The sequence below is a fragment of the Eubalaena glacialis genome, chromosome 12, assembly GCF_028564815.1.
Source record: "Eubalaena glacialis isolate mEubGla1 chromosome 12, mEubGla1.1.hap2.+ XY, whole genome shotgun sequence".
In the NCBI taxonomy this organism is placed as follows: domain Eukaryota; kingdom Metazoa; phylum Chordata; class Mammalia; order Artiodactyla; family Balaenidae; genus Eubalaena; species Eubalaena glacialis.
In genome coordinates this window covers 98,064,934-98,137,022 of record NC_083727.1, presented here as the reverse complement: position 1 = coordinate 98,137,022, position 72,089 = coordinate 98,064,934, and the positions used below count along the sequence as shown (strand labels likewise).

Genomic DNA, 72,089 nt, shown 5'->3' with positions numbered 1-72,089 from the left:
TCTTGAGATCAACACCCATGGAAGGGAAGGAAAGACGGGTTAGGGTTAGGGTTAGGGTTAGGAGGGAGGAAGAAATCGAGCTTTGATGTAGCCACAATGGAGACCTCAGCTGACAGTGACAAAGTTCTTACGATGGGATGGCCTTTCTGAGCTGTCTCGAGGTAGAGGAGAGGACCAAGCCTTTGTCTCTCCATCAATTAATCATTGGATGTGGGCCACCTTGGAAGAGGTGTGGCTTTGGGTGAGGAACTGACTTCAACTTCTATTTTTTTGTTTAGGTGTTGGGCAAGCTAGGAAGACTTAAATTCCCATGAATTATAAAGAAATACTGTATCAAATGAGCCATAGAAGAGAGAGAAACCTGTAAACAGACAGGTGTCTTTTAATGCTATTGTTACACAGACTTATGCTACACAGACTGGAAGGCAGAGCTGCTGCCCTGCACAGTTCCCAGGGGCTTATCGCTATAATATGCTTCATATGAGTATTGTTCATATGAATTGCACTCCCTAGATTTGTGCAGTGAACAACCCGTGCAGCCTTAAGCTGTGCTCTAATATAAGAAATATGGCAATAGAAATGAATGTGACTTTCTGAAATCCAAGAGAATTGTCTTTAATTTGTCAACATCTAACTAATAGTCCAGATTACAGAATTGCCTTGTTCTTTTCTTCACCTGGCATCACTCATTTTATCTAGTTGATTTTGTCTTCTTTTGAATCTGTTTGTTTTGTGGCTAATCCTAACATAGCTGATGTCTGGGGATCACATTTTAAATAATAAAGACATATTCTGCTTTCCTTAGGGGGCTGAAGTTCTCTAACTCTTTTTTGTAATTATATCTAAAATCTGTGACATTTATTGAAACAGCTGGTTACATAAATGGGATGATCTCTTCAGCAATAAATGTGGACCCAGGCTCTACACATGTACACACCTCCAGAGGGGAGAAAACTGTCCTGAGAGTCAACTTAGCAAAGCATCAGTTTCCACTTGCATTCTCACTCCTATAGTATCTGAAAGCACTGAAGAAGGGCAGTTATTCCAGGCAAGTGCCCTCGTGTAGTGAGGGAATAGCCTCCATAATCCATAATTCCATCCATGAACCTTTTAACTGAAGACCTTTGAGTTCCCTACCTGTCATGCCATCTTATGAATTTCTTAGTATAATCTTCTTTTTCTGGTAAAGGGGTCTGGTTTTTGAGGAAACTAGCTAAAAAAATGCAGTATTGCTTTTGTGTAGTTTCACCTCCCCGCCTTAAAGATCTGGAATTCTTCTTACGTACCAGAAGAACTAAGTCTTAGAGTCAGTTAGAAGAATTCAATAGACTGGCTACTGAAAATGCAAGTTGTCAAAATAAGAAAACAGAACTGGGACTTCATCCACCAGAACCAGCATTCTGAGTTTTGCTGAAAATCAGTTGGATAAAAGTCAAGAATAACCAAGAAGATGTGGCTCAAAACTTGAGTGGAAAATACTGTCTTGTGGGGCACGCTACATTATAAAACCTTTTATCAAGCTTTGGAGCCTGGCGACCTGCGCTGCATCTGCCAGAGGGCGTGCTCACTATGTACTATTTTCAATCTTGCTGAACCGACTACACTCATCCCCAGGCTCAGAGGCAGACCCGTGTTGCATCAGACTCAGGTTATTGATTCAATTGTGTCCAGTTGAGGCTTGGCCAGTGTCTAATGAGGTGGTTTGGCATGAAGCACTGTTCTGTTGGAGGAGCAGCTAGCTAACTAAGGTCATAGAATAAGAAGAGAACAATGAGGGTGAGATGAGAGCTGAGCACATGTGCAGACAGAAGGATTGGCAGTCCCCTGGGGGTGGCGGTTCCAGCTGGACCACAAGTATCTTCAGCTGAAGTGCACTGCGGGAGCCTCTGTCACAGACAACCCCGGCTTTCACACTTGACCCTACCTGTCAGCCATCATGGTGGCCTGCTTGTAAGAGCGAAGGGATCTGATCACTAAGACTGGTTTCATCACGTTCAGTGAGGAAAGACTGCAGTACCTGCCTTGTGTAAAGGCGTTGACCAGACAAAGCCAATGGGAAGTAAAGAATGACTGTGGAAAAGGAAAAGATCAGGTTGTGCGAACCTTGGCGGTTAAGTGTCTCTCTCTCCACGTGCTTCTTCCTTTCGGGAGATGTCTGCCTTCATCCAAATTGAAACAAGGCCCTAATTAGAACAAATGACAACTAGTTAATGCAAAAATGAATGACTGAAGTTGCTTGTGAACCGTGACCCAGATTTTAGGCACACCAACACTTTTAAAACCTGAACAATTACGGGAACAAGCTTATTTTAAAGTTAAACAGACAGGCTAACAGCAGAAAATCTTGAGACATTAAGCAAGGGAGCTCCTGAAATTTGTAAGTACGTCCATTTCAAGAATATGAGGGTGTGCCTGCATGCAGCTTTGGCAGCTGTGGGCTCTGTGGCTAGGTGAAAGTATTCAGACTAACCATGAATGGGAAAGAGTTGGTAATTTAGGGCAGAGGACAGTGTGTCCAATTCAGCACACAGGGAATAAGATAGTAGGATATAAAGCCAACTGTGCCCATGTGCTCTATGGATCTGGTATATCAGAGAACTGGAAAAGTTATCTCCTCTGTTTGTGTAAGCATGCCACTGATATTCCTCATCCCAAGAGACATTCCAACCGTTTACATTTCATGCTTCCTGGAAAACAAAATCTCAGACTGCCTGGAAGGTTTTGCTACTTTATGACATTACTGCCAGCATTTCATTAGAACCATATTTAGTTGAATACCTTCGGAAGAATTTTATGTACAAAAAAAAAAAAAAAGAGGACCCTGAACGAATTCTTTATATGTTGTTGTATTTTGACAAACAGTAATTAACTTGAAAGAGGATCAAAATTCTCTGAAGGTAACATTATTTGTTGACTCAGTATTTACATATATAACAAAATAAAAATAACTGTGTTGCAGAAAAAATGATTGAATGTTTGGTTTCTATGCTGCCACATAGACATAATTTTAAGGTGCAAGAGGAAAACTCTCAAAGCAGCATGAAATCTGATTCTTCATGCTGTCACAGGGCCAAACACCGGTGGTAAGAGGTTTGGCTTCAGCAATATCATTGTATATACATCACATTGATTGTTTAACAATGTCAATAATTTGTATTCTTCTGTTGGTTTTGTGGCTGTTTGTTAGTTCCTGGGAACCCCCCAAAATGAAGTGTTACAGAACCAAAAATGGGGGAAATTTTAATTAGGATCAATCAGTTGGTGGAAGGAAATTCATCAAACCATTTGGCTTGAAAATTCTATACCATCCTAGCAACGGTTGATGAGGGACGTTATCACGGCGTGTGCAGGAGTTAACCCTGAATGTGACTCAGTGCAGCAATATCAGCGTGCCCAACATGCGTTTCCTTATGAAATAGAGAAAAAACTAAATTGGAAATTTATTTTAAATATATTTAACTCTCAGAACAATCGAGGTTCCCCAATCTTGACTAATAGCTGGGAGGATTAATACAGAACTAAGCCTATTTTGTCAAGTTGGCATAGTCAGTAAAAGTCAGGGAAAAAAAATACTGATGAACTTGACCAGCTGCCGCTGATGTATACTAAGATTTAACCGAATTCAGCATCTTCAGTGTCCATAGAGTTTCACAAATTCTTCAATAAGAGTATGTAATTTATGAAAATTAAGCATGCTTCATGCAATTTTATTTACAAGATGAACTCGTCCACAAATCCCTTTTCATGGACTACTTTATGTAAATATTGCTTTGCGCCAGCTTAAACTTTTATATAGTTCAAAATTGTGAAGTCTAAATTAATGATATTTAAAACTACTGAGAATATGGACATAACAAAACAAAGACCAGGTTCATTTTTAATAATTTTAGATATTTTTACAGGAGAAATATACATCGTAAAACTCATCAAATCATTAACATGTGTATAAACAAGCACTGCAAATTGGGGACATCAATAATTAATTTACAGTTTGGGATTCTTTTTTCAAAATGGAATCTAGTTCTGTCTTTCTGAAACCTTTTATGCCACATTTTGATGTGTGAAAAACTAAACATAAATGGTCAGGGTTAGCTCTTCCTCCGATGGTAGTTTGGGGTGATATGCAACAAGCAACACCCTTCCATACTCTGCATCTGTATCTGTGCTATGCACCAGACACTCCACAACGATCGTGCAATGTGGGTGTCCTTTGTCCTTGAATCTACACCCTCCTTCTATCTGGAGGCCTTTGGATTTTCTTTCACAATTTCCCTTCTTGCTTCTCCTCTTCCTCCCATTTCTCTTCTCCTCTTCTCACCCCTCCTCTCCTATTGCCCCTCATCTTCCTCCTCTCTCCCTTCCTCTTCCTTCTCTTATAAATTTAGATATAAGTATATAGATATAAATGTAATGGTAGCAGTATTTTGCATTGTTAAAAATTAGAAAATCAGGTGAATAAACATCATATTGCCACCAACCATAGCTCATCATTTTAAACTCTAATGTACATCATTTCAGGTCTCATATCTATATAGAACATATATAATATACATATGTGGTTTTTCATATATATATATATAGTTGTTATGTATATGTAAACATTTGTATGTTTTGTGTATGTACATACATATAAAAATACATGCATATACGTGTGTGTGGTGTGTGTGGTTTGTTGCTTCGTAACCTGTTTTTTTCAGTTAACCATCTCCATTTTACTATTTCAGTGCATTTCTCTTTCATGTGACAACCCAAAGTTTATTGAAATTTCTCCAGTTGACTCCAGGATGACCTCTGTGGCTGATTTGTCCAAAAGAGTATCTGATTCACAGCCACAGTTTGCTTTGGGTAGTTATGCCCCTTAAGTCTCTTTCCAACTAGCACAGACCCTTTGTATCATGACACCATTTTGCTGAGCAAACAGGGCCACTTGCCTGCAGGATGGGTCTCCTTCTTTTAAATATATTGTCCAACAACTACGGCAGGAACAACTTTGTGGATTATTTTGGGATGGGATTCAGTTTGTTCTCAACATTGACAACACTTCAGTTTTCTGTTCACAGGTTGAGAGTGAAATAAGCACTGATAGGTAACTTTTTCTTCCTATCTAGATTTTGATGTATTTTTCTTATCCATCAGAACGTGCCTAGACGTGAATTTTTTTCATGAAAACCATTTGAATCTCAGTGTGCAGATTCAGATCTTTTTTCAGCCCCGGGAATATTTTTTTTTCATGTATCTGGTCCACTTTTTTCTCCCCAAACACCCATGATGTGTTTGCTAGATCTTCTACCACTCTTTCACCTTTTCCCACATGACTTCTACTTCTTTCATTCTTGTGCTTTAAGATATTTCTTAAAATTAAGCTGCTGATCCGAGCATTTGGTGGTCAAACCCTCCTTTATTATCTACTAATTTGTCTTAGTTTGAAAATGATTTTAATTTCTAGAAATTGTTTTTGTTTGTGTTTGTGTTACTCCATTTTGTTCTCCTTAAGCATTCATGATTAATTTTTATTCAGATAGTCACCTGTCTCTTCTAGCAGTTCTATAGTGTGTGTTCAAATTGTTAGTTTGATCCTTTTCTTTTAGGCTTTTGGGGCTCCATAGATCAGTAGTTATTTTTTGCTGCCAGCACATTGGAGCTTGAAATATTGGTGGGACTGTTGGGAATCCTGTTGCAATTCATTCATTAGCCTATGGGCTACAGGCAGGATGTTAGCACCCTGTAAAGTCTCTTTACTCTCCACCTTCCCATAGTTTCTTGGTCGAGTAAGGTAAGGAAGGCTTCTCATTTTCAGTCTCAGAAACTAGGAGAAAAGCCATATAGAGAAAAGATTCACAGTCCAAGAATCCTATACATAGCCAAGACTCATTCATATGTCGGGGTGAAAGGCATGATCTCGGGAATAGGCAAGAACTCAGGCTGAATGCCACCCACGTTCCCCATATTAGGAAAATGCACGAAATAGACTATAACTAGACAACAAATTAACCAAAGTAGGGACTTCAACCTGAACAGCAATGAAGAGAGACAACCACAGTGGTGAGACAGTGTGGTCCAGAACTGGGAAACACAAGGTCTGAGTGGCACACCTGGAATCAATTCTCGATTGTGTCACATTTTCTGTGTGACATTAGGCATGTATTGAACATCTCTTTGCCTCAGTTTCTTCATCTGTAAAATAAAGAATGGGAATAATGGTAGAGTTTATCCCATAGTGCGGTTGCAAAGAATAAGTGGTTTAATAAATGTAAAACATTTAGAAGAGAATCTGGCATGTAATATATGCTCAGTAAATGTTTTATCATTATTATTCTATACAATAGTTTAAGAAAATGCTGTCTAAGAATAGACAATATAACTGCTGGTTAAGGAGTCTTGAAATAGAGGAGACATTCCATAAGGGAAGTTTTGATACAGTGAGCACTTAAGAATCCTGGCAAACCTTTGCTCTGCGGGGGCAAGAAAGAAGAGATAAAAGTATCCCAAGGGATGGGGGGGCATATGTCAGGAGAGAAGGATGGGAGGGATGACCAGTTACTTTAAAGCTCTTTTGCTATTGGAAAGGTGGGAAAGAAGGTAGGATTAGAACATCATGGTGGGGAAAACAAGAATGTAGTTAGTACCTTGTTTTTAAAGCAATCGTAGTGACATATGTGTCTGATTAGGAGAGCAGGGAAAGAGATGGTAACCATTAAGGAAATGGAAAAATCCACCAGAACCTTTAAATTAACATGGGGGAAATAGGAACAAGCAGCAATTCAATCAAACTAACAAAACCAAGGGGAAGAAAAATAGGGAAACGACAATGTAAATGAGTAGAAAACAATGAAGTAAAGTGGAAAGAATAAAATTAACAACATTAGATCTTGTGCCAAATGTGAATGGACTGAATTCATCCATTAAAATCTAGAAACTGCTACTTTGGGCTAAAAAACAGATTCCAGATATGTGAGTTTGCAATGAAGTGCATATTGAGTCAAAAATAATTGTCTCTCTCTCTCTCTTCCTTCCTCCCTCCCTCCTTCCCTCCCTCCCTCCTTCCTTCCTTCCTTCCTTCCTTCCTTCCTTCCTTCCTTCCTTCCTTCCTTCCTTCCTTCCTTCCTTCCTTCTTTCCTTCTTCCCAGTAAAGGGGTAGGGCCACATAAGGAAATGCAAACCAGAAGAAAACTGGAATGACAATGTTAACATCACACAAGATGAAATTGAAGATTAAAAGCACTTAGAATAAACAGACATATTGTGTAATGATATAAATCTAAGTCAATAAAGATTTGTCATAAAATGACAAAGCAAAAACTATTAGAAATGCAAAGAAAACCTCATACAAGTACAATGATGGTGAAAGATTTTTGATTATATCTCTCTCAGAAATAGATCAATTTAGTAGGCAGAAAAATAAGAATTTCTTTAGCAAACTTGATGTATCTGATGTATGGATCTTACATTCTTCAAATAGAAAATATACTTTTTTCAAGTATCTAAGTACAAAGCAATTGATCATGTACTAGACCACAAAGAAGTCCTTACTAAATTCAAAAAAAGGGAGACTTTAAAGGATATGTACTGTGTTAAAATTACAAATAAATAGTAAGATGGAGACCCCATCAAAAACTTAAAATATTTACAAATTAAGAAATAGTGCTAGATAACATTTGAACCAAAAAGGAAATTAAAAGGAAAATCATTTTCTAGAAATCAATGGGGAAAAAATACTTTATTCAAGTTCATTGAAACCTAGCAGCTGTAGATCTCAGAAAAAAAAGTATAATATTAGATATCACCATTATTAAAAAGTAAGGATGAGACAAAATAACTAGCTACTTCTCTTACTGAAATTAAAAATAAACCAAAAGAAACTGGGAAGAGGGGATTAACTGATGTAAGACCTAAACTTAATGAAATAGAAAGCAAAAATTATTAAAAGGATAAATGAGTCCAAAAGCAGGTTTTTTGAAAGAAAACTATATCTTTCTATTAAACTTCACCTGAATATGTGACAAGATCAGGCTCCAACAAAAAAATAAATGGTTCACTCAAATTATTAGGATAATTCCAGGATGGTTTGAAAAAGATACTGTTCACTAAGACAAGGGTATGGGGTAGGAAAAATGAGGAAAGTAGCTCAGTATCTTCAGGTATTAACAGTAGAGTTGTTATCACTATTCCCTTTTGAAGGGACAAGGAGAGGAAGCTACAAGTAGAACGTGGAAGAGGAGAATTGTGCAGGGAAGCCATCTTCCATGGCTTTCAGTGCAGAGTCAAAGCCAGCCTGCATTGAGCCTGCGGGGAAGGAGGCAGGGAGTATATGCCCTGGCCTCACTCTGCTCTCTCCTTCCTGTCTCCGGATGGAATTCCCCATTGGTGAACCCAACTGGAAGCCAACAGAGGGCCCTGGAATTCACTGATCTTGTCCATACAGGTCAGCCCCTTAGGCTACAGAGCAGAGTGGAGAAGGGTGGAGAGTTCATTGGAGGGGCACAGCACTGTACCAGTTCCAAGTGTGAGTTCTCAATCTCAAGCAATACCTCTTACATATCATATGCTGGGAAATTGCAGATTGTTGGTTAAAAATGAGACACACATTGTAGATGATAGCCAATAAACTATTGATTTAAATCATAATATTGAGGGGTTTCCTTTGTAGGAAAAAAGAAATAATTGAACAATGATTTTGTTTCATCATCAAGTTGAGAAAGTTGTTAAAGTACAATTTTAATTGTCAAGAGTGTAACTTGCTTAAAGTTTTGATATAACATAGAGATTTCAACTAAAGAATCTCAATTTCCCTATCTGATGAAGAGGGGAAGACAACAGCTTTTATGGTGACTTCTTCTATTTCACTGGTCCACTCATAGCGTTCGGGCTTCCATGTGGTTTTACAGTCACACTGATGTGGCATTGAAGAAACCCAAGTGTGAAGAACCAATCAGTATTCTCACCAATATTAATCAGCACTGTGGCTTGGCATTTTAGGCTGCTATAGACATTTCAGAATGGCTTCTTCACCTTTGCCAAAGAAACTCAGTTTTTCTCAACTGCTGCAGGTACTGAGTCTTTGGGTAGAATTGAATGAAAGGAAAAGAAAAAATATGATATAGGTTTACTTCCCTTGCTCTTATTCACATGTGCACTGCATCCTCCTTTTTGATTCTATCATACCAAACAGGACCATGTGAATGATTAATTCTCAAAATCTGTGATTTCTAAAATTAGTTGATTGGGGCACCACAGTTCTGTTTACACTTTTATATGTCAGTAGTAACACATGAAACGTCAGCATTTTGAGGAGTCTGGGGTCCGTCCTATTCCTTTGATTTTCTGACCTCTCTCTTTTTTTTTGTAATTCTTTGAAGTCTTCAAGACTTACACTGGTAGCTTGGGTAGCAACTTAATCTATGATGGCAAGTAATAGAATAATAAAAATAAGTGATGAAAGAAATCTCAGGTATAATCGAGTACAAACTATAATTTTAAGGATGAGGAAAATGAGATCCAGAGATTTATTAATTGGGTAGAGGACACAGTCATTAGTGGCCAGAATGCTAGAATACTGGAACAAGCCAGAACTGGAAACCCAACTCTCTGTATCTAATTAATAGCTTTTTTGATTATTCCCTAATGTCTGTTAAAAAAAATGTAACTCATAGAAAATTTTTATACCTACCTGAAAAAATATATCTAAGAAAGCATTTAAATAAAAATCAAAAGAGATTAATAAACAGATTGTGCTACTAAAAGTTATATGTATTCTTACTGTAATGCCCAGAGTAAACTATAATTATATGTCAAAAAAGTGATATCAATTATAATTTTTATTATAACTTTGTTAGGGTACTTATTTAATGATAACCTTCTAGTGTTTGAAAGATGTTCGATAATATATTTCTCTCAAGATTTGCTTAGGGCCATTGAGAGTAAGGAGAAAAACTTATTTCAAATGTATTTTCTTTTGGGAGAAAAGAGTTAAATATTTTGCATTTAATAAAAGAATGGTTAGACTCATGGAATCTCAGAATTGGAAGGGCACATAGAGATTTCTAGTCTAACTTCCTACCCAAAATAGGAATCTCTTCTGCAGTGTCTCTGAGAAGCAGTCTTGTGGTCTCTGCTTGCATATTTCTAGTAATAAGAAACACACTATTTGTGAAGCAGCACTTTTTACCAAGATGTCATAAAATTCTTCCATATTGAGCATAAGGCAGGCACTTCACCTCAATGGTATTAGTTCTTCCCTCTAAAGCAAGGGAAAAAAATTTATTTATTTATTTGGGTAGTCATTGCACAAAAATTTGGAGATTGTTATTCTGTCTGTTCTAAGTGTTCTCTTCTGCTGCATCAGCATTTCAAGTTTCTTTAGTTGTTCCATATAAAGCATGGCTTTGAGGTACGCAGGCACTTCAGCAGTTCCACTGAATAGAGTGATTTATCAGTGTACCCCCAGAAACTGATGCTCACGTAATCATTGTAGGTTCCCAACACTTTCTTGTATATTCCAGGTTCTGCTCACCAGATCAAGTATGGTTGTTTTATTATGCTCTTGGATTAGGGCATTAAGTCTCCAGTACAGTCCTGGCTCATGCTGAGCTTGGGGGTCAATAAAATATCCCAGATCTTTTCAACATGAAAATCATCTCCCTGATCCAGTCTTGGTGAAATTTGGTCCATGAGACTTAAATGCAGAGCTCTATATTTTCCCCTTCTAGTTATTATTATTTTTTTAAATAATTTCTGAAGTTATTTTTATTTATTTATTTATTTATTTATTTATGGCTGTGTTGGGTCTTCGTTTCTGTGCGAGGGCTTTCTCTAGTTGCGGCAAGCGGGGGCCACTCTTCATCGCGGTGCGCGGGCCTTTCACTATCGCGGCCTCTCTTGTTGCGGAGCACAGGCTCCAGACGCGCAGGCTCAGTAATTGTGGCCCACGGGCCTAGTTGCTCCACGGCATGTGGGATCTTCCCAGACCAGGGCTCGAACCCGTGTCCCCTACATTGGCAGGCAGATTCTCAACCACTGCGCCACCAGGGAAGCCCCTAGTTATTTTTTTCATGGTTTGTTTCCAGTGTTCTAGCATTTTGAGCTGACATAGACAAGTGACAAAGCTTGGTGGGCATCTGGGGCTTATCCCATGTAAGGATAGATCCTGGTATTGTATCTAGTGAAAACTTTGGCCCCTAGGGAGCTTAGGTGGGAGAACATCTTAGTCTTTAAGGGACCACACTAACAGGGATAAAGAGGTATTAAACGGGGAGTAAGGCAGAAGGGAAAAAGTGAAAGGCTTCCGAAGACAAAATTTGCAATTTTGTATAGAGCTGGCTAGGAATAGGGCATTTTAAAAAGACATATTGATATTTTATTATATAGAACCCATCATTTATGCAAAAAAAAAAAGCTATAGGAGTAAATTGGGGGTAATTAGTGGAAGAATCTCTGTTATTCTGATTTAAATTTCTTTAGATCAGGGTTTTTCAACCTCTGCACTGTTGACATTTTGGGCCAAATAATTTTTTGTTGTGGGACGATATCCATTGAATTGTATAATGCTTAAAGCATCCCTGGCTTCTACCTACTAGACGCCAGGAGAACTCCTGTCCCAGTCGTGACAACCAAAAATATATAAGATGCTGCCAACTGTCTTCTGGGGGGAATAAAAGTGACCTTGGTTGAGAACAGCTGGTCTGATTCAGTACATAATTAATAAACTACATCAATCACAGTAAAACACATTCTGTTAAATTTGTTGTTAAATAGCCAACAGCAAACATTAATTGTAGGCAGCATGACCAAAATAACATGTTCCATGCTCACTTCTGTACATGGTCTATATAAGGAATTGTTTATTTTTTACCCCGTGCCTTTATGCTCTTAGAAAGACCTCATGGAAGTTTCTTTGCAAAATCTTTGAAATATTATTAATTAGTTAAGTAAATATTTGCTGAGCTGAGAATGTGTTCTGGGTAGAATTATGCACACTGAGTTACAGCAATAAATAAGACATAAAAATCCCTGCCTTCATAAAACATACATTAACGTGTGTGTGCCTATGTGTGTGTGCATGTGTGTGAATGCAAGTGTGTGCACGTGTGCTGGAAGTGAGGGTGAAGAAACAATGAAAATTAAAAAAAAATCTTATAGTGCTACTAAAGCATTGAGGTGCCATGAAGAAAACTAAAGTAGGTAAGGTATAGGATGAAGAGGTCCTACGTGCTACTGTAAACTGGTATAGAAGACAGCCTGCTTGAAGAGATGATATTTAGGCAGAGGGCTGAATGATATGAAAGAAGGAACCATGAAAGTCCTTGGGAAAGAACATTTTAGGCAGAGGCAAGAGCACTGTTACGGCCTCAATTGTATCCTTTCCATATTGCAATGTTGAGGTCCTAACCCCCAGCACCTCAGAATGTGACTATGTTTGGAGATACAGCCTTTAAAGAGGCAATTAAGGTAAAATGAGGTCACATGGGTCGTCTCTAATCCAATATGACTGGTATCTTTATGAGAAGAGGGGATTTGGACACAGACACAGACACAGACAGAGACGGTCATGTGAAGACACAGGAAAGGTAGCATCTGTGAGCCAAGGAGAGGGGCCTCAGGACAAACCAAACCTGCCGACACTTTGATCCTATACTTCCAGTCTCCAGAACTGGGAGGAATTAATTTCTATTGTTTAAGCCACCCAGACTCTGGTGTTTTGTTATGGCAGCCCAAGCCAACTAATACAAGTAGGTCAGCTGTCAAGGGCTTGATATGTTTGATGAATGGCAGGTAGGTCAGACTGAGAAGGGAACAATGAGTGGTAGGAGATAGGACTGAAAAGACAGACAAAGCCTGGATCCCATGGTGATAAGGAAGCTGGGTTTTGTTCCTCGTAAATGTGAACAGGTTTTTGCACAGGGGATTGACATGAGTGACTTAGCAGAGCGAAGCAGAAGCAGAAAACCAGTTCCCAGGCATGTGCTGTAGCCCACATGGCCGAGGACGTGGCTTGGACCTGGCCTGCTGCTGGTGAAGGAGGCAAGGAGCCAACAGATCTTGCTGGAAGTACCGTGTCAAGGAAAGAGAAGCCAACATGAATCCTACGTTTTGCTCCTATGTGAGAGGGCGAATGCTGCCTTTGAGGGGGGAAAACTTGAGGGAAGAATTATCCTAACTCTTGAATGTAGCTTGCTATGTTTTGTTACGTTAAGTGCACCAAGAAGTAGTTTTCCTTTACTTAAATATTTTTAAGTGTAATATTTGTGGGAAATGCAAAGAATATAAAAGTATACGAGAAAAATCTACCTTTGGAATCTCACTCCTTAGAGTTGAGCACTGTTAACAGGTCATAGTGCATCTTTCTAGATCTTTTTTTAAGTCCATTTAATCAATATCTATCTCTGTGTCTCGCTGTCTCTCTGTACACCACACACGCACTTAGAAACTGATTTATAGCATAATAAAAAAGTGACAAAATTCTCAAAAATCATAGCATTCAATGGAACATGCATTTATCTCCTGTTTTTTTCTAATAACTTTAAGGGAGCTTGTTAAAATTGTGCACAGAAGGACAGAGAGTGGGTGGTAAAAGCACCACTTTGAGGAAAAGAAGAGAGGCATTCTCAAATGGCAGTATTCGCTGTTATTCTGGGTTCCAGGTTCTGGCTCTTTGTTTTCAACTGGATTTGGTTTTTATTAAGGTAAATTTTGTTCAACGTATTTAAATGCTGTTTGTCCATAGTTTTACAAAAGGATCATTTTGGGGGCCTGGTGAAAAACTATAAATACCAATCAATGGAGCACTTTCTTAATTTCTTATTTGATGATGATGATTATTTTAAACACTAGGTATTTTTACATAGTGATCTATTTTTTTCTGACATTTTTATATGATTAAACCAAATGTGAACAAGGCAATTCAAGAAACCAAATGTACTTGCTGAATTCACCAAGTCTCCAGATGGGAAAAACAGAAATGAACAGATTCCATATAAAACATGCAAAGGAAAGGACAAAATAAAGTCAAATTCTTCATCTGAAATAGTTTGAATAAAATATAGCCAAATTCCTAGTTTTGTGGTGTCATATTAAGCAATTGAATATGATTTGAATTATACATTACTTCTGAATCTTAAGCTTTTATGATACTTATAAATAATACATATTTATTAATATATAGAGTATATAATTCTAAAAACAGTTACTGTGAATGTCCATCATCTCATGTAGATACAAAATAGGAAAATATTTTCCTTGTCATGAGAGCTCTCAGGAATTACTCTCTTAGCAGCTCTCATCTGTGACACACAGCAGCACTCATTATATTAATCATGTTGTACATCACATCACTAGGGCTTATTTATTATATAGCTGGAACCCTTCATCACCATTCAAATATATTAAATTATTATCGACTATATTCCCCATTGTGTACATTTCACCCCCGTGTCTCATTTATTTTGTAACTGGAAGTTTGTACCTCTTAATCTCCTTACCTATTTCACTCATCTCTCCACCTCACTGCCCTCTGGCAGCCACCCGTTTTTTCTTTGTTATCTATCTATGACTCTGTTTCTGTTTTGTTATGGTTGCTCTTTTGTTTTGTTTTTTTAGGTTCCACATATAAGGGAAATCATATGGTATTTGTCTTACTCTGTCTGACTTATTTCACTTAGATTAATGCCCTCAAGGTCTATCCATGTTGTCACAAAAGGCAAGATTTCATTCTTTTTTATGGTTGAATAATATTCTATTATACATTATATATATTATCTATTATATATAAGATATATATATATTGTATTGTATATATCTATCTATCTATATATAGATATCTCACATATCCTTCACCCATTCATCTATCAATGAGCACTTATGTTGCTTCCATATCTTGGCTATTGTAAACAATGCTCAGTGAACATAGGGGTGTATATACCTTTTGGAATTAGTGTTTTCATTTTCTTTAGGAAAAACACCTAGAAGTGGAATTGCTGGATCATATGGTAGTTCTATTTTTTTTTTAATTAATTAATTAATTTATTTATTGGCTGTGTTGGGTCTTCATTGCTGCACGCGGGCTTTCTCTAGTTGCATAGAGAAGGGGCTACTCTTCGTTGCGGTGCACGGGCTTCTCATTGCAGTGACATCTCTTGTTGTGGAGCACGGGCTCTAGGAGTGCGGGCTTCAGTAGTCGCAGCACGCGGACTCAGTAGTTGTGGCTCACGGGCTCTAGAGCGCAGGCTCAGTAGTTGTGGCGCACGGGCTTAGTTGCTCCGCGGCATGTGGGACCTTCCCGGACCAGGGCTCGAGCCTGTGTCCCCTGCATTGGCAGGCGGATTCTTAACCACTGCGCCACCAGGGAAGTCCTGGTAGTTCTATTTTTAATTTTTTGAGGAACCTGCACACTGTTCTCCACAGTGGCTGCACTAACTTACATTCCCCCCAACAGTGCACAAGGGTTCCCTCTCCTCCACATCCTTACTAACACTTATTTGTTGTCTTTTTGATAATAGCCATTCTGACAGCTAGGAAGTGGTATCTCATTGTGGTTTTGATTTGCATTTCCCTGATGATTAGTGATGTTGAGCATCTTTTCATGGGCCTGCTGGCCATCTGTATGCCTTCTTTCAGAAAAATGTCTATTCAGGTCCTCTGCCCATTTTTAATCTGTTTTTTCTTTACATTGAATTGTATGAATTTTTGGTATATTTTGGATATTAAGCCCTTATTTATGAATATCTTTAGTTGCCTGATTTAGATCACAAAATTCTCCCATTGTAAAGAAAGGATAACTTTTCGCCATTAAGATGGAGACCAGCAGTCTTTTCTCTGAAAGAAGTAGGGTAAGATACAAAGTTCCACCCAGAAAGGAAGAGGGAGTAGGAAGCCAACAGTTTCTCCCAGGGATTGTGGAAAGGGGTAGATGGAGATTAGATAAGTGACAAAACTTCTAACTCTAGGCTCAAATCTTAGGGAACAGATTGTGTGGTTTAGTTTAAGGGAAAAACCCAATGCAGAGGAATGTTAGGCCACTCCCCTTTTGGAACCCTAGAAAGAGTTTGTCTTAATGTGTGGTCTCAAAAACAACATGGCAGAGGGATAATAGTGGTTCCCATTAGAGTAGCAGTAGCAGAAAAAGATGTCTGGAAAAACAAGCTTGTTTGGGTCAAGCTGACCTTGGATTCTGGTGTCATGGAAGGGGCCCAGAAATTCTGACATGCTCTCTGGATGAAGTGGAATATATTTAAGAGTTTGACTGGTGATCTTGCCAGAGGGTTTATCATAGTAGATAAACCCATAGTAGACTGGATGTTTCACCAGGACTGGAGAAAGGCAGACTTGTTGAGGCAGGATGCAATAGAAGTCACAGGCAGACCTCATAGGAGACCCAAGTGCAGGTGAAAGCTACAGTAGGCCTAGTCATCAAGATATGCAGACAAGACAACACAGCTGCCTGGAGGCCGGCAGGGTACAAATGACCAGGGTGACTGGGGACAGCACCATGGAGAGCACAAATCCCCCCAGATGGAGGAGACAAGGATTGCTGTTCCTCCCCCGCAATGAGGACACGTGGACCTCCTACACCTCCTGCTTTAACCCAGATCGATCTTGAAGGGGAGTGTGGAGAGGGGAGGAAATTTGAGTGATTAAGCCTTTATTCAAAAGAGACAGAGTCACAGAAAATTGTCCCTTGTACTGGAAGATGTTGAGATGTCACTAGTCTGCAAGGTTAAGATCTCACTCTCTTCCGCCTGGGATGAGGACTTGTGAGGAAGGGTAGATGCATTTTCTTTGCTCATTTCTAAACCAGTGCAGTCCTGTAATTCTGGCTGACAACTTTCTTCAGGCATCTTTTAAAAAATCAATTATTTTTCTAGATTGTGACACCACTGAGGCAAAAAGCTCCTTGGAAGCAACACTACCTTGCCACACACTCTCTGCTTCTGATGACTTTAAGGGGTCGTGAACCCACTGAATTATTCCTGGGTGGTCATAATCTGTGGGTGATAGTGCTTCTATCAGGCTCAGCATTTAAGTTTTCCCTTCAGTCTTTAAGAAACATGGATGCTGATTCTCTAAATATACACTAAAATGTCTGTATTTGGCCAATTACATTTCCTTGTCTTTGGTTGATTGGTTGATTAACTTATTCAACAAATATTTGCAGCACATGAGCCAGGCACAGTGGACAAAGCTGAAAAGTCAGACAGGATCTCTGTCCTCATGGAACTCACGTTTGAATTATTTGGATTAATGTCACTGCACAGGCACGATGCAACTCTTGCATGCATAGTTTCTTCTTTATTCTTCACAAATATTTCCATTGTCAAACGACTCATCCTGTATGGGGTATAACATTTGTCATTTTTTCTCCACTTTCATTTTTATTCTTTCTATTTTTATTTCTCTTGTAATTTTATGCCTTTTAATAACCCTTTCAACATTCTCACTGTGTGTTTGCACTTCCAGGACCTTATAAAGTCTCTAGTGTTTGGAAAATAGTTAAAAATTAATCACATATAGAGAAGACACATTGACTAACAAAATCCACAGTGGCCAGTTCTGTAACAACCTGCTACAAACACCAACACTATGTGTTGGTGATGAGCTTTTGCTCCGAGGCATAGCTTTTTTCCTATCTACAGAAACCTCTGAGTCGAAAATTTTTTAATTAAAAAAATTCTACTTTTTAGAAAATGGCCGATTTAATTATTTAATTGAAGTAAAAAGAGATGATAAAGTAGTAACTTGAAAGAGAAACTTTAATAATTAGAAATTCCTGCTTTTTCGAAACTTATTGCCTGGATGAAGAGACAATTATCTAAAAATAATCAACGTCACTAATCGTCAGGGAAATGCAAAGCAAAACCGTAATGAGATATCACCTCACCCCTGCTGGAATGTCTCTCATCAAAAAAGACAAGAGATAACAAGTGCCGGGGAAGCTGTGGAGAAAAGGGGACCCTTGTGCACTATTGGGGGGAATGTAAGTTGGTGCAGCCACTGTGGAGAACAGTACGGAGATTCTTCAAAAAATTAAAAATAGAACTACCATACAATCCAGCAGTTCTACTTCTGGGTATATATCCAAAGGAAATGAAAGCAGAATATTAAAGAGATATCTGTACTTCCATGTTCATTGCAGCATTAATCACAATAGCCAAGATATGTCAATAACTGATGGATGAATGGATAAAGATGTGGTATTATACACACACACACACACACACACACACACACCATGGAATGTTATTCAGCCATGACAAAGAAGAAAATCCTACCCTTTGTTAACAACATGGATGGACCCTCCTATTTTAATTGGACAAATTATACTAAGTGAAATAAGCCAAACAGAGAAAGACAAGTCATGCACGGTATCACTTAGATGTGGAATCAAAAATAAAAGTCAAAACTCATAGAAACAGAGTAGAAAAGTGGTTGCCAAGGGTTAGGGAGTGAGGAAAATAGGAAAAAGTTGGTAAAAAAGTTACTATGATTTCCACCTATAAGATGAATAAGGTCCTCAGATCTCATATAAAATACGGTGAGTATATTTTATAACACTGTATTGTATAATCAAAATTTGCTAAGAGAGTAAAACTTAAATGTTCACACACACAGAAAGATGTGATGTGATGGACATGTTAATTAACTAGATAAGGGGAATTCTTTTACAATGTGTACTTATAGCAAATCACCACAAAGTACACTTTAAATATCTTACAATCTCATAGGTCAATTATACCCCAGTAAAGCTGAAAAAAAGATGATTTATAAATTCTGTACTTGTATTTTGGAATATCTTGACTCATGGGAAGAACCTTTTGGTGGAACTCCTATTTTAATTGGACAAATATTTATTATATATTGGAATTGCAGTGGAATGAGAGTGCCTACCTATAATTTTTCAGGGTCTCTGTTTGTAAAAGTATTTAACGGGTAATAAATCAACTTATTTTAAGAACTTTCCTTAAAAGGAAACATTCTTTGAATAGACAACGCTGAATGAAATTAATTAGCCTACAAAATTGATCTGTTCCAAAACAAAAAAGATGAGGAAAATAGAAATGAGGATAGACTTTCTTTAGCAGACATTTTTCTGAGTACCTCAAAACCTTTAGAAAGTATTTTTCTTAATTAATAAAAAGTATGTTTCATAGGAAAAATTCCATTGAAAGTGTTATAATTTTATATCTACTTATCAAAAATGCAATTTTGAAGATTTCAGGAAACTTTATGAAAAATGTAAAAATAATAAAACTATCATGAAAATAAAATTCCTCAAAAGATACTATAAAACAATTTTAGATATTGAAATATGTATCATAACTAATTATTAATTTATGTTATTTTTAATGTTCAGTTAGTCATGAATTTTTTCAATTTCCTTTATTTTTATTTTAAAACAATTGTAATTTTGAAAAATTTTGAATAAAATTATTTAGTAGGTTTACTAATGTAATAAAACCAACTCTCAGTTAATAAATACTTCAAAAAGTCCTACAACTTTAATGACTTTTAGTGTTTTTGTTCATGTTCAGATGTATCCCAGTTGACAGCAGATTTTATAGACATCTTATTTTAGTAGCTGCATGACCTTAAGAAAATCACTTAACTACATTAGTCTTATTTTTCTTATGTACAAATGCAGATGATGTTACTTATGTCAAAGTTGAGGGATAAAGAAAATAATAGGTGTCAAGTGCTAATCACAGTCTAGCAATATTATTAATATTATAATGGTTCTTAAAAAAGGACTGCAATCAACTAGACAATCCCAAGTATTCAGGAAATACTTTCTACTTGCCTAATACTTTTCTTGGTATTATGACCTGCAGGAATAAGTCTCTTATAACCTATTGAAGAGATACCACAAGCAGCCAGGAAAAATATGGAAAAAATGATTATATGTGGCAGATTATAGTTTTAAATGCATATCTGTATGCTTAACAGAAGTAGAAAAAGCATTAGTGATTGGAGAGAACATGGTGAGCCGGTGTTATCATTTGGTCTTTACAATATGCCTAGTATCATGTGAGGAACTGGAAATTCAAGAAGACAGAGTTCTTATTCTCAGGAAGCTCAGAATCCCCTGCATCAAGGAAGGCATCACACGTCAGGTGAGAGGCACTGTTTTGGGCAAAAGAATAGAGCATTACGGGAAGGGAGTAAGCATTTTAGGTGTGGTGAGCTTTGTTTACCTGAGGCATTGGCTTGGCTGGAGGGGAGGGGGTATTGGAGAGTGGTGGGCGGTAGGGCTGGGTAGGCAAAGAGAGAAATTCCACAGTAAAAACACTTGGGATTGCTTTCTGAGCATGGCATCCGTGTGTTGCCTGGCAGAAGAATATTTTTCCTCAGCCCTGTTAGCTTGTTAAGTTTTCCATTATTAGCTTTATAATTCTTACATTCCTCCTGTATTATGCTGAGAACAAACAACATGGGCTTCAATCTTTTTAACACTTGTTCCTGTATCAGCCAGTTCTCAACCACATGGAAGGATGGAATTAAGAGCCACACTGGTGTGGAGTCATCGCGTGGGTTGATTTTTTCCAGAAGTTGACAGAGAAAGACATTCTGTACCACTCATAGCATTTTAGATACCATCTCCTAATCTTATAGGCGAGAACCGAGGCTCACGGCAGTTGCCTCTATCGCTTGGAGAGCGTGGAGGGCTGGGATTCAGACTCCATCTCCTGATGCCAGGCAGTGGCTTATTCTGCTCGATCAGCATCCCCGGAATGGGCTGCTAGGGACACTCATTCCAGAAGGTATTAATTGGAGCTCCCAGAACAAAGGGTTCTAGGGAGGAAAAGAGTCTTGGAAATACTGCATGTTAAATCCTTCTCTTGGGGATCCAAGTTTCATAGTAGCACATTAGAAACTTAAAGGAGTTCCAAAAGTAAAAACAAAACAAAACAAAACCCTCCAAAACAAAAAACGTCTTTAACAGTGTTAATAGTTAAAATGACATATTTGCAGAGGAAGACTTTCTTTGTACATCTTGCTAATGGGGAATTATTTTCCCTTAACGCCAGTTTGGGATGACCTCACACCCCTCATCCTCATTTCTCAAATTAGAGTAGCCCACAGCCTTTGCTGGGTGCAGCTGAGGTCAGAAGGACCAGGGTTCTTAGCAACAAGAAAAGTCACGGTCTTCACAACAGGACTTTACACTCACAGGTGACTGAGGGAAAAACTGGCACCTCCGTTTTACTGAGTGTCACCAAACCATTGAAGCATCTACTGGGCTGAAATGTGAGCTAAGTATATCTTATTTCTCATTTATTGAAAGCAGTATGGCTAGCAGTGAAGAGTTTGTATTTGGTGTCAGCTAACCTTGTTCTTGTCTAGCTATGCCATTTAGCAGTTCTGTGATCTTGGGGAAGTGATTTAAGCTTTTTGAGCCTCCATTTCCTTATCTGTAGAATGGGGATAATAATTCCCCACCCTCAGAATATTTGTAAGAATGAGATGCTATAATATAGAACATATAACATGTCACATACAGTGCATAATATATGTGTTTAAGAGTCTTAGCAGAATTCTTGGCATATAGTATGTGCTCATAGATGTAGCTACATGAGTATCATGTTATCGCTCCCTCGTACTGAGTGTATGTGACAGGCACGTGCTAAGTGCCTTTACATACGTAAACATATATGTAATACAAACATGTATATAAATGAGCTTTATATTTTGTATATTCACAATAGTAGTTGTCATTTCCTATGTGCCAAGTACTCTGCTAAGTCTTTTTATGAATGATCTAATTTAGTTTTGACAATAGTCACAAGGGGTTAGGATTTCCATTTTGTGGAGGAGAGAATTGAGGGGCAGAAAGGTTAACTTATCTAAAGTTAACCCCCTTATCTAGGGGCAGAGCTAGGCTTTGAACCAGCCGAATGTTACACTCTTGTATCTCTTTAATGAAGATAAAAATTGCTTAATTTCAAATTTAAAATTTCTATTTGCATATTAAACATACAGAGTGTAATACACTTGATAGTCAGGAATTGTTTTAAAATGTATAAAACAATATCAAAATTGATCTAAAAATTTTTAAAAATCCATCATACAACCATCCAAACATAACTTTCATGTGTTATACTCCCTTCTAGCCCTTGTGCAAAAAATATTTTTCCATGACTGTAATCAATGTTGTGTTCTTATCAATGACGATTAAATCATAATGGTTTTAACGTTTCATTTTCATACTTATCATCTTCAGTAGCTGCATACTGTTTCATCAAGACAACATAACAATTAGCCCAGTCATTCTTCTACTTGTCAGACTTTGATCTTTCTCTACCCTCCCGTTATTTGGCATGATCTAGGGTTACTTTTAATGCTACAAAACAAAACAAAACAAAACAACCCCCCCCCCCCGAGTCATCCATATTAATTGTCAGTTTTGAACTCAGTATTTCTTTAATAAAATGCATCTGGGATTCCAGGTATAGAATACCGCTATCCTTTGGAAAGCTACTTAGTATTTTCTGGTGTTTTAAAGCCTGTGGGAGGTTGCACAGGTGTGATTCTTTCTTAGGGACATGGTACAGCCCTTTCATGCAAACGTCGCCATTGGACATTATCTCACACAACCTTTACATTCGGAAACAGACGAGGGAGAGACCGAGCGATGCCAAAGTCCCATAGAAGAGAAACCCATCTCCAGTTCTCAGTCGCCCCTTGAAATAAGTCACACAGTGTCAGCCACTCTGCTACAATGGACTTCCAGGTCTGGTGATTTGTTTTCCATCATCTTCCTCTTCTGGTTATCCTTTCAGTTATGTATGCTCATTACTATTAATAAAAGACTATCCCCCTCTTTTATTTCATTCAAAAGATACCTATTATGCCTCTGCAATTTCTGGATCCAAAAAAACATTTTTTTCCCCTAATTGAATCCACCTGCACTAAAATTATAAGTTTTATTCTCCTTACTCCCTTCATTATTATAGGTTTTGACAGAATATGGGATATTCATACTCACTTCATTCACTGCACTGTTTTCTGAGGTTATGGGATCCATACAGAAATGGCTTGGCTACAGTACATTTTGCCATCTAACTTTTAGCTACTGAACAATGCCATCTTATCTACTTTTGGATCATACTCATATTAGACAAAAAAAAAGTTTATTGAGGGTTTAAAAACTTCTTTTTCTAGACTGAGGCATACACTGAATTCAGTACTGCAATTTATCCCAACACTGCAGGAACTGCTTTAAAAATGGTTCATTTTTCCAGAGTATCCTGAAAGGTTAGGCTTTGTGATCTTTCTTGGAGAGCCAAGTACAGCTTGCCTCCATTTACAAACCTAGGGGAAATGATCATTGCACAAACTTCATATTTTTAAATGGAAACGAAAAAAGCAATAGCTCTCCAAAGACTCCTTTAAGACAGGCAAGTTTATGGAACTCAAATATTTTCTGAAATGTTTGGCCTCATGATATATTTACATTAGGAACCCACTATTTTCCTTGAGCCTTCAAACTTTCATTTTAAGACCTATAATCATTCTACAGCTATAAGTTAACTGCTGAAGGATGGAATTTTACAGGATGTGCTACGGACAGGGTGTGAGCAGAGGAAAGTATATGTTTTCACACTTCAGGTTGTTCGGGGAAAAATGGTATTTGAGCATAAATTGGCATTAGAAGGAAGGAAAGTCTTGGTTGGTAGGAAAAAGAAGTCTGCTCTGTTGAACCACAATGTTTGAGTTCTTCAAAATCATGTACAATTTTTTTCATGTTTTACATTTTTAAGCAAACTTGAAAGAAACATGGGGAAGGAAGGGATCTTGTGATCCTAGATTGAGGTCGGAGTTCCATGAGCATTTTCATTTTCCACAGTGCCAGTGCTGCAAGAAGAACTGAAAGAGGACCTCATGTGGGAGAAGAAAACTGGATGATGGAGACATAGCATTGAGAGCAACAGGAGAAGAAAAGGAGACAAAAGAGGAGGCTGGGCAGTGGTGGCCCAGAGGAGGGATGATGGAGGCTGGGACTAGGGATTAGCGTGGGGCAGTGGAACGCACGAAAAGTGGATGAGTTCGAAATCTATTTTGTGTGTAGAACTGACAGTAATTGGGATGGATTTTTTAAAAAAATGAAGACTGAGTGATGAGGCACTATCAAGTGATTCTCAGAATCCCTGCTTGAGAGACTGGGTGATGGAAGTGGCACCGGTTAAGGTGGAGAGCACAAGTGGAAGAAGAGATGTGCAAACCAAGTTTGATTTGTGAGCGTCAGGTGGAGGTATAAAGCAGGCAGTTGAATGCATGGAGCTTGGAAGTGAGTGTAGGATGAAAATAGAAACTTTGAAATCATTAGAATATACAGATGGTATTTAAATTATGGGACTGTGGTATATATATATGTGTATATATGTATATATATATGTATACACACACACATACACACACAATGGAATGTTTCTCAGCCATAAAAAAGAATGAAATGATGTCATTTGTAGCAAAATGGGTGGACCTAGAGCTTATCATACTAAGTGAAGTAAGCCAGATAGAGAAAGACAAATATCATATGATATCACTTATATGTGGAATCTTAAAAAAAAGATACAAATGAATTTATTCCCAAAACAGAAAGAGACTCACAGACACAGAAAACAAACTTATGGTTACCAAAGGGAAAAAGAAGGTGGGGGGGAGAGACAACATATACACACTACTATATATAAAATAGATAATCAACAAGGACCTACTGTAGAGCCCAGGGAACTACACTCAATATCTTGTAATAACCTATAAGGGAAAAGAATCTGAAAAAGAATACACATTTATGTATGTATAACTGAATCGCTGTGCTGTACACCTGAAACTAACACGATATTGTACATCAACTATACTTCAATAAAAAAAATTATGAGACTGGGAATAATAACAGCAACTATATCAAACCTTGAACAACTCCAAGGCTGTTTGTTCCAAGAGGTACATAATGCTGTCTGACCCATTAGAATGACTCTTTTGGTTGAAGTCGTACACCCACTCGTCACTAATGGCCTGAAGTTTTAGTGGCCAAATCATGCAGACATTCCTTCTCTTTTTTATCCATGTTTTCCAAATAATACAAAAAATATTTTTGTATAAAAGAGTAGCTCTTGATTGGAGTCCTATCTATCTAATATATGTATTTAGATTTGAATTTGCTCCATGAAACTCAGGTGGAAAAAAGGCACATTTTAATATATTTCGTTACTCAAATATAACCTGGCTTCCAGGCTCTGTGCTTTATTGGTGGGAAATTTAACGGTAGTTCTGCTTTTATTAGAAGATTCTATTCTTCCAGAGGCCTTGGCGGAAGTTCCAGGGGCTTAACTGGTCAGAAAACTTGGGCCAGGACCCTCTGAGCGCCTCACTTTCCCATGGTTATAGCAGCCACAGCTCCATCAGCCAGTGAGAAGCTGCCTTTGCCTTAAAGGAAGCCATGTAGGATTTAATTTTGAGCTGAAAGTTGGGCTGATCTTCCAACCAGAATCTCTAACTGAGAATCTCAAAAATGTCATGTTTTAATCCCCTTTCTATTTCGACGGAGGTCCCTGGGAGAGGAGGATCCAGGCTGTGGACTTTGCAGGCCCTTCCTGGGCCCAGGAGAGGCTGGCATTGCCACTTCGCAGCCCATCCCTTTTCTACTGTGTGCCCATCACCAGGTGTAATTTCAGGTTTTGTTCTCTTCCCTAACTGGATCAGAGATTAGTTTCTTGGGGGACCAGGACATTCTCTCTCCCCAACTGGTTTGTGGTTTTCAAGCTCCAGCAGGCCTGCTTTCGCTTTCACGTGAGGCCTATGCCCTTGATTTCAGGTGGGTGCAGCTTGCTCCAGCCCCCTCACCTTGCCCACACGTAAAGCTAACCAATGGGCAGTTGCACTTCTCAACCCCCTTGTTGCGGTTGTGAGGTGGGGTTCTTAGCCTCACTGGGGGCTCAGTCCTGCTCCTGCAAACCCTGGACCTTTGCCTGTTGCCCGACTAGTCACACTGACTAGTCTCAAGCTGGCAGACTGACAGGCCTGCCCACTGGTAGGTATGAGCTATCTTATCTTGCCAGTGTGTTTTGGAAGGGGCCTCAGGAAAGGTGCTGACCCCAGGCTTCCCAAAAGCTGCCAAAACAGCTGACTGAGCTTTCAGCTGCTCTGATAATGTCTCGTCCACTTTAGCTGGTTACAGACTAGGCCAGTTCCCCTGAAATCATCCATTTGACACCTGTTTCTCAAATATTGGATGCGGGCCATCACTGTCTTCCTCTGCTTTTTTCTATAATGGCATCGGTAGTTGAAAAAAAAGAGAGATGTGTCAGGGTTTAGTCAAATTGATCTCAGAGCAAAGCAAGTGGCTGAAAATTGTCCTGCTGTACTTGTTTTTAAGAGACAATCCACATTTCCTGAGTCTAAAGGGACCGTGGCTAGAACCCCTCCAATCCGTCCACATTGTAGTGTGTATCTACACACACACCTGTTCAACTGACCTCCTGGCGTTCATTCAAAAAACTGACATGCCCTGATCTCTAGTATTCAACACATCGGGGCATCTGGTTTCATTAGTGAGACAGTCATTCACATTCACTAAAGCCCTAATGGGTGGGAATTCCGTTTTTGGAAAATAAACTCGGTTATTGATAATTTACTTTTTGCATCAAAGGGAATACAGCTTTCCCCCACTGCCTGTTTCAGTGTGTTAGCTGCTGTCTTGGGTGGTGTGTTTAAGTGAGCGACCATGGGAGTGTTTTCATACCCCAGGGCTCTGGCATCCAGGCCATCGTGGGCACTTCTTGTTTATGAAGACGTTTCCTGTTTGGAAATTCAAGATCTGAGACAGAGACTTCAAAAATCAATTTCTATGCTCCTCTATTTTTGGTGTTTCTATAGTAATGACAGAGAAATCCACCTCTTAGGCAAACTCTTAAGATTGTTCTCGACTATTTTTCCTTTCTAAACTTTTTGAGTATTACTCTACACTTTCTTAGGAGATTTAAAGCATTCTGTACATGCTTTCAAACTCAGTTCTGTCACATCCACTGGTATTTCCCACATCCGTCGTTTTGAGAGTCCACGTTTATCTTTGCACAAAAGGGCTCCGACGGGGTCACAGCTGTAACTGGTTTCTTAAGCAGTCTGAACTCAGTGGGGAATGAATACGAAACCATCCGGTTTTCCTGTAGTCACTGACTGGGACCACGCTCAGATGAATTCCTCTTTGTTGTATCTTGGACAACATCTTGGCCAGATTAAAATTGGGGTCACTTTGGATGATTTAAAGTGAGTCGATTTTAAAACTCTGGTCTCCTTTCTGACTGAAAACGTAGCTCCTCCTCTCTGCCAGGAGATCTGGAATGGGAGTGGGCAGGGTCTGCTCTTTTATTTCCCTTTCACTTGCAGAAAGGAGGCTGAGACTAGAATACCTCAGGGATAACAGTTCTTCTCTGAGAACAGGCGGACTCCGGTGGTCATTAGGGCTGCTCACTGGGGTTTCTGTTATCCTTCCTGCCACTTGGAGGAGTCACACTTACCCACTCCCTTATGTACTTTTATACTGACAGATGGAGGAAAAAGGGAATGTGTGGGAATCCTACATTCTTAAAGTTTCCACCTGGAAGTGGCTTATCTCACTTCTGGTCAATTTTTATCAGCCAATGACCACCGTAGTCTACCTTTCTGGTCCTCAAATAGCTGGCTACCTCTTATCCAAAAGTTCCATCCAGGTATTGCATTCAGCCCCAAGTCCAAAATCTCTGAGTGTTGCTGCAGAGTGTCTTTACCAGGTCTAGACATGGCCGCTCTTAAGTCTGAAGATCTGTGAATGCGATAGACAAATTACCTATCTCCCACACACTCATTACAAAGTGGTGGGAGAGGCATAGGACAACCAAAGTCAACATTCCCATTTAGAAAGAGGGAAGAACAGGAGACACAAAGCAGCTTCAGGTCCATAGCGATTCTGAAATCCAGCTGGGCCTGCACTTACAGTGAGGAACATTCCTTGATTTAGACCCCAACTCTGCTCACTGGGAGAGCTTCCTGGTCCCCTCTTCGCCATGGCTTTTGAATCTGTCGCTCTAGAATATTCTTTCTTTTCCATTATTCTTTGATATAATCAAAACAGATACTGGGAAGTTTGTCTGTCATTGAGTACCGAGCAGTTTTATCAATCTGCTTCATACCTGTGGAGACCTGAGATCATTTTAAGGCTTGAACAGTCACCACCGTTTTTCAGTTCACATATATGGTTTCTGTGGTAGTCTAACTCTGTTGAAAATAGCAAGCACCATATCTTTTAGATTCCATTCAGTTATATTTGCCAATAACCAGTTCATTTTAGACATACTAATTCATTTTGCTGAAGTTCTCCTGTCTCCACTTGAGTTAAGTAAGAGCGTATGAAGCTTTTATCTTTTTTCCCTAAACCCTGTTTCCAGTTGGAAGAAATAAGCATTAAACCTTTAGCTGTACCTTGCTCTTCTGTCTCCTTAATCTATTCAGAGGTTTTAACAATGAGTTTGAAAGCCACACCCTTGATTTTATCCTCCATGGGTTCTAACTGGTCTTTATCATTCTAAGGCATCCTTAATTCTTTCTTTTACAAATTGAGAAAGGAGAATTAGTAGCCTCTTGCAGCTTTTTAATTTGTGGATTTTATCTAGTCCAGTTTATTTGCTTTTACTTCTGCCTGAAGCTAGCCAATTCTTTTCTGAACTCATCTATTCCTCATATTTTATCAAATGAAGCTAACAGCAATGAACACACAACAGTAACATTGTTTTCTTATCTCTTTCACTAAAGCTACGGATTCTCTCTACATATTATCTTCCCTCCAAGTTATTTCAGGCAACAGTTTTACCAAAAATATCATTGGTATGTAGCATTGATGCTCATCCTTTCAGCTTCCAATAACAGTTTCCTAGCTGCCCATCACCTGATTACTAAGCAATGCTATGTATTTGTGGTTTTATGTTATATATCATGACTGCATCTCACACTAAGTGCTAATTTCTGTATCAGTAAGAATATGCTACGTAGTGCTAGCTAGTGCTGTAGTAACAAACATCCCTAAAACTTCAGTGGCTTAACCCAACAAAGTTTATTTCCTCCTCCAGCTACATGTCCAACACAGGATAATAGAAGAACTTTTTTCCTTGTGGATGTTCAGGGACTCAGACCGATGGAGCCTCTAGTTGATGAAGGCTCCTTGTAACTAGCATTCATTGACTACAGCTAGTTACTTGGCTACACCTAACTTCAAATTGGATGGGGAAGTGTAAGACTACCAGATGCCTGGAAAGAAAACTGGAATGTTTGTGAACAGCTCTAACGAATTTTATAATCTTTGGAGCAAAATAGTAATTGGTTCTAGCTTTTGCTATTTTAACTTGCCCATCTGTGGTGCAGATGTGGAATGCACAAGAATTCTTAGCAATCCTGATACTTCCCCCAAGCCTGTTTCTTTCATATTCTTCCCAATTTACTTAATAGCAATTCCATTTGCTCTGTTTTTTTGGTTAAAAAATCTTATCTTCCATGTTTCTCTTTCTTTCACACTCAACCTCCAATCTGATAGTCAATCCGATTGGTTTTACCTTCAAAATACATCCATACTATTACCACTTCTTTCCAACTTCACCTCTACCATTTAGCTCTAAGCTACCATTGTTGTTCCCCTCCTAAATTGGTTGCCCTTTTTCTACACCTTCAACCTGTAATTATTCTCAATACATTTCTCATCATAATTTTTTAATGCAAAAAGCGTATCATATAATTCCCTTGCTCAAAACCCTCCAAAGGCTGTATCTTTAGCGCCTGAAACAGAACAATGCCTGGCACTTAGTAGACGCTCAGGAAAGTTTGTTGAAGAAATGAATAAAACAACATTGATCCATGAAAACACAAATAGATCCATGGAACCAAAATGAGTATTCACGTGGGAATTTTGTATATGGTGAAGGTGGCATTTCATGTCAGTAAATAACAAATATTGGTAAAGATGTGGAGAAAAGGGAACCCTAGTACTCTGTTGGTGGGATTGTTAATGGGTGCAACCACTGTGGAAAACAGTATGGAGGTTCCTCAAAAAGTTAAAAATAACACTACCATATGATCCAACAATCCCACTTCTGGGTGTATATCCAAAGGAAATGAAAGCAGGATATCGAAGCGATAACTGCAGTTTCATGTTCGTTGCAGCATTATTCACAACAGCCTAGGTATGGAAATAACCTCGGTTATAATGTGTTAACAGATGAGTGGATAAAAAAGATGTGGAATATTACTCAACCATTAGGAAGAAGGAAATCCTGCCTTTTGTGACAACATAGATGGCACTTGAGGGCATTATACTAAGTGAAATAAGCCAGACAGAGAAAGACAGATATTGCACAGTATTACTTATATTTGGAATCTAACTAAAAAGTCAAACTCTTAGAAATAGAGAGTTGAAAGTGGTTGCCGGGGGCTGGGGGAAGGGGCAGATAGGGAGAGGTTGGAAATGGGTAAAAACTTTCAGCTATAAGGTGAATAACTTCTGAGGATCTAATGTAAAAACATGATGACTACAGTTGATAACACTGTATTATATTTAAACTTTCAGCTATAAGGTGAATAACTTCTGAGGATCTAATGTAAAAACATGATGACTACAGTTGATAACACTGTATTATATTTAAACATCTGAATTTCTTCTCTAAAGACAAAAAATAATGATGCCTGAATTAATGTTTCTCCCAGAACATTATTTGAGTTATTCATTCATGCATTCTTTTGGCAAATACGTTTGAGAAGTAGAGCCAGTCTCTGGTTAGGTCCTAGGTACAAGCTAGTGAACAAAATAGAGAAAACCTCTGCCATGAGGGAACTGAAACATTCATTGAGCCTCCAATATGTACCAGACACTGTGTTGAGGCTGTAAAGATGAATACAATTCCCGCCTTCAAACACTTTTTAAAGAAACAGATATGAACATATAATCAACAACCCAGAAATATTATATACCATTATACCTCTAGAAAGAAAAGTGGTGTCAGAAAAAAAAAAGATTGTATATGGCATATATACTATAAAAAGTCAAAACAGATAACATGGCAGAAAAAAAGTAATTTCAAATTCATAAGACAGCTAACTGGTTAATCTCCTTGCTATAAGAACAGCTTTTACAAATTGATTTAAAAAAAAAAAGGTCAGAAAAACCACAGTAAAATGCACAAAGAATGTGACCAGAGAGAAATAGAAATAGAAATAGAAATGACTCTTAAACATATGAAAAGAAAAGTCATGATCTCAGAGTCAATACTGAAAAAAAAGAGCAAATGAGAGTTTTAATGAGATACAATTTTTAAAAGCACAATATTAGCAGAAATAAGTTTTTAAACATCTGGTGTTTGACAAATAGGGTAAAGTCATAACTGTAGAAGAAAGGATAAACACCAGATTAAAAAAAACCAAACATAAGCTTTATAAACAAATAAAACTTCATCATGAATTTATTAAGTATTTTCTGTTAATACTTTATTTTCCCAACAAATGCTGATATCCTTTAAGATATTCTGAGGTTTGCATTTCATTTGGACAACAAATGATGATGTCCATTCTAATGCCCGAAGCTGATCATAGGATTGGCAATTTAGTCCATGGAGAGTCGTCCTTGGATTCGTGATGTTATGTAGAAGGTTCGTTGAGAAGACCTTCTTCTATTCCTTACTGGGGAGCTCATTTACTGAGAGAAAAACCTTTTTAGTTTGTTCTTCCCAGATATAACAATGATCAGGGTCATACCTTTGTGGAAACCATGGATATAAAAGTAAATAAGCCGCCTCATCCAGGGCTGGGGACCCACCCAGGGAGGGCAGCTTCTCTGCAGGCAACACGGCTGTTGAACTCAGTTCTGGTTCCTCACACCCTCTGTAGCAGCACCTCCCTTCTGGCAGGATTCTAGACATTGATTTACCTTACTACCTGTGGCAGCTGAGCTCTAGAGCATTTGATCAAAAGGAAAGGCAACAAATGAATGCAATCCTTCCTCCTGGGGGTCTGGAGGGAGGAAGAAGGGCATTTAAAGCAGCTGAAAAGGATGCTTAGCTGTTTGGATTCTCTTACATCCTCCCCTTACTCCCTGTTTTCTTCTGTTGTTTCTGATCCACCCAGGGTATCCCACAGAGGTGTCCTGGGCCTCCCAGTCTGGCCCTGTTTTGCCCAGGCACTGGATTTGGAAGAACTCTCTGTTAGGCAAGACCGGGTTTCAAGGAGGACCAGTCAGAGGATCTGTAGAGCGAACGGTCTGTGGGGCAGTGAAGCTGTCGCAGAAATCTTGCCTTGAGGCCCAGAACGTAAACCCAAACTACTGGTAGGAAGCTGTAAATTCTTCATTTCAGTGAAAGGATTGGAGTACACTTTCTCCAGCTCACATGGAGGCTAACAGACAACATTTATCTTATCCAACCTTGCAAAGTTGGTCCAGAAGCAGACTGGTGCAAGGGGACAGAAATGATGGGAAAGCGCTAACCACCAAGAAGTCTTTGTCCTTCCAGGGAGTCCTCTGCGGGGGGCAGCATGCATCTACACAATAATGTTTTCATGGTCTGGCTCCACTTCTCTGGCTTGCAGGGGAGGCCAGATTCAACGGCTTCCTTCGGGGAGATCTGCTGGTGATTTCAGTCACCCTGGACCCCACTTCACTAGAGTTACATTTTTCTGTCTCTGATAATGATGATCTGTAAACAGTCTCAGCCTCTGTGTTGCAACCCAGATGTGAATTATACACGCTGATGCAAAGAGAATTAAAAAAAAAAATTGGTCCAGTATGTTCTTTGCAACATTTAGAATTCCTTCGAGAGGAATTTTCCAACTTAAAGGTCTTTTTTTCCTCTCATAAGCATTTTATAAGTCTTGCAGGATGATTACTCATTTTTCTAAATAAAACATTAGCTACTCAATGTCTAAATAAGGTATTTGAAATGCAAAGAGGTTTTCCTTTGGCTTTTCTTAAAATAAAACATTTCTGAAAATTTCTTGGATGAAAGGATATTGAGGCTTAAATGTGTCAAAAGGTTGAGCGGATGGGGATGGAACCTACTTACGTGGTCACTGGGTTGCATGACTGCCCTGTGTTTGTTTTCTGTTAAATGATTTGTAGGGTATTGAACCTGGGAGGCCTTAGCACTATTCCAATGCATCCATGAGGTTTTCATTGTTAATGTAATTATGGACTTTTACAGAATATCCAGTGTATATAAAAATGAATCATTCTGTTTCTGAAGGCTTAATGGGCTTCTCAAAAGAGAAGGGAGAGAAAAAAGATTGTGTCTATTAAGGAGGCCCCTTCCCTTCCCTCCTTCCTGCTCTTCCTCCCTCTCTCCCTCCTGTTTCCCAGTATAGCTGATTTCCTTAGTTACTATGTCTATTTCTTTATTTTCCCTCATTTCCAAGATTTGTCAGTAACAGACTTCCAAACTCCCTGTCTTCACAACGACGGAACATGCCTAATTGTTTCTCTTTGTGGAAGAACGCTGAACACTATAAGGTACTGTAGTAATGTTAAGTAACTTTTGTTATGGAAATAAAAAGGAAAAATAATAGAAATAAAAAGGAGACCAGAAGGCATAGATATTGCTAAATGTAATCACTTAGTGATAATCAGAGGAGAGGAGAAGTATAAGTTGGATCTTGTTCAGAGGCCGGGAAATTACGATTCCGGTGATCCCTGATTCAAATATGAATGTAATTTTGTTGCATGGGTAAGAACTTAGGTACTAGAATGCAGAAAAGGCACATGGACCGTTTAACTATTGTCTTTTATGTGTGATGTGGGAAATTGAAAGTATGGATGACTTAACCCAGTGGTTCTCAAGTGGGTTGTTTTCCCCCCAGGGGATGTTTGCACTGTCTTGTCATAAATGAGGGTAAGGGTGCTACTGGTATCTAGTGGGTAAAGGCCGGGGCTACTGATGAACATCCTCTCTAGTACACAGGGCAGCCCTCACAATAAGAATTATCTGGTCCAACATTTCAATAATGCTGATTTTGAGAAACCATGGCTTAATCTAATTCATCATTATTTGAAAATGAAAACTCAAAATAAGCAAACAAACATAAAAAGTAACCCTTATATCATCTTTAGCCATTCTTCCTTTTGTTTTGGAAACTCTGGTCTGTGTCTAGCACTATTGAACTCTAGAGAGTCTTACTGTGTGGAACTTTTAACTCTGTGCTATAGTACTCTCTTCTTCATTTAATTTACATTTAAAGATATTCAAGACTTTTCTTATATGTCACTCTTACTATGTGAAGCTTTCTGTGACACTGTCTCCTTATGACTCTGTCTCCTAGGAAAAACAAATTATGTCCTAAACAACCACTGTAGTGTGCCTCTGTTACTTATTCTTCACATTCTATTATTTGTTCCCATTTAAGAACCTTCCCCCCACTGTGAGCACCTGAGGGCAGAAGCTCGATTCTACTCATCTTTAAAAGCCCTGGCAGAGAGTCTATCCCTCAGCAGCCTCCAAGAGTTGTGGTTGAACAAATGCCTTCATGAGTGAAAGTCTCAGGGAAGGAGCATCCCTGGGTTAACTTCTCACTTACCCGTGCTTTGTTTATCTTTTGAATATTTTTGTGACATGTGAGCTTTGTTCAAGAGCTCGTGATATCACTTTCTAGCCCAAAACTCTTTCCTGAGCTGCATTATTGGTGTATACATGTATAATTATTTCCACTTTTTCCTGGATGTCTCTCAGGCACCTCAAACTTACCTACATCAAAACACTCCCTAACTTGCTTCTAGTATTCCTCTCGCATTACTTCCCTCCCTAACTTGCTTCTTTTCCCAAATACCCTGTATCAAGAGTGATAGAGCACTTCCAAACAACTTTCAAATTTCTTTCTCATTTCCATGACCACTGCTTTAGTTTACAACTCTAACTCAGCATCCTACTTCCAGAATTCTTTTAATGAAAATCTCTTCTTTCCCCTGGTTAAATCGTGCACTGATTCAATGGCTCCTCATTGCCTGTAGATAAAATCCACATTCTGTAGACTGGGAATACAAGACACTTCATGATACTATCTCATGCTATTATCTCCCCAGCCCGTATCAGCTCACACCTTCTTATGTGTTCCCAGCACACCAAACAATTTGTTGTTCCTTAACGTACTGTGCTTTGTTACATGCCTTCATCTGTGTTGTTCCCCTTGCCTAAAAGCACCTCCTCTCATCTCCCACCCTTTCTGTTATCCACCCACTGTCATCTACCAGGTACCTCTCTCCAGAAACTATTCATTTTTATCTTCAGGCTGGATTGGTGTCCCTTTGCTAGGGTCCCAACTCATTCCGGCTATATTTCCAGGTCAACCCTTTTCTAATAGAGTTGTCAGTGTCTCTCTTCCCTATTAAACTATGAGCCCGTCAAGGAAGGAGAATGCATGGGACCCATTTCTTATTACAGAGTCTGACAGAGAGAAGTAGTAAACACAGAGCCTCTCCTGCAGGAAGTACTCAGCATGTACTCAGTTAAACTGAATCTCGGATGAAGAACCCATTGGGAATACATCTGGAAATGGAGTGGCTGTAGCATATTCAGCTTATTTCTCGTGTATCAATGTTGTTTAAAGGGACAAAAACTCAACTCCCCTCCCCAGAGTGTGAGGCTCCAGTCTCTTAGTTAGTCTGCTCTATTGGATTTTGTTAGTCTCCATTCCTGTGGACGTTATTTAACTATTCAAACTCACAAAGATACCATCCAATTACTTTACTGAATGGAATTTAGTTTGGTCTTTAGAAAGCTATCTTAATTCTTTCCAGCCAGTAGGTTATCATTTAGTTAGACTATTGAGGTGGCGAGTGGTTGGGGAATGAATGACGAAGTGATGGTGGCCTCTGACAACATTGCAGGAAGCACAGAAATGGCAGGAGAAATCTCCAAGCGACCACGTGCGGGAAAGGATAAGTGGGTGTTAGGTGAGGGCCAACAATGAGATAATTCAAGTCCAGTTTCCAGGTTTCAGCTACTACAAAACTTTTGAAGATTTAAAAATAGATATAATCGGTTCCCCATCACATTCCCAGATGTGGAAGCCTCCTCCGTCACATTCTCAGACTCTGTGGGTCCACCAAGACATATAAAATAGAGGAGGGATGGTTAAGTCTGGACAAAATTGAGGCATGACCTAACATTCCACGTTCCAAACGGAAAAGAAAGAAACCTCAAAACAAAAATCACATCACTATATTCTTGCAGACATAGCTGAGGTTAATATTAAAAGTGTCACCTCAGTTTTATTTTATTTTCTCTTTCTGAGAAATGAAGCAGCGGGAAAAGGACGAAATGAACTTGAGGAAGGTGAATACATGACTTATAGTTCATATTTTCCAGAAAAATATAGCGTGTAAAAGCCTTTCTGGAAAAAATGCTGAAACTGGATTGGATTATTATAAATTTTGAATTCAGGTACATCAGCTATTTTATCAAAATGAAAGTCAAGTTGTGTTCACCCAAAAAGCATTCCTCAGGGGTGTTAAGTGTGATGATGGTTACAAACTTTCTCAATTAGATTTCAAGAAAAGAAAGAGTAAATGTAATTTGGCTTGTTATTCATACTCTACTGAATTATGTCAGATCCAAACTGCACAAACCCTTTAGGTTCATTTTGGAAAAAAAGAAACTAAAAATCTTTTATGTGCAATTTTGTTGATACCATTTAAGCTTCAAACATCACATATTTTATTCAGCTGCTTTTTTCTTTCTTTCTTTCTTTCTTTCTTTCTTTCTTTCTTTCTTTCTTTCTTTCTTTCTTTCTTTCTTTCTTTCTTTCTTTCTTTCTTTCTTTTTTGGCTGTGCTGGGCCTTCGTTGCTGTGCGCGGGCTTTCTCTAGTTGCAGCGAGCAGGGTCTACTCTTCGCTGCGGTGGGCGGGCTTCTCATTGCGGTGGCTTCTCTTGTTGCGGAGCACGGGCTCTAGGCATGCGGGCTTCAGTAGTTGCAGCACACGGGCTCAGTAGTTGTGGCTCGTGGGCTCTAGAGCACAGGCTCAGTAGTTGTGGCGCACGCACTTAGTTGCCCCGCGGCATGTGGGATCTTCCCGGACCAGGGATGGAACCCATGTCCCCTGCATTGGCAGGTGGATTCTTAACCACTGGACCACCAGGGAAGTCCCCAGCTGCTTTTTTCTTAATTATACTTTGTTACTAAACGGAGTGAAAGTATCACTTGATCACATGGTATCACCATGTTACCTTTCTAAAAGGTATAAAATTCTGAATTTTTAAACACACACAGCCCCAAAGCTTTCAGATAAGATTTTCCGTATTCTTAGGGATATGCTGTGGAAGATTGTTTCCCAAAAATGTCCTCAACAAAATTTCCTATTCCACATGTTCTTGAGAAATCACGTACTTTTTCAGGAAAACTATGCATATCATTAATAATTATTTTATTAAAAAGAGATGTTAAGAAAGGTTTTACTGAAGAAAAGTTGTGGAAGGAATTCCCCTTTTTTTTGGTTTCTGGAAATATGTGGAAGTCAGGAACAACGCTTCGGCTATCTTTTATTGTGAAAAGATTCATTTAGTTTACTTTAAATGGGTTTATTGAGAAAAAGAAAGCGGAGAAAATTTCTATAACAATGAAAGAAACTTCCTTGGGTAAATCTGCTAGCTGCTTTATGCTTTGGTTGCCTCATGTATAAAGTCAGTTTGGATTAACTATATAAAAATGTTCCAGGCTTTAAAATTCAATGATTCTGCTATCTTCTTAATTATCTAAAGGGCAGTTGATTTAAAAAACATACAACACTATAAAGTGAGTACTATACATCTTGCTTTTGAAAAATAAAAATTATTAAAGATCAAGTAATATTTAATTCATTCTTATTTTGCTTTTGTAGTCAAGATAATTTTTTTTTTAATGAAGGAGTAACGGTTTTACAGATTAAACTGTTCAAAGAGGTAACAAAATACACATTTTGGCCAGATGCTGGAAGTTTGGGCATTAAAATCAATGCCTAGTTTAAGTCAAGGCTGAAGATCACCATCGTAGAATAAGCCTCTGGGGCAATGGAGGAAAGCTGAAATTTTATCCAATAATTATTTATTATTAAATTGTCCTTGATAACTGTTCATAATAAACATTTAAAGGTGTTAAGTAACTCAGGAGCAATGGTCTCTCAGCACTGCGGACAACAAATGGCTCTGAGCTTCCTCCAAACCACATTTGTGTTGTCAAATAAACATTCAACTGGTGGTTGAAAAACCCCATTTTTCTCTAACACCATTGCTTTTTCTTCATATTCTTTATTACTTCTAGATAGAAGACAGTTTTCATGGCTGGATGTTGTCAACATGATTTTGGAATTTTTTTTCCCCCAAATCTTGAAATCTTGAAATGTTAAATTAATATTCTGCTTTCCATGTATCACAGCAAGATATAAAAATTACAAACTAGTACTACTTGAAGGATGTATGACCTAAAAAAATAAATAATTAAAAAAAAGAAATACAGTGTTTAAAGATATACATCCATGAGGTATCACTAAGACATTAATCTTTTCTTAAAAATTATAACTTTTGTTGTATAATCATTTATTTACAAATCCAAAACCCCAAAAAGCTCTGAAAATAAGTTTTTTTTTTTTTGTAAATATGTGGCAAATATTTGGTGGCAAAACAGGATCTGAGCTGACATAATGTCATTCCAAGGTTTATTTAGTTTACTTAGAATGACTGTTGCCCTGGAAAAATATTACTATTCTTGATTACATTTGCTTCCCTAGATCTGCTGGTGATTTTATATAGGAAGCATTCAGAGACCATGTTACCTTTCTAAAAGGTATAAAATTCTGAATTTTTAAACACACACAGCCCCAAAACTTTCAGATAAGATTTTCTGTATTCTTAGGGATATGCTGTGGCAGATTGTTTCCCAAAAATGTCCTCAACAAAATTTCCTATTCCACATATTCTTTTAGAACCTTAACATGATCTCATCAAGAGGTAGGATCTAATTCCTTTCTTTTGAATTTTGGCATGTTTGGGGCTTGCTTATAATTAATAGAATGTGACATTATTAACACTATGTGTTTTCTAAGGCTGGATTTAAAAATGCCACAAATGCCCTTGTTCTTGTGGGACACTTGCTCTTGGAGTCCAGACACCACATTGTGAGGAAGCCCAAGAAACCTATGAAAAGGCCAACATGGGGCTTCATTCCATACTCGTAGGTGAGTTATCCACCAATAGTCTATAACAGTGTGTCAGTCATGTGAATAAGCCATCTTGAAAGTTAACTATCCAGTCCCCAGTTGAATGACTTTAGCTGACATTGTGCTTAGTCCTGCTCAGATTTCAGATTCATGAAATTTGAAGTCATTCATGAACAAATTAATGATTTTTTGTTGTCACTAAGTTTTGGGGTAGTTTGCTATGCAACAATAGTACTGGAGGCCTAAACTGCCTTGTAAGCAGCTCAGTTGCCCCAGGGAAGCCATTCATCAGGGAAGCCCAAGCTACCCCGCATGGAGAGACCTTACGGAGAAGCTCTTAGACTCATTTAGAAAACTAGATCCCAGCCAGTCACCTGCTCCAGCTGCAGCCAACATTTGACTGACTCAGAGAGAGACTGACTCAGAACACCCCATCCATGCTCTTCCAGAATTCCTGATCCAAGAAGCCAAAAAGGAAGCGCTATGAACTTAAGAAGTGGAAGAGGCAGCTAGGTGAAACCATTTTTAGGAAAGATCAAACTGCTTCTGAGTGGTTTCTATAGTCATGTGTTCTGAGGTTTCCACTCTGGTCAACCTCAAAGAGATCAGACCTGCACAGAGTATTACATATGTATGTATGTATGTATGTATGTATGAGAATACAGTATGTACAGGAATATAGAAAGGAGAGTAATTAATTCTGCTCTGGGGCATTTGTGAACAATTTGTAGAACAAATCAAATTTAAACTGGTTCCTGACGGTTGGTTTGGAGATTTTTCCAGGTTATAAAGTGTGGGTTTGTATGTGTTATGGCTATGTGAGGAGAAAGGAAAAGAGGAGGAGAGAGAGACAACTGGGAGAATGGCTACCGAGACTTCCAGAGGTTAGGTCTTGATTTTTGTCCTTTCTTCTCCCCTAAGAAATTTCTTCTTTGGATTTCCTTGAGATAATCCCATTTAAGGTAGTAAGGGTTTTTTTTTCCTCTGAAACTTGCCCTCAAAAGAGCCTTGACTAAGACAATTCTTTTGGTTTATGACTACCCTATTCTAGGTACTGTGATAGTCATGGTGTATATGTTAATCAATTTAATTCTTACCACTACTTTTTGAATTTCAAAAATTCAAAATGGGGATATCATCATCCCCATTTTGAAAATAAGGAAGCTGAGACTAAATACCTATTAAAGTCACAAAGCAGGAAAATGAAAATGGCCTGGATTCAAAATCTAGACTTTAACCCTTCACTGTACAATGGTTCCCGTGTTTGATTTTATTCTCTTTAGAGCTCATCTGGTATTTATATATTTGTGGTGCCCATATATTTCATATGTAGACCTGCTTTATCCCCACAAATTCAGAGTATAGTAGAATTTATATTTTAATTTTATTTTTTCTTTTGAGTTGGCTTTGTATTTTGTCTAGAATAGATGATTTAATATTTAGTTGACTCCATTAGTGAAAAATAATGAAAAAACTAATGGCAGATAAAAGCTTTGGATTATGATTAAGACTTGAATGAAAATGAGAAAGAGACATGTTTCTTCTGTTTATTTCTGTGGGAAGGAGGAAAAAGGCTGTGACCTCGGGTGTGTGGGACTTTGCAGGGTATTTATACAAGGCTGGAGGTCTGTAAGTCTCCGCTACAAGAGCTGTTCATCTTTGTTTTATAGCTGTTTTCTATGACGAAATAGGCATTTGAAGCAATTCTTGAATTCTTTGCAGATGACTAGATTTAATATTATTTTCTTTAAGAGATTCTTGCCTTTGTACAGTGAGATTTTCCTTAAATACTACTTCTTTAAAAAAAATATTCTGCACTGGTATTATTTACGTACTATGTAATTTTTCTCTTGCCTCAGATATTTTTGTTCCTTTCCTGCTATTATAGTAAAAGATAACAACCACAGCAAATCCGACATTTAACTGACTAGCTTCTTTTGGAATACTGATAAATTAGATTAGATTTATATTCTATTATATAATGTCAATTAAGCTTTTCTTAAACCTTTCACCACCAAAAATATCTCTCAGGTTAGCCTAATGTATTGCATGAATCTTCAAGTTGAATCATAGACTAATAAATTTTAGTATTTGAAGAAGAAAAGGAAAGTATGCAGAGTGGGGTCTGGACATTAAACACATACACACACAAACCCTCCACGTGACTCCCAATGCCCAGCCAGGGTTGAAAAACCAGTGTCCAACTTTTATCTTACAGATGAAATAATTGAATCAGAGGAAATATTGGTAAAATGTCATTTGGGTTCCAGAAGAATGCATAAAACTAAAAATAAACTTAAAAATTCACCTAACAGGAATGATTGATTACCGTAAGATATTTAGTAATAACACTTATTGGCAAACGACTGCAAGCCAACTCCAAATGGCGTATGAATAAAGGCAAATGGGTTGGCTTATAGAATTCAGGAAAATGTTGACTACCAAACCCTGGGAAGGGCAAGGGTGCAGTTGGGCGTGAGGCACATTCCACGCCAGGTACTCAAATGCCACCATTCCTGTCTGTTGTTGAACTTTATTCTCTTCCATTGAAGAACACACTTCTCCACATGGCAGAACATGTGGTTGCCAGTGACTTCCAATCTTTACACTTCATCATTTAAGACACCAGGAAGAGAATGACCTCAAGATATCTCCCTAGGGCTGAATTAAAATATCCTAGAAAAGGATTCAACTTGAGTTGAGCACAAAACATAAATCAAATTGGTCCAAGGGACAAGGTCACACTGTACTGAAAGAAGCATTTCCATCTAAACCATAATGATGGGGGAAGAGGCAGTTTGTAGACAGGAGATCCTTAGCACACCAGCTCAGGTGTCCACTAAAGTAACTTAGTCAGTTACTTGAGAGAAATGCATTTAAATATCTTTAAAATTCTTTCATTGGAAAATCTTTACCTGAAGTACAGGATAATTTTCTTGGGGAATCATTCTCTAGACTAGAATCTTCCAACCTTCTAGCAGTGGTGGGCCAAGAACTCCATAGCTCAATGCACAGACTTTTACCTACTCTCCTTGCATTTCATCCTGTGCCTCATTTTTTGTGCTACATGAGGTCTGCATCCCCAGTTTAAAACAGCCTGGTTCAATTTCTCCAGGGAATAAGTCTCTCCTATCTGGCAAAGGAGTGGAGGAAGAGGAAGTCATTTTGTAGAAGTTGAGATGGGCCTGAGGAGACATTGCACAGCAGGCTGAAGCTCCTGTCTTTAGACGGGCCTGCTTGCAAGGTTGGTCCTTGGCTGGCTTCTGGTACCTTGGCTTTCAAAATGTTCCCTTTGTCCCTAAGTGGTAAGGTTAGTTGCTGTGCCTTGTCTGTTTGTACAACACTGTGATTTATGGTGAATACCTGCTTTCCTGCTGGGAGTGTAGATTTTTGTAGTTGCTAGGCAAAAGGTGCTTACATGATCAGCCACCAGTAAAAACCCTAAACTTTTAGTCTCAAACAGGCTTCCCTGGGCAGCAACATCACACATGTTGCTGCATTTTCCTCAATGGCAGGAATGTGTGCTCTGTGTGGCAGAGGATGGAGAGTAGGAAGCCCTCACATTGATTCCTCCAGGCTCCACCTATGTCTTTCCTATGGATTCTTCTTGTACCACTGTAATAAATCTTCGCTGTGAGTACAACTATATGCTGAATCCTGTGATTCCTTCTAGTGAATCATCAAAATTGTGGGTGGTCTTGGGATGCCTGAAACAAAGACCTCACTTTCCAACTTCACGGTTTGCCCCAATTCTGAACCTCTCTTCGATATTGCTTTCCATGGCCAAAACATTGTAATTCATCTGCTTTCCTTCTTCCCAAACTTGGTTGGAATCTTATCTCACTGGTGTCCCCTTTCAAATTCTTTTGTCCATATGGACTTTCATTACCACTTTTCATTACTGTAATGTGATTTGAGTGCAGATTTATGTAAGGGAGGATAGAAACATGTGGCTAGCTTGTCATATTTATGTGGAAGCCCTCTATTATATCTGTGAGGGTTTTTTCCCTGTTCCATTTATCCTAGTCATTTTTCAAGAACACCATATTTTGGGTCCCCAATATTTGTCTTCATATCTATCTATAATTATTTTTATCTCTTTGTCCATTTCTTCATTTTGTGTAATTTTTCTGAAGTTACTTTTGCAATATTTTTCTATCTACATATCTTGGAATAAATGATTATTTCTCCACCTATTATTTGTTCCAGAATAGTGCAGTTGTAATTTCCTTGACTTTGTTATTTGCAGCAACAATCTGAGTTTTTGTTTTTCTCTGTTTTGTTTCTTTGTTTGCGTGATTTTTCTTTAATTGCTTGAGACTATTGTGTTGGAAAATTGTGACACAACTTTTGCTTCTGGGTGAGCCAGCACTTTGGTGAGAATACAGTTTAGAAAAATGTTTGATTGACATTATTGTTTCTTAAGTCAGTACATTTTTTGCCCCCAAAGTTACCTTTGTTCTGAAACTGCAGAGTTGGCTTTGGGGATATTCTTTTCCATCTCACACAACCCACTCTTACCTCCACACCTAACACCTGACAGTTAAGAAGTAAGGTTAGAGGAAAAGTACTGGTAATGCATTGGCTCCTGGTCTCCCCTCCAACCCCACCCCCACTGATGATCTGTGGAAGTGGGGAAATGTGCTCCAACTTAGGGATTCCCCATCTTTTCTTGTCTGTATAATCTCCAGTGCTTGTGCACATGGGCTTCAGTAGTTGTGGCACATGGGCTCAGTAGTTGTGGCGCACGGGCTTATCTGCTCCGTGGCATATGGGATCTTCCCGGATCAGGGTTCGAACCTGTGTCCCCTGCATTGGCAGGCAGATTCTTTTTTTGTTTTTTAAATAGGTCTTTATTGGGGTATAATTGCTTCACAATAATGTGTTAGCTTCTGTTGTACAACAAAGTGAATCAGCCATATGCATACGTATATCCCCACATCCCCTCCTTCTTGGGCCTCCCTCCCATCCTCCCTATCCCACCCCTCTCGGTCGTCGCAAAGCACCGAGCTGATCTCCCTGTGCTATGCTGCTGCATCAACATATATACACTATGAAATGCAAAACAGTTAGCTAGTGGGCAGGATTCTTAACCACTGTGCCACAAGGGAAGTCCCCTCCAGAAGGCTTTTAAATGACAAACCTCTCAGATTGATATTATATGAACTTCCTAGCCTTAAAGGAAACTTTGGATAGTTTTAACTGAAAATAAAATGACCCTAAAGATGGGGCTACCCCATCATCACATACAGTTATTTACAAAAGGTACAGTCTGAATCGACATGCTAGAAAAAAGACTCACCCTCTGAGTTGATAAGAACCGAAGCCAAAGAGCGATGTTTGGTGAGTGAAGCAATAAGGATTTTGGTTGTCACTCAAGCTTTTTGGCTAGGCATAAACTATACAGCATAACAAGTCACCCTTCAAAAAAACATGGTAGATATCTAATAAAATCAGTAGTGTTTAATTTCTATGCAAAAGAAATTGATTGGAGTCCACAGCTAACATCATAGTCAATTGTGAAAAGCTGATACTTTTCCTCTAAGATCAGAAATAAGACAAGGATACCCACTCTTGCCACTTTAATTTGACATAGTACTGGAAGTCCTACTCAGAGAAATTAGGAAACAAAAAGAAATGAAGAGCATCCAAATAAGAAAAGTAGTACAACCATCACTCTTTGCAGATAACATGATACTATATTATAGAAAACCCTAAAGAATCCACCAAAAACTGTTAGAATTAATACATGAATTTGGTAAGGTTGCAGAATACAAAATCAACATATTAAGTTTTCTTTGCATTTCTATACACTAATAATGACCTGTACACTGAAAACTATATGACATTAATGAAAGAAATTAAAGGTGATCCAAATGAATGGAAAGATGTCCCATGCTCATGGATTGGAAGAATTAACATTGTTAAAATGTCCATACTACCCCAAACAATCTTCAGATTCAATACAATTGTTATCAAAATTCCAATGGCATTTTTCACAGAAATAGAACAAACAATCCTAAAATTTGTATGGAGCCACAAAAGACCCTGAATAGCCAAAACAATCTTGAGAAAGAAGAACAAAGTTGGAGGCATAATGCTTCCTGATTTCAAACTATACAACAAAGCTATCGCAGTCCAAGGAGTATGGTATTGGCATAAAACAGACACATATATCAATTGAACCAAAAAAAGAGGACAGCAGTAAACCCACACATATATGGTCAATTAATTTATGATAAAGGAGTCAAAACTGTACAACGAATGGTGTTGGGCAAACTAGACAGTCACGTGTAAAAGAATGAAACTGGATCACTATCTTACACCATACACAAAAATCAACTCAAAATGGATTAAAGACTTGAATGTAAGACCTGAAACATAAAACTCCTGGAAGAAAGCAGGTGGTAGGCTTTTTGACATCAATCTTAGCTACGATTTTTTGCAAAACAACAAAAGCAAAAATAAGTGGAACTGAGTCAAACTGAAAAGCTTCTGAACAGAAAAGGAAACCATTAACAAAATGAAAAAGCAACCTACCAAATGGGAGATAATAGTTGCAAATCATATATCTAATAATGGGTTAATATCCAAAACATATAATGAATTCATAAAATGCAATAACAAGAAAACAATCTAATTTTAAAAAGGGCAGAAGATCTAAATAGACATTTTTCTGAAGAAGACATCCAGAGAGCCAACAGGTACAAAAAATACTCAAAATCACTAATCATTAGGGAACTGCAAATCAAAACCACACTGAGATATCATCTCATGATGGCCATTCTAACTTATTGAGTTATAGGACCCATGATGGCATCTTAGTATAATTTCTAACCGATAATAAGTTTAAAAACTTTATAAATGTAGGCTATTTGACAAACGGAAACTTGACTGCAAATTACTGTAGCATGTTATCAATCCTATAAATTTGTTACTTGAAGAATAAAAAATTTGTATTTTAATAATAATATTCATGAGGTAAATTAACAACTGAATATTTTCTGTACATCCTCACACTCTGTGTTTAGCTGCCTGGAAACTATTCAACATCTACTTATGATTGTTTTTTAGCACCTTTTAACGCAAACATTACATAGAGTAACTGTTAAATTTCTTTGGAGAGCAGAACTGACATTCTGGGTGGATAAAATAAGATTAAAGTACTTTAAAAAATACCCTAAATCTGTCATGTAAAGATGTTTACTGTTAGCACCAAGAGTTGCAGATGATCTCATCACCAAATATATCTACAATGTATGTTATGGGATTATGAAGTTGAATTTCTAAAGCTCTGACAATGTTCTCTCATTGCTACCACTTATAATATCTTAAGGTTGTTTACTTCTTTTTCTTAACACATTAGTACCAGGTTTCTCCTGGAATAAGAGAAGGGAAATGAGAAGTTTTTCATAGCTACTATAGATATAGAGAAGATGAACTTTGCAATTTAGTTAAAAAACCGTAGTTGAAAAGTAATATTGAGTTATCATCCAGCTATCTATTTAGACAAAATATCTAGTATTAAGTCCCACAAATACTGAAATATACTTTAAAAATAAACACGGATAATTTTATCCCTTTGGTTACAAGTGTAAAGGTACTTGTTCTACAGAAATGTATACATATAAAATGGTATACATAATTTATGACATTATTTATAGTAAGTATATGAAAATATAATAATGTATGCATATAAATAAACTATTGTCTGTATGGAATAAAGTGTGGCATTGCCATTCAGCAACCCAACAAGCTTCCTCCAATTTTGACAAATTGAAACTTCTGAACTGCAGATAACATGATATATTAACTTCTAAAAATTCAGATATTTAGTTCATGGATCTTGGTTACTTTTTCCTCTACAATTTGGCATAGATATTTTGTCCTAGAAGGCTCTGATGTAATCAACACATTTCATTTTGGTACAAACTGTTATGAATGGCTTGGGAAAATACATGATTCTATAACTTGAAGAGTGGAAAGTTTCTCTCTCTAATTGAGACTTTCAGACTTTCTATTGAAACTTAGAATATTACATCTATTTTTAGAAAAGAACATTGTGGAATCCACAAAGAATTCATTAATATATTTTGTTGAAAGTATGGGTGTCTTCTCCCTGCACACACTTGTCTGCCTCATTTCTAGGCATCACAATCCCATCCGATCCCTCTACTTGGATTAAATACTCAGAGGCTGGCCCCTGGAAAGTGAACAGGTGATTTTGAGGACAAGACAGGCAGTGGTCTGGAACCACACTATAATGAAAAATAAAAACATACTCCTTATCATGAACAAAAAATGCTGCTGAATTATTGAAACACAGGCCCAGAAGATAGAATGGTTTTAAGACCAATTAGCGGGAGGAGTTGTTGGATAATGGGGTTTTCTCGTGAAATGAAGGAACTTTTCAGGTAAGCAAGGACTCTGAATTAATAGTCTTTGCTACACAAAACTCTTACAGACAAGATAGAAAGCGGCAATTGATCTAGAAAATCTGTGAATTAAAATGACACTTTGATTGATCCTATCAGCTATATAATAAAAAAAATACCCTAGATACCAAACAGTTTCTTAGAAGTGGGAAAATAAGAATCCCATGGTTATTATCCAATTGGCAATTTAATATCTCTAAGAATTATGTATCAATTATTGAGATGGGATATACAACTCAATAATGAAACAACCCTGATGTGAACGTGTAATGATCTGATATGGGAGATCTTGATAGAGAAATTAAAGAATTTGTTCAAGTGTTACCCAACTTATAAATGTACATTCTTAAAATGTTGTTTAGTCTCAATTGTTCACCAGATTTTGGTCATATCACAGGTCAAAGCAAACAAAATTAACTTTATAAAATATATTAAAGAAGAAATATGATTTAAATTTGCTGCCTCTGAATTTGTTTGTAGAATTGATATAGAATGCTCTTATAGCTATGAGTAATTTTTAAATTAACACAAATGTCCAGGCATCAGAGAAGTGTAACCTCAACTTTAAATCTACTGAAAGTACTATTAGAGACTTAATTTTATTTAAGTCCTTGATAAATCATATGGTACTAAGACAACAGGTGATATTTAATGGTTCAGTAGCAGGAGCTAAGATTCCTGTAATATTTCAGTTGTGACATCTACTTAAACCATTCAGTGTTGGCATATTAATCATGTGATGCAGTTGGAATAACTGACATGTATAGACTCTAAGAACCATTCTGTTTGTGGACAGATAAAATTGGCTTAATTCTCCTTAGTTACTGAGAGTAATTGTGACATCATAGGTGGTGGTGTAGATTAATAGACAGTATAAGAAACAAGAAGGTAGTTTGGTTTTTTCTTGTGATATTAAATTTTAAGTTATTGACTCACTTTCCCCTCATGTATTTACAAAATTTTTAAGGAAAAACTTGCCAAAGAAGAGACACACACACACACATGCATGCGTAAATGTGCACACACACATACACACACACAGATTAAATGTGGAATATTTTAAAAAGATAATAATGCATCTAAGAGGAGAAAAACAATTATGCTCCATAATTCCTCTGACAGCATCAATTCTGATAACAGTCACAAAGGCCAAAAAGGTAGCATTTTAAATTACATATTTTCATAATCAGAGAAGGGAGAACAGGCTGGCTGTTGAGAAAGACAATTCTGTTCCTAATTACCAAACTTAAAAAAAAATGGACAACAGTAGTTTTACAGTAAATGTAGAATCAGAATTCAAAGGTTTATTTCCAACATTCACCTTGATAAACTCCAAGGGCTAAAACTACATTGTAAGTCTGTGATCAACCCCCTGTAAAGAGTTAGTGTAACAAATGTTAAGGTATTTATTTGGTATGGAGAGCTCTCAAGTAGACCTTTAATGACTCATTTGATTCAAGAGTAGCATTAGAATCCTTAAATGAATGTTCACAGAGCACTCATTCTGGATTGCAGACATCATATACCACTTATTGTCAAGTAACACATTCACTTTGGGAAGCCAGAGAAGCAGGAGGTATGACTACTTTGTGCTAGTGAAAACTGAGAAGGCTGTCAGTGCTCTCCCCTGGATGGAAAGACCCTCTGCTTCCACAAGAGTTGGAAAGATGACATATATATATATATATACCTGCCTCAATCATATATCCTCCAATACCATGATTACTGAGATTTATAGTTGTGATGGGCTGAATTGTGCTCCCCCATTCATATGCTGAAGTCCTAACCCTAGTACCTCAGAATGTGACCTTATTTAGAGATAGGGTTTTTACCAAGTTAAAATGAGGTGATTATGGGCCCCAATCCAATGTGACTGTTCTCCTTATAAAGAGAAATTTGGAGATGGACTCACATACAGGGGAAAAGCCATAGGAACATGAAAACGGCCATCTACAAGCCAAGGAGGGAGGCATGGAATAGGTCCTTCCCTCACAGCCCTCAGAAGAAACCAACCCTGCCTACACCTTCATCTTGGACTTCTAGCCTCCAGGCTGTGTGGCTGTAAATGTCTGTTTAATCCACCCAGTTTGTGGTATTTTGTTACAGCAGCTCTGGGAACCTAATACCCCAGCAATGATTTAGGACATCTGATCATGCACCAGAATAAATCCAAAAACTAAAATAAGCTGAGGGAAAAATATAGCTTTCTTTTTATGACTCTTCATATTTAGTTGCCATTTTCTGCTGAATATGACTATACAGTTGTAAACAAATATATACTTCTAAGCTGTTAACCGGACACAAATTCTTACATTTAAAATAATTTTAAAATATCCATAGGGAATATGTAAGAAAATTTTATTTTCATAACTGTATTTTCTAAAAAAAAAACTTGATTTTTATTCTAAAGTTTTATTATGATTGTGTATAAAAATATTTTTCAAGCTAATTTGCTTATCCTTTTGAATTTCCACTTTTTTTCTCATCAGAAAACATCCTTTACCTAAAAATCTTGATCTGTGGCATATTTTATACTGTCATAAGGTAGAATGCTGAAATGTGATCACTGCTTTTAGTCTGATTTATGTGGAATTTACCAAACACTGAAGGTTTAATAAAGTTATAGTAGGCTTTTTTTTATTCAGTGAATTTACTGACCTTTCTGACAATAAAAATATTTAAATTTGAATTCAAAACTTTTTTATAGATGCCAAAATATATTCCTAGACTGAATTAAAAAATATACAATAAACTTAAAGTTAACCTTTATATATATCTATGTATTACAAAATACTTATTGATAGTAGAAGCAAAAGGTTCTTATTAAAATAATTGTTTTTACCGAAGTATAATCTGAAATCCTGAACCGAGGTTAAGTATTTTAAAATAACTTTTTATCTCATTTTTTGGTTCGGTAAATCTATTGCTGTTTGATAGCTTATGCCTCTGCGTTCAGAGTAGGACACACAAGCTGAATTCACATTGTAAGCAAAATGTTGTGTCTTTTTCTTTTTCTTTTGTAACAGTAATAATCATAGACTCCTCATGAATATAAGAGATATTCTATATGTGTTTCTTTACACAGAAGTGCCAGCCCCTGCTCCCATTCAGATGTTCATCCTCTGGCCTCTGTAACCTTGATTACTAACATCTCATGCCCTTTTTAAAATTCAAAACTTCACCTAACATGAGAGTAAGTTACAAGCTTTATTTTCCTAATCCGTATATAAATTATTTTCATGTTTAGAATTCTATTTAGCCAAAAAAGGGACACACAGGAAAATGAGTATATGTCCTTCTTTGACTTATTCCTTCCTTGTCACTTATGGGTTTTTAGTGTACATATAAACTCTTCCATTTGTCATTTAAGTGAAAACTGAGTGATTTTACCATATGATGTTTTTAGGCTTAAGTGGTTTGATGATATGGCTATTAGTGGTAATAGTAACTAAAACCAAGCATGCAACATCAGTCATACCAGTCTAAACCATCTGGATTCTGCCCCACCTCAAATCCCCCCAATTTCTATACATTTTATGATTTTTAATCTACTGGGAGTCTTGTTTTCTTAGGCAATAGTAATCTTGCTCACTAGGTAGCATAAGGAAAGTCTTTCAAGAGAGAAAAATTATTGGACCAGTGAGATTGGTGATTGTCATAAGAACTCATTGGCCACAAAAGGAGAGTCAGCAACTTGGGACGCGGCCGAGACCAAAGATGAAGCAATCTCAGCTGGCTTACAAATACAGCTTCTCCTCAAAAACCGTGCGTAATGCAACACTCCCTAAATTAATAATCTCACTTTGATTAGCAAGGTAATCAAAGATTATATTGGAAGCTGGGCTCTACCCTTCATCCATTTAAAATGAAACCTCAACTTTAGATTTATCATAAAAATCACTCAAGGAAATAATATTGTTCAAGATTTCATACACAGCTCAGTTTGAAAATTGTATGCAAATTGTTTACCCAAACGTTTTAAAGCCAAAGATTTAGCTGTGGCAGAGATGACTAGGGCTCATCAAACATGTACCTCTCCTTTCTTGGTATAGAATTGTCTCTGGGAAACAGCTACTCAACCAGCAACCAAATTTCCCAAGTCCTCACAGCCTTGACATTTTGGTAAAGGCTCTGGATAGAGGGACTGCCATGAATTTCTGAAACCACCTGTGACTTTTCAGAATGCCATTATTTTCAGTATAGTCTATCTCTCCCTCTTGGAATCTTTAAGCAAAAATAACGCTAGTTCTGAATACTTTGCCTTCCTCAGTTGTCTCGCAGACACAGAGCTACTCATCCATGCGGTCAGGCTCTCTGAAGTCACCTGGCCCACAGGTGCTGGCATGGATTCCCCTTTCTTGGCTACCACGCCCACTTTACAATGGAGGTGGCCAGATATGATTTGCTATTTTTATCATGACTCAGTATGTCTTTGGATTCTTTATAAGATTGGCAAAGTGTCTGTAAGTTTAAAAAATCACAGGGTTACAACTTAGGTTAAATCCAGGAGAAGAGGTTGCTTCCCACACAGAACGCTTACCCCTTGTCCCCACTTCCACGCTCAGCCACGTCTCACATTTGCAGTTAGTTATGTGGCCTTTGTGTTTCTAGTTCACACTGTACAACAGATTTCAAAACCTCTCATAAAATTGCCCTTTTTATTAAGTGTAAAAATAATTCTCTGACAGAGGGGCTATAACAAAATTCACTTTATGTTTACCTCCCATGTGCAGCCATTGTGACAGTTGATAAAATCCAATGTTTGCTTTGTTGTATGAAATAAAAATGCGATATGCCTCCAGTCACTTCGTGTCATATACTGGGGAAAGTGTATTTGAAAGAGACTTGAACACGTGGAGGTGGGGACAATGACGTTAGGTTTCTTCAGTATAGAAGATGGTTCAAGAAGTTCAGCTTAACGGGAGAAAAATGAGGAAACAGCCAGTTATCAGGGCCAACTTCTTAAGAATTCTGCTGTAGGTACTTTCTCTTCAGTGTAAACAGTGAATCCAAGTGAACCAAAGAGAATTGGTTTAAGCATTATTGTCCCTAAAAGTAAGAAGAGTTCATGGATTGGATTTTAAAAGCCAGTGGAAACAAAATGAAAAAATAAGACCTTACATTTGTGTTACCTTCTCGCCTACCTCTCACAGCAGCCTTTTGGAAAAGATGAGGTCATATTGTTTGATTCTATTTTAGAGGTAAGGAGGCTTTCACTTACAGAGGTGATGATGTCTGCACGTTCTCAGAACTGAGACTTGGGTTAAGCCTCTCCTTCATTATTGCAGTCCCTGCTTCATATATAATGATGCTGCTAGGACTAGGCAGGACTGTTTAGTAGCGTGAAGAGATGGTGGTCTTTGTAGGGCATACAACATCCAAGAATAGGGTCAGTTGGCTTCATATTGGCTTATTTTGTCTACTTTGGAGTTGTAAAATCTGTCAAATGATATTCAGAATTTTTATATTACTATAAAGTGAAATAAAGTGTATGCACACACACACGTATCACTGAAATAATATCGTTTGAAAATTTAAGCTGAATACTTGCTATTACATTATTTAGGCACCTTTTATGGCACAGACACTAGCCCATCAAAATAGAACACTGGCCAATCAGAATGGAAGTTGATCATAAAGGGGCCAGTTTGAGTGTGTCTCAGTGGACAATCAGCTCTAACTCTGAAGTATCCATAGACCGGGATACCTGGGGGCAAAGATAATGAATGTCAGCTTCTTCCTGCTCTGTCCCAGCACCAAGCACAAGCACCAAATACGCTCTCAATACAGACTTTTAAATGAGTGAATCCACAGGTATTGAATTTAAAAATTTTCTGAACTCACACGAGAACTTCCTGCCATGATGGACACTCGTATTTATGATAAAAGAAGGAAAACTGGCTAACAGTGACTGAAAGAAAAATCTGTGAAAAATGATTCATAGACCATGCTTCTGTTCAGTCTCTTATTTTTCAAAGTTAATAGTTCAAAGTTTCACAAATTACTATATTCATCAAAACATTATCATATGTTAAAAGTCACACACTGAGGTTCAGACTCTTGCAAAACTGTGAATAAACTGGATCTCTCTCCTGGGCGTTTTTTTTTTTTTTTTTTATCATCTGTATTGGAGTATAATTGCTTTACAATGGTGTGTTACTTTCTGCTGTATAACAAAGTGAATCAGCTATACATATACATATATCCCCATATCTCCTCCCTCTTGCGTCTCCCTCCCACCCTCCCTATCCCACCCCTCTATGTGGACACAAAGCACCGAGCTGATCTCCCTGTGCTATGTGGCTTCTTCCCACTGGCTAGCTATTCTACATTTGGTAGTATTTATAAGTCCATGCCACTCTCTCACTTCGTCCCAGCTTCCCCTTCCCCTTCCCCGTGTCCTCAAGTCCATTCTCTACGTCTGTGTCTTTATTCCTGTCCTGCCCCTAGGTTCTTCAGAACCAATTTTTTTTTTTTTTAGATTCCATACATATGTGTTAGCATATGGTATTTGTTTTTCTCTTTCTGACTTACTTCACTCTGTATGACAGTCTCTAGGTCCATCTACCTCACTACAAATAACTCAATTTTGTTTCTTTTTATGGCTGAGTAATATTCCATTGTATATATGTGCCACATCTTCTTTATCCATTCATCTGTCGATGGACACTTAGGTTGCTTCCATGTCCTGGCTATTGTAAATAGTGCTGCAAAGAACATTGTGGTACATGTCTCTTTTTGAATTATGGTTTTCTCAGGGTATATGCCCAATATTCTCTATCCTGGAGAATGTTCCATGAGCACTTGAGAAGAAAGTGTATTCTGTTGTTTTTGTATGGAATGTCCTATAAATATCAATTAAGTCCATCTTGTTTAATGTATCATTTAAAGCTTGTGTGTCCTTATTTATTTTCATTTTGGATGATCTGTCCATTGGTGAAAGTGGGGTGTTAAAGTCCCCTACTATGATTGTGTTACTGTCGATTTCCCCTTTTATGGCTGTTAGCATTTGCCTTTTGTGTTGAGGTGCTCCTATGTTGGGTGCATAAATATTTACAATTGTTATATCTTCTTCTTGGATTGATCCGTTGATCATTATGTAGTGTCCTTCTTTGTCTCTTGTAATAGTTTTTATTTTAAAGTCTATTTGGTCTGATATGAGAATTGTTACTCCAGCTTTCTTTTGATTTCCATTTGCATGGAATGTCTTTTCCATCCCCTCACTTTCAATCTGTATGTGTCCCTAGGTCTGAAGTGGGTCTCTTGTAGACCGCATATATACGGCTCTTGTTTCTGTCTCCATACAGCCAGTCTATGTCTTTTGGTGGGAGCATTTAATCCATTCACATTTAAGGTAGTTATCGATATGTGTGTTCCTATTAACATTTTTAAAATTGTTTTGAGTTTGTTATTGTAAGTCTTTTCCTTCTGTTGTGTTTCCTGCCTAGAGAAGTTCCTTTAGGATTTGTTGTAAAGCTGGTTTGGTGGTGGTGAATTCTCTTAGCTTTTGCTTGTCTGTAAAGGTTTTAATTTCTCCATTGAATCTGAATGAGATCCTTGCTGGGTAGAGTAATCTTGGTTGTAGGTTTTTCTCTTTCATCACTTTAACTATGTCCTGCCACTCCCTTCTGGCTTGCAGTTTCTGCTGAAAGATCAGTTAACCTTATGGGGATTCCCTTGTATGTTATTTGTTGTTTTTCCCTTGCTGCTTTTAATATTTTTTCTTTGTATTTAATTTTTGATAGTTTGATTAATATGTGTCTTGGCGTGTTTCTCCTTGGATTTATCCTATATGGGACTCTCTGTGCTTCCTGGACTTGATTGACTATTTCCTTTCCCATATTAAGGAAGTTTTCAACTATAATCTCTTCAAATATTTTCTCAGTCCCTTTCTTTTTCTCTTCTTCTTCTGGGACCCCTATAATTTGAATGTTGGGGTGTTTAATGTTGTCCCAAAGGTCTCTGAGACTCTTCAATTCTTTTCATTCTTTTTTCTTTATTCTGCTCTGCAGTAGTTATTTCAACTCTTTTATCTTCCAGGTCACTTATCCATTCTTCTGCCTCAGTTATTCTGCTATTGATTCCTTCTAGAGAATTTTAAATTTCATTTATTGTGTTGTTCATCATTGTTTGTTTGCTCTTTAGTTCTTCTAGGTCCTTGTTAAACGTTTCTTGTATTTTCTCCATTCTCTTTGCAAGATTTTGGATCATCTTTACTATCATTACTCTGAATTCTTTTTCAGTTAGACTGTCTCTTTCCTCTTCATTTGTTTGGTCTTGTGGGTTTTTACCTTGCTCCTTCATCTGCTGTGCATTTCTCTATCTTCTCATTTTGCTTAACTTACTGTGTTTGGGGTCTTCTTTCTGCAGGCTGCAGGTTAGTAGTTCCCGTTGTTTTTGGTGTCTGCCCCCAGTGGCTAAGGTTGGTTCAGTGGGTTGGGTAGGCTTCCTGATGGAGGGGACTGGTGCCTGTGTTCTAGTGGATGAGGCTGGATCTTGTCTTTCTGGTGGGCAGGACTGCATCCGGTCGTGTGTTTTGGGGTGTCTGTGAATTTATTATGATTTTAGGCAGCCTCTCTGCTGATAGGTGGAGTTGTGTTCCTGTCTTGCTAGTTGTTTGGCATAGGGTGTCCAGCACTGTGGCTTGCTGGTCGTTGAGTGGAACTGGGTCTTAGCGTGCAATGGAGATCTCTGGGTGAGCTTTTGCTATTTGATATTATGTGGGGCCGGGAGGTCTCTGGTGGACCAATGTTCTGAACTTAGCTCTCCCACCTCAGAGGCTCAGGCCTGACACCTGCTGGAGCACCAAGACTCTGTCAGCCACCTGGCTCAGAAGAAAAGGGAGAAAAAAGAAAGAAAGAAAGAAAAAATAAATAAATGAAATAAAATAAAGTTATTAAAATAAAAAATAAAAGAATTATTAAAAAGAAAAAAAGAAAAGAAAGAAAGAGAGAGCAACCAAACCAAAAAACAAATCCACCAATGATAACAAGCGCTAAAAATTATACTAAAATGAACAAACAAACTAACAAAAAATGGACAAACAGAACCCTAGGACAAATGGTAAAAGCAAAGCTATACAGACAAAATCACACAAAGGAGCATACACATACACACTCACAAAAGGAGAAAAAGGAAAAAAATATATATATATATTAAAAAAAAAGGAAGAGAGCAACCAAATCAATAAACAAATCTACCAATGATAATAAGCTCTAAATACTAAACTAAGATAAACATAAAACCAGAAACAAATTAGATGCAGAAAGCAAACCCCAAGTCTACAGTTGCTCCCAAAGTCCACTGCATCAATTTTGGGATGATTCATTGTCTATTCAGGTATTCCACAGATGCAGGTACATCAAGTTGATTGTGGGGATTTAATCTGCTGCTCCTGGAGCTACACGGAGAGATTTCCCTTTCTCTTCTTTGTTCGCACAGCTCCTGGGGTTCAGCTTTGGATTTGGTCCTGCCTCTGCGTGTAGGTCACCTGAGGGCATCTGTTCCTCGCTCAGACAGGAGGGGGTTAAGGTAGCAGCTGATTAGGGGGTTCTGGTTCACTCAGGCCAGGGGGAGGGAGGGGTACGGAATGTTGGGTGAGCCTGCGGCGGCAGAGGCCAGTGTGATGTTGCAACAGCCTGAGGTGTGACATTTGCTCTCCCAGGGAAGTTGTCCCTGGATCATGGGACCCTGGCAGTGGTGGGCTGCACAGGGTCCCACGAGGGGAGGTGTGGAGAGTGACCTGTGCTTGCACACAGGCTTCTTGGTGGCGGCAGCAGCAGCCTTAGCGTCTCACGCCTGTCTCTGGTGTCCGTGCTGATAGCCGTGGCTCGCGCCCTTCTCTGGAGTTCATTTAGGCAGTGCTCTGAATACCCTCTCCTTGCGCGCCCCGAAACAATGGTCTCTTGCCTCTTAGGCAGCTCCAGACCTTTTCCCGGACTCCCTCCCAGCTAGCTGTGGCACATTAGCCCCCTTCAGGCTGTGTTCACGCAGCCAACCCCAGTCCTCTCCTTGGATCTCTCCGGGGCATTTTGAATAACATGAGTCTGTTACTGGAGACTGATCCCTTCTCTGCTTAGCAAATCAGCAGCAGGCCCCACTGGACCCTGTTCCTGCCGTACACCCTTCAAATCCCTCAGCCACCCTCTGGACCCACTTTCTCTGCTTATGAATGATTCCATATGAGTCACATGTTTCATATTTATGTAATATAATGATATAATTATTTTATAAGCGTTTTGTCATAATTTCAAAAGAAACACTTTTTCCCCATATTATTTCTAGACTGAATTCTGTTTAAAAGTATCCTGAAACTTAATGACAAATCTGGTCCTTTCCATGCAACAAAACTTCCACCGTTACAGACAAGTGCATTAAAGGACTTTCCTGGTGGTCCAGTGGTTAAGACTCCATCCACCCACTGCAGAGGGCGCAGGTTCGATCCCTGGTCAGGGAACTAAGATCCCGCATGCCGCAGGGCAAAAACAACAACAACAACAAAAACAAAGAAGTGCAACAGCTATTTTTATTCTTTTCACCAGTATTACAACCCGCACAAATAGGAAGTACAGTAGTAAATTGATGCAGACTTTAAGAGAAATTAACAGCCATGTAAATAGTTGAGATAATTCCATGAGGTTTGTCAATAAATATTTTCTGAAAAAAATTTAGGGAAAGCTATTTGCATAATTTCCAGTAATATAATACATTCCTAAGGGAAGTATGCTTACTGTTAACATTTTATTCAAGTTTGTACATTCAGAGTTTTACAATTAATCTGTGGGGAGAGGCTGCTGAGATTATATAGTCTCCAGCTTCAAATAATTTTTGGACCTATTTTTAGTAAATTTCTATAAACTAGATAGCAACTGATAAGGATACCTCCTTTTAGAAGAGGTATTTACTAACTGTAATGTAATATCCTGATTTATAGAGCTGGTTCCCCTGCCTTGCAATGACATATTTAAAGTCATGCTTTTATTTTCAAGTGAAATTGAGGGAAAACTGAAAATTTGTGTCTTTGTTTAACTAACTCCTGCTTTCAACTTTCCCAGACTTTCCCCTGAGCATTAAATATACTTTTTAATATACTAATAACATGTAACCACTGAATATTTATTTAGATGATTTTTGTTTGTTATGAACTGAATTGTGCCCATCCGCATTCATATGTTGAAGTCCTTAACCCCCAATTTGACCGTATTTTGAGATAGGGCTTTATATGGAGGTATTTAAGATTAACTGAGGTCATTTAAATGAGGTTAAATGTGACCCTAGTTCCACAGGAATTGTGTCCTCATAAGAAGTTTTCATAAGAAGAGGAAAAGACACCAGAAATCGCTCTCTCCATGAGCACACAGAGGAAAGACCTTGTGACTCTATTGCCTAGTAAAAGAGAGAGACATGGCATTGAAAAATTGGCAGTGGCCACCGATTTCATGCATGTGCTCTGATGCTCTTGTGGATCTCCAAATAATTTTGGAGACTGTTTACACGTGGTTGAAGAACTGCAAGAACACTGATGTGCAGCAGATCCAGACCACAGGTATTTGGTCATCACTAAAAACAGATTTACCAATGGGAATTTGCCAGTTTCTATTTTTCAGAGCAGCTGTTTGCTTCTATGTTCTCAGTAACATTCAGTTTTGTTTACTGATTTACCCTTTCGGATAGATCACTGTGCTAGCCACCATGAAGAATTATAAAGAAAATCAGACTTCTAGACTTCGTATTGAAGACACACATATTTATCTGAAAATTTTCCACAAACCCCACTTGAATGAGTGTAGAAGAACAGAAAAGGTATAAACTTGTTGTCAGAATAGGAGCAAATGGCAAAGAAAAGGTCTCAGTTAAATTTTAGGTAGTGGGGGTCTGGATGAGGAATTGTGAGGCAAGGTATTGCTATTTTTTTCTTTTAAATAAGATTTTAGGACTATTTACTTTTTCTCATTAAAAATAGGGATATTATTTTGATAAGATAATTCATTTTTTTTTTTTAAATAAAGAAATTATGAACACAAGTCTTGCTATCCCTGGCTCTTCTGGGGAAGAGGTGGGTTAGTATCCAGGGAACTGCAGTGGTCACTGTCACAGAAGCGAAGGCACTATCCTTTGCTGTGTGAAGTGTGCCCCTGCCCCCATTCTCTTGCTATATGCAACCCTGATAATATATCTTGGCACTGGCAACACATCTCAAAGAGGCAACTGTCACAGGTTAAAATTTACAGTCACAAACTCATATTTTTTGAAATGTCACTTAAACTTTCCCAAGAGTGTTTATTTCTGTTCAGGGGAAAACACTTAATAGTGCCACTTCCAGGAACATTGTTTCAAAATAGTTGCTTTCAGGGTATGTAGTTCAGTATACAAAAATACCTTTTTTTTCCAGGTGATTTTCCCTTATCTAGGGGTTTCAAGGGGAAGCGAACCCTGGGTACCACCAGTGTGCAGGGGTCTTGGTTATATCTCCCTACAAACAAGACCCTCCTCTTAGCTCCTTCTAGGAATGTCGAGCTGCTACGTCTTGACTATGTCTTTCATCCTTTCCCTGAAATATCTCGCTCCTCTGTATAGGGTTGCCAGATTTAGTAACTAAAACATATAAAATGCCCCTGTAGTTACAAGATGGCAGCCCAGAGCTAGGCACTGTTACTACAGTGGTCTTTAGTGAAGTGGGAGATGGTCTCCTCCTCACCCTGAACATAGCGATGAGGTCCCTGGGAAAAGCAGTGTTTGAGACTCTGGGCTTAATAACCATGAAGTTTTTGGTATAGCATGAGCCCTAGAAATTCACTGGGAGCAACCAAGCGCTCTTCCAGGAGACCAGCATCTACCTCAGACTCGAGCTCCTCTATCGTGACCTTGGACCTGCCAAAAGAATCACAGAGAAGGAATAAATGGAAATTGGGATCAAGATGACAAGGCAGAAGATGTGGGAGTATTCTCTGTGGTCAGTGAGGAAGTCTTGAAGAATAGTCATTAAAAAAAGCAAAGTGTAGGAAGGTTAAATTTCAATCTGATAGTGAAGGGGCTTTTAAATGTTTCAGCGGCTTGGTTGTACTTTCTGGAGGAGGACAGTTTTCTGGATTTGGTAAAGGCACTGGAGTTCAAACTTCACAAGGACTGTCAAATGGAAAGAGCAGTAATTAGTGCCCCTTCCCTCAATAGTCCAAAGACTGGGATGTGGACCAAGGCAGCCTTTGATTCTATTACTTCAAAAGGTTAGAAAAAGAGTTCAAATCCCAAAACTAATGGCCCTTTTCCTGTCTTTATTGGGATAAAGCATACCAATGGAATGCTAGGAACAAGAAGTCAGCTGTGTTAAACTTTTTCTTCATGATTGGATAGTGAAGCATGTGACACAAACCCGCTCTGATCTGGCACCTATCTTTAAAGACTGTAAGAAATATTTAGCAAACATTAAACATGGGAACAGTGGCAGTAATAATTATCAAAATGGAACTAACAAAATGTTGGTTGAAACACAGTCTCTTTCCCTATTTGGTTCAAACAAATTACAACAAGAATCATCATTTCTGTTTCATGACAGCAAAACTAAAGCTACATCTGAAAAGAAAGTGAAGTCTGTGTCTGAAAAGAAAATGGACCCATTGCTAGGAGTAACAGATGCTTTTGCAAGAAAATTGATGCCTCTGTTTTAGGCTTGTTAAGCTTTGGCCCCCTGACTGGATTTTTATTTTCCCTTGGCAGACCAGCTTTTTTGGCAAAAATATTACACAAAGTAAACCAGTTTCTTTACCATTTTTCACTAAAACATTGGTGAGCCAAGCAGAAAATGGCAGAAATGAATGCAAAGGTAGAGATAAAGGAAGGGATGATGAACCACCCAAAATAGTAATTACTCAAGTAAAAGGAGATGCTTTTTACTCCAAAAACTATAAACTATTTTATAAGAAAATGAATTTAAAGAGAAGGGTATAGGTATCCTGCATTAAAACCTAGAGTAAATCAGAAGCACAGCATTTAGTGCAGGCAGACACCAATTTAGGAAATATACTGCTGAATGTTTTGATCCCACCTATAACTGCTCTAGAAAATGAAATTTACTTAAAAGGTGGAGGGAGTCTGTGAGAATATATGATGTCACATTAATATTTAATATTCAAAGTATGCTGCACCTCTGTGTTACTTCATAGTCTCTCCAGGTGTACCTGGGAGTCCTCAAGGTTGTCTCACAGGTGTCAGTAAATAGTGTATTCATGGTCACTGACTCAGGCTGCCTATGTGAAGTCCACTGTGCTAACAATCTGAGAAACATGCCCTTTACCATCAGCACAGCTGCTAGAGCCCCTGAAAGGAATGCTGCACTGCAGGGGCAGGTGCCCTGTGGACCTTCTTGTCTCTGTTTCCAGCAAAACAGAGTGGTGTTCCATAGTGGTTGCCTTGACTGGTCTAGCCAGGCTGTTATGAGGAGGGTAGGATGAGGAGCCATCCCCTTTATTTTTTTCTTCCTTTCACTTTCTTATTGGAATTGAAAAGTCCAATAACTGAAATAAAAAATTAAAATCATTGGAGGCATTCAGCAGCAGATTTGAACAGGCAGCTTAAAGGAGGTAGGGAACAGAGATATATTAGAAGAAAGTTTTTGTATACTACTAAAATTAAGTTAGTATTAACCTGAATAGGTTGTTATAAATTAAGATGATGATGATGATAATTCCCAATGCAACCACTAAAAGAAAAAGAAAAACAACTAAAAATTATATAGTAAAGGAGCAACAAGAGAATTAAAATGGTAAACAAGAAAATAGCCATTTAACACAAAAGAAGACAAAAATGGAGGAAAGGAGGAACAAAAGGACATAAGATATATAGAAAATAAAGAGCAAAATGACAGGCATAAATCTTATCTGTAATTTAGTTAAAGTAAATTTATTAAACTCTCCAGTTAAAAGGCAGAGGAGATTGGCAGAATTAGTAAAACAAACAAACAAAAAATTGAGTCCCCAAATAGATGAAAGAAAAACTGACAGAATTAAAGGGAAATATAGATATATCAACAATAATAGAAGATTATTATTATACCTCATTAAAAATGTATGGAACAACTAGAAAGATGATCGGCAAGGAAATAGAAGACTTGATTGATACTATAAACCAACTAGACCTAACAGACATCTATAGAACACTCTACTGAAGAACAGTTGATTATACATTCTTCTCTAGTGCATATGGAACATTCGGCAGTATAGATCATATCAAGGCCATAAAAAAGCCTCAGAAACTTAATAGGATATAAATCTTACAATGTATGTTCTCCAACCACAATGGACTAAAATTAGAAATCAATAACAGAAAGATATTTTGGAAATTCATAAACATGTGGAAATTAAACAATGCATTCCTATATAACTAATAAGTGAAGGAAGAAATCAGAGATACTAGAAAATTATTCGAGATGAATAAAAATGAAAAGAAAACATATCAAAACTTATGGGATTTAACAATAGCAAAAGGGAAATTTATAGATGTACATGCTTACAATAAAAAAAACACATAAATCCATCACCTAATCTTCCTTCTTCCTTCTTAAGAAACTGGGAAAGACAATCAAACTAACCAAAAGAAAGAAATAATACAGATTTGAGTGAAAAAGTCAATTAAATAGAAAATAGAAGGTATAGAGAAAATTAATGAAACTTCCAAAAAGTAGGGGAGAAGGGAACCATTCCTAACTAACTATTTTAGGCCAGTGTTTTCCCGATAGGAAAACCAGACCAGGATATCACAAGAAAAGAAAACTATAGACCAATACACCTTATGAATATGAACCCCAAAATCCTCAACAAAATACTGGCAAATCAAAACAAGCAGTATATGAAAAGGATTAAACACCAAGACCAAGGGGGATTTATCCCAAGAATGCAAGTTTGGTTCAACAAATGAAAATCAATCAATGTAATACATCATATTAGTAGAATAAAGTAAAAATACGTACATACATACATACACCAAATGAACCACCTGATCATCTTAAGAGGGGCAGAAAAGAATCTGAAAAAATCCAACACCTTTTAATGACAAAAACATTCAATAAATAAGGAATAGAGGGGAACTTCCTCAACCTGATAAATGACATACATGAAAAATCCATGGCTAATATAGTATATAATAGTGAAACACTGAAAACTTTCCTCCTAAAATCAGGAATAAGACAAACATGCCAGCAATTTTCGTTTCTATTCAACATTGTACTACTGGATCTGGCCAAGACAATTAAGCACAAAAAAAAAAAAAAAAAATGCATCCAGATTAGCAAGGAAGATGTAAAAACTCTTTTATTTTCAGATTATATGGTCTTTCATGTAAAAAATCCTTTAAAGTCCATAAAAAAACTATTAAAGCTAAAAAACAAGTGTAGTTTGGTTGCGGGATACAAGATCAATATAAAAATTGGTTGTATTTCTATATACTAGAATTAATAATTCTAAAATGAAATTGAGAAAACAACTCCATTTACATTAACATTAAAAATACTTAAGAATAAATTTAACAAAAAATATACAAGATTTATAGACTGAAAACTACAAAACGTTGTTGAAAGAAATGAAAGAAAACCTAAATAAGTGGAAAGACATCCTGTGTTCATGGATTAGAAGACAATATTGTTAAGATAACAATAATCCCCAAATTAATCTACACATTCATCACAATATCTATTAAAATTCCAACTTCCTTTTTTACAGAAATGGAAAAGATGATCTTAAAATTTATGTGGAATTGCAAGTGTCCCAAAATAACCAAAAAATCCTGAAAAAGAAGAAAAAATTGGAGAGCTCATACTTCCTGATTTCAAAACTTACTATAAAGATACATAAATCAAGATTCTGTGGTCCTCAAAGATATGCATATAGATTAATAGAATAGAATTGAGAATCCAGATATCAACATTTATAGTCAATTTATTTTTGACAAGGTTGCCAAGAGAATTTAATGAAGAAGAGTGCTCTTTTCAACAAATGATGTTGAGAGAACTGGATATCAACATGCAAAAAAAATGAATTTTTACCTCTATTTTTACCATATAATATAATTCACACAAAATTGATTAAGGACCTAATGTAAGCACTAAAACTATAAAACTCATAGAAAAATCATACATGTAAATTTTCACAACCTTGGATTAGGTAATGATTTCTTATTTATAACATAAAAAGCACACAACACCAAAGAAAAAGTAGATAAAGTGGACAAAATTAAAATTCAAAATTTTGCGTTTTAAAGGGTAGCATCAAGAAAGTGAAAAGACAACCTAGAGAGTAAGAGAAATATCTGCAAATCACTTATTTGATAAGAGTTTAGTATCCAGAATGTGTAAAGAGCTCTCACAACTCAACAATAAAAATACAAATATCTCAATTTAAAAATGAGTAAAGTATCTGAAAACTTTTCTTTAAAGATGTACAAATGGCCAATAAGCACGTGAAAAGATGATCAATATCATCAGCAAATCAAAACCACAATGATATACTACTTCCAACCCCCTCAGGTAGTTATAATAAAAAAGGTGGATGATAAAAAGTGCTGGCAAAGTTGTGGAGAAATTGGAACCATCATACATTGCTTGTGGGAATGCAAAAAGGTGCAACTACTGTGGAAAACTTGGGCAGTTCCTCAAAAACTTAAATATAGAGTTACAATATTACACAGTAATTGCACTCCTTGGTATGTACACAGAGAGAAATAAAAACACACAAACACTTTACACAAAAACTTGTATACAAATATTAATGGCAGCAGTCTTCATAATGGCCAAAATGTAGAAACAAACCAAATGTCTACCAACTGATGAATGGATAAATAATAGCAGTATGTCCATACAATGCAATATTATTCTACCGGAAAAAGGAATAAAGTTCTGATAAATGTTGCAACGTGGATGAAACTTGAAAACATGCTTTGTGCAAGAAGCCTGACAAAAAAGGCCACAGTTATATGGTTCTATTTATATGACACGTCTAGAAAAGGAAAATCAGACAGAAAGTAGATTAGTGGTTGCCAGAGATTGGGGATTAGGAGGGGTATGGAAGTGACTGCAAACACCTACAAGTTTTTGTTTGTTTGCTTGTTGGTTTTTTTTTTTTTCTGAGTGATTGTAAATATTCTGAAATTAGATAGTCGTATTGGCTGCACAACCTCTTGAATGTAGGAAAAACCACTGAGTTGTATATCTTAAATTGGTGAATTTCATGGTATGTAAATTATATCTCAATGAAAAAAACTGAAGGAGGGGCTTCCCTGGTGGCGCAGTGGTTAAGAATCTGCCTGCCAATGAAGGGCACCCGGGTTCGAGCCCTGGTCGGGGAAGATCCCACATGCCACGGAGCAACTAAGCCCGTGAGCCACAACTACTGAGCCTACGCTCTAGAGCCCGCGAGCCACAACTACTGAAGCCTGTGCGCCTAGAGCCCGTGCTCTGCAACAAGAGAAGCCACCGCAATGAGAAGAATGCGCACCGCAACGAAGAGTAGCCCCCGCTCACCGCAACCAGAGAAAGCCCACGTGCAGCAACGAAGACCCAACACAGCCAAAAATAAATAAAATAAAATAATTAAAAGAAAAAAAAACGCTTAAAAAAAAACTGAAGGAGGACTTCAGTCACAAACAAAAGTCTTTATCACATTAATTCAGGCAAGTAAATGCATGGGACTTCGACAGACTCACATCCCAATTTATACTCAGCTTGAAATTACACATATTTATAAATTTATTTTGATACAGAGTACAAGACACATCACATTTTAAAATTTCTCCCTGCTGTCTCTTCAGGGGGCATAAAAAAGTTCTGATTGTCCTATGCTACATGTCCCATTCAAGGAAAAGCCTCATTCTGTGCTGGTTACCACTGATGCAATCGTTCTGACACTTGTTGGTGGGGGGCCTGAGTGCATTCTTGCTGGCCTTGGTCCAGCATAGCTTCCCATGGCCTTCCACAGCTCAGTTCTTAATTTGGGGAACCTTGCATATCTCTTAGCTTCTCAACAAAAGTCCCGTCACGTCTTGTGGTATTTCTGCAATATAGACGCCATCGAAAGACAAGATTTGGCTAACTTCTCGGGACAAAGGAAGAAAAATACCTACAGCAGATAGAAGAAAACACTCAACAAATTATCTGTCCATATAAGCAGAGGGGAAAAAAAAATGCCTGGAATGATTTATGCCAAAATGTGTTGAGTGGTTATCTTTGGATAGTGGGAATAATAATGGTTTTAAATTTCTTCCCTGTACTTTTTGTAGCAAAAATATATTCTTTAGTACTTTTTAAAACCCTACTTAGAGAATTCAACTTACCCAGCAAAGTAGACTAACGACCAATTGCAGCTAAATATAGCAAATAAATGCCAAATAATTTGCAAAGTAATAGGAAATGTGATCCAGTTGATAATGTGCAATAATAGAGCAGACATCATCCGAAAAACATTTCCTTTATTACTTTCAAATGGGAACTTGCAGAGGAAAATAGCTTCTCATTTCTACCTTCTATTTTGGCTCAGTAGCAAAAGGTAATCAGAACACATAGGGATGGATCCTTTAAAGCTATGATTTCCTTAGATATTCATCAATAAATATTTATAATATTTATTTCAGTTAAGATCATGGGCTTTGGAGCCAGACTGCTTGGTCTTCAATCTCAAATCTGCTATTTACTAGCTGTGTTACCATGCGCAGGTTAAGTTTGCTCTCATTCATATGTAACAGTAGCTCTTCCTCTTCTAGGTATGTTTGTGTGATCATATAGAGAGCACTTAGTACAATGCCAGGCATTTAATAAACATAAATTTAATAAATGCTGCCATAGACATTTAGCTTAAGCAACCCCATAGATACAGTTTATTAATAGAAGTAAATTTGGCCTTTACTATAGTGTATATCCTATAAGCATTTAAAAATTCAAAAGCAAAGACTGTATGGTATATAAGTTGATTTTAGAAAACACTTCTAATATTAAGACACTCAATTTAGCTGTAAAGTCACTTCCAACACGAGACATCAGTGGTTATTGTGCTTGAACAATTAGAGAGCTGCTTTTGTAAACTCTAATCTGAATTGTGGCTTTGCAATTCTAACAATCAAATTTAGTTCTAATGATTCTAATGATTAAAATAAGTGTGCTTTAGAGAAACAGAACCCAGTGTAGGCTCTTAGAACAAAATATTAGCAATTGTGTTAGTGGTCATAGATGTGCCTGCCATCTGCGGTTAAGTGTTTTGATTAAGTCTATAATCTGAAAATGTGTTGTTTTACTCAGCTTGAGGCTTGTAGAGGAAGGAGTCCTATTCTATTCTGACTGCACGATGCCATTTGGTGGGGATGCATGCACCCTGTTTACTCCCAGAATCATTAGACCACGGGAAAGTTTGCCAAGTTCCATCTATGCATGTGTAGCTTGAGGTCAAATCTGTTTTTCCTTAAAGTTCAATTTCCTTATAAAGACAACCCTGGCCTCCAGACATCCCCATGCAGTTTTCTTTGGGAAAAAGTAAAATTAAAAAAAAAATCTAGCGCATTCTGCAGTTCACCTGGGCTTCATTTCCATTGTTCTATTTTTTTTTTTTTTGAGTTGTTCACATTGCAGAAGAAACACGTTAATATCCTTTCAAATGAGCAGAGACCATTTTAAATAGATTAATAAATAGTGACTTTATAGATAGATATCAGGAATCAAGGATATGAAAATTAATGCTAATTTGTTTTCATTTTTGAACGAGCAAGGTTTGTTACCGGAAATACATAATTTAGATAAAATAAGCAGAAATTGGAGATTGTATTTATGCATACTGAAGGCTAAATGAAAACATTATGGATATAATGAGGAATGAATTATTATTCTCTAATACGAAGGTGGTTTATTTTGAAAATTAATGTCAATTCTGCTGAAACTTAATGCATCAAAAATTGCCGAATGTTTTCCTACTTAGTTAGGAATAAAATGGATTATTATTTTCTTCAAGGGACAGAATGAGGTTTCGCAGGGGACAACATTGTTATTAAATCTCAGGGACAACATGATATGCTGAATTTCGATTGGAACAAAATATTAGCTGTTCTTTTAGTGGTCATGGATGCACCTGATATATGTGGTTAAACATTCTGATTAAGTCTATCATCTGAAAATTTATTACTTTACTTAACTTGATATTTTATGTAAAAACCAAGACACTCTCAATGTGCAAAATTTTCTCTTCCTCTGCAATAAGCCAGGTCTTTTAACTCATACTTAGATATTCAACACGCTTATAACCAATTTTCCACTTTCAATTTATCTTTCTTTTAATACCAACATCAGATTAATCATTGTAGGTGGTGTCTCTCTGTTCCATAAAAATTATTCTCTATGGCTTTGAGGTAAAGTGCACACTCTTTAAATCGAAATACCCAGCCCTTTACAACGTGGCTCAATCTGGCTTTTTAGCTTATTCTTCTAAAATTTTCCTTTATGGACCCTCACTTTATTTCAGTCAAACTGTCCTAGTTGGCCTCTTATAAATTTGTTCATGCTTTCGTTTCTCTAAGCTAGCAGGGTGTTTGGAGCCCATGAATCAGAATCCCAGGGAGTGTTTGTATGGAGCAGGTGCTTATTAAAAATGCAGATTTCTTGGTCACACTCCAGATCTATTGAATCAGAATATCTGGGTGCAAGACCCCCAAATCTGCATTTTGACAAGCATCTAGATGATTCTGATTCACGTGAAGCATTTGTCTTCATCTTTCCAGCCACCCTAAAGTAAGTATCATTTTCCTAGTATGTCGACCTATTGGGATTCTTGTATGTAATTATGAGTTCTTCAGAACTCTGTTCAAATTTCACCTCCTTCAAAAAGTCTTTTCCAATTCCCCAAGGAAGATGTTTTTTATTTTCTTTACCTTCCTGTTGCTTATTGTTAAGACTCCTCTTATAAGACTTATATGCTATGTCTCTGGTCCTGGAACAACACTGAAAAAGGCATAAGAGCAGAAGATTTGAACTGTTTTTTCTTGATCCATATATAAGAAATATATTTTACATCCAGACATAACACACACACACACACACACCACACACATCGAAGTTGAAACAAATTTCACAGAACAATATTTATCCTTATTGCATTAAATGCCATTTGGTTATTCCCATTTTGTATTATATTGTATTGTACTCTATTATATTCTATCTATTTCATTATGAAATACTTACAGAGACATACTTAAAAATATCATGGCTCACCCATAGGCCACTATAAATGTTTTGAAAAATACAGATTTAAAGGGCTAGTTTGCACCCAGCAAAACACGTTGTAATGTTTTCCCAAGTGTTTAATTCCTTGAGAAATCATTAGGCTCGGTGAAAAACAGATTATTTTGAAACGATTAGATTATTGATTGGAAGAAATTAATATTCAAATGCAATGAGTTTAACTGGTTACATGATAATTTTGATTTGAGCTAGTTTCTGACAGTAATACTTGCCTGATCAAATAATTTTAAAAGGCTAGAGTAGTTTGAATTCATCAATAAAAAGATCATATTAAAAGACATAAAAATAGTTGGATTTCTCTGAAGACTCAGGTATTGCATCTGTCTCTTAGAATCAGTTTTTCCCTTACATTTTAAAAAATAATCCCCTGTCCCTAATTAAACCTCAACAGTTTATTTGACAGAATCTGAGCATATCTATTAAGGATGATGAGTTGCCTTGAGGATTGTAGCAGGTAGACTTGGTCATTTTATAATCCATAACCTAGCACAATGCTATTCATACACTAAATTATCAATACATATTTATGAATAAATAAATAACTTAATGAAGAAACTATGGATTAATATCTGAATTTCCATTGGCTGAATTCATAAAGCTATATTTTACTTAAGCCATTGCAACCCATTCTAGATTTAAAATTTTTACTTAGAAATAATTTTAGATAAAAATTTAAAAAATTTTTACTTAGAAATAATTTTAGATTTTAGATTTAAAATTTTTATTTAGAAATAATTTTTACTTAGAAATAATTTAATTTTACTACTTGAGTAGTATTCCATTTCAAATGGACATTACCCTCTTCCATTATTATTTGGTTAGGTGTTTAGCGCATTGCAATTTCATAGTATTAAAAAATTGCTTTATTGTGGTATATTCACATTAATAATGAAAAACATACCTATTCCCTAAATGGAAAATTGTGTGACTCTGACAAGTTGAATATTCTGTTATACTTAATGCAAAGTAGTTGACTTAATTTATATCTATGCATATATATGTGCATATATAAATATATGTGTATATATATATAGATTTTATATGTATGTGCATGTTTTTTTACTACAATTCAGACATGTAGAGGAAAATGTGTTACATTATTTGGATAAAGCTGATCACTGCTTCACAAATCCTCACAAACTTTTTAGCTGGAGAAAGAAGGAACTCATACATTCTGGTTTTTAAACCTAATCTGAGCTGATATTTTCAATAGTCACTTTGGTAATATTTTGTCTCTTAACATCATTGTCATTCCTCTACCTCTTCCTTTAGATAGTTTTGGGTATAAGTGAACAAGGGAACCTTAGTGGTAGAGAGGGAGATGGTAGTGGTCTCTTGTCTTTGAGCTAGTCCTTAGATGTGTACTCTCTGGGGTCCACTGGTTTCTGGAATGATAACTTTGTATTATCTCTAATGTTTAATTGCTTGCAAAATCTAAAGCAAACATGACAAAAGACTCAGATTTGATAAAGTTGACTGGTGGTCACATGGTTGTTACTTTTTCTTTATATGTCTCTGTGTTTTTGACCTATCTGATAAAAAAATTTAAAAACAACATGCAAGTCATCTGAAGTTAATTGTTCACTCTAATAGTAATTTGGGTTAAGATAGTTTGGCAAAGAAAGTGCAAAAAAGAAAGTAAAATTACAGGCTAAAGCAAAATTCAGGAATTTTGTTTATTCATACTTTGCCCCACTTATCTGAAATAATAGAATCATGATTTTTCATGTGTTTTCTGCTGACTGTCCTTACACTTTAACTTATTCCTAATTCAGTATCCTTTTGATCTATGGCAACTAACCAGTGACAAAATATAAAGTAAGACAAAGCCAGTCAAACTTGAATTCACAAGATGCCAAATATTGGAATGGAAATTTCACTGAATCAGCTAACAATTTCAAAAGATCTAAATTTTTGACACAGTGTAGTCAAGGAGCCACAGAGCTAGCTGAATTTTGCAATATTTATCTAAATATTTTTATATGTTACTCATGCAAAAATTTACCCAAGCTCCCCAGAACTTAAAACTGTGTAGTTTCATGGAAAATTTAATCAAAATAATGGGGTGCAAATAAATCAAAATCTATTTTATGTCTTACACTCTCAAATCATCAAATTTATTCACATCCTGTAACATTTAAACACTGAGTGTTATTAAACCAATCACGTAAGATGCTTGGCTGAAAGAAGAGAGGCCAACCAAACGTTCATCATGAATTTGAGG

The 72,089-nt window shown here is 37.4% G+C and overlaps 1 pseudogene; it reads left to right on the top strand.

Moving 5' to 3' along the window:
• The first annotated feature begins 12,971 nt into the window (after positions 1–12,971).
• On the top strand, positions 12,972–61,701 carry LOC133102272 (nuclear pore complex protein Nup50-like; annotated as a pseudogene).
• Positions 61,702–72,089: the final 10,388 nt, after the last annotated feature.